Source organism: Papaver somniferum, chromosome 3 (assembly GCF_003573695.1).
Source record: "Papaver somniferum cultivar HN1 chromosome 3, ASM357369v1, whole genome shotgun sequence".
In the NCBI taxonomy this organism is placed as follows: Eukaryota; Viridiplantae; Streptophyta; class Magnoliopsida; order Ranunculales; family Papaveraceae; genus Papaver; species Papaver somniferum.
Window position 1 is genome coordinate 118,780,567 of NC_039360.1, and position 72,089 is coordinate 118,852,655.

Below are 72,089 nucleotides of genomic sequence, written 5' to 3' on the forward strand. Positions count from 1 at the left end.
AAGGGTACACACCCAGAAATACGAAGTGAATATTCGCGTAGCCGTTGTTTCAGTATGGAGATAATCGACAACAAATTCAACACCAGTGGAGTCCTCAGAAGACACTTGCAGAGGTCACAAAAGAAAAGGTCTATCTCTATTCCACCACTGCTACCAATTTAAGATCAGGAGTATCCGCTATCACTTCATCAACAAAACATGTAGATCCAGAATATGGTGTAGTTCCGAGAATTCGTACATCTACAATAACAAAGGAGGCTTAACACATCTTCAAATCATCATAAAGGGTTCGCCTATTATGTCAACCCGGATAGGAGCAATCCCGGGACATCTTCAGGTCTACTGGAGCCGACACCTCAAGAGAGCAGCCTCAAGAAGATAACGATGTCCGCGTCATCATGTCGAAAAAGAATCCGCAGTTTGGGCGAATCACTCTGTTAGGAAGAATGTTTCAGCGAAACAATGAACATCCAAATGATCAAGAGATGACGGACCCGAGGTACTGCCACTGCCGCATTTCATTCATCACTTTACCAGTGAATGCAATGGCCTGAAGCATATTCCCCAAAGGAAGATTAACTCAGGAGAGTTACCCACTATCTCCGAAGATTAACGTGCGCAGTTTCATCGAAGTGATCGAACCAACTACGGGTTTCTCGAGGCGTGCCATAACAACTTGGATTCGAAGCGATCACCCTTGGAGAATTCAAGTCTCGTTCAACCGAGATCTTGTGAACAAGTAAGTTTTGCTAAACAATTTTACATTTTAAAAGCCTGTTGGGGACTTGACGCATGCGTCCCACATCGAGGAAGGAAGTCAATGATGCAGTTCTTCTTAGATACCACATTATCTTCCTTTTACATGTTTCCCTTTTTATGCAACATTTGCAATTTTTACGAAATACTTAGAATGATCGAATTCAGAACCAGAATGCTGGCTTTCAGTCGATTCAAACATAATTCCTTTCAGAAAGTCATTCATAAAATCATCTCAAAAATAAATCAATTCAGAAATTCAATCACCTACTAGTTCAAAAACAAGAAAATCAAATTGTGAAAGGAATTCCTTACATCACTCAAGACACCTAAAAGGGAAATATAAAAGAAAATGCGCAAGTATTCAAGGGAAGTCTTTCAGCAACAACTCATTTTTTTGGAAAGAGCGCCTTTCATTTTTACGGAGAACAGCCTGCTTCAGCTTCAATTCCAAGGATATCCTCTCGATCTCCTCCTCTTGCCGATCATTGAAGTCCACATAGGGAACTTCGTTTGTTTCATCTTGCAGCTTCTGGATTTTAGAAAACCCTTCATAGAACCAGGAAGCATTGAATTCAAACTTCATAGACACATCTCAGTGGAACTCCCAGTTTGAAACCACCTCCTCAGTGCACCCAGTCACGTTGCTCATGACATGAATGGAGGATAAAGCTTCTTCGACACGTCGGACCAACAGGAAATACAACCTTCAACCTTCTATAAGCGGTTTCACTGAAGCAGCAAGAGAAAAACCACCGAGATACAACATCCTGCGCGTCCAAAATCGCCCACTTCAACTCCAGTACCACATGCACGACTGCCACAATGATAAAACAACGTCCAAGATATTCCATATCTGGATCGACGACAACAACATCTATAAGGGACGCTTTCATAATTTCGTCTCCCGTAGAAGAAGTAGTTGCATCACCAAAGGAGGTTGCGCCTGGGACTTAAGAGGTACACACAGACTCTCCATGTCAAGAGCTTCATCATATTTGCATAACCTATTAGTTAAGTCATTCGCATGAGGGAAATTCCCTACTCCTCAAAGACATGATGCAAAGATGATAAAGGCAAAGGAGCATTGTTGGAGACTGCTTATAACTACCCATCTCAAAGATGCTGAATTTGGAGAGACGCAAGCCCGCTGTCATTATAATTCCAAGATGCCCAAAGACGTAGATGTATTCGAGGGAGCAGATATATTGTTTAAAGACCAACGATATGCCTAGATGTCTATGAAACGCAACGTAGACGTAAAGATGGCCTCATGATCAGTAACTCGTATTATCCTCATCAACATTGGGTTCAACTCCAACTCTCTCCCAAATTATTTCTTCAGAGACCCAGCGTGACAACATCTATCAAGTTGAAATCTCATATATGAAAACTGCCAAGTTAATGCAAGTATCTACCATGCCTCTCCCTGCCAGTCTCTTCTGATCATAGCTGCTGCCAAGAATCGTTGTTGCTCGCCAGAGCTTCACCATAGCAACAACCACTACGGATAGAGGTAATCCGAACTTCTGCGTATTTTACTTTCCCATGGAGAAGTAATGGAGTCACCAGTATGGAGGCGAGATGATGATATCTTTATTATGGTAAACCCACCAACCATACAAGATAGAGCCATGTAACTCACGCTTGGGAGCTGAGACTCAGCATGAAATTCCTTCACCGTCAGTCAAGGATTTCTTCAACACAAGAGAGACAGTCGATCAAGAAGCATGTAATTTGCAAGGGAGAATCAAACTGAAGGAGAAGCCGCTTCAATGGTCTCTCCAGGAGAAGCCGCTTCAACGCTCTCTCCATAAGAAGGCGCTTTAACGCTCTCTCCAGAAGAAGCCGCTTCAACGCATGCTCTCTTTTGAAGCTGCTTCAACGGTCTCTCCATAAGAAGGCGCTTCAATGCTCTCTCGTGAAGCCGCCTCAACGCTCTCTCCAGAAGAATCCACTTCAACGCACGCTCCAGAAGCCGCTTCAACGCACGCTCTCTCCTGAAGCGCTTCAACGCTCTCTTCTGAAGCGCTTCAACGCTCTCTTCTGAAGCGCTTCAACGCTCTCTCCAGAAGAAGCATCTTCTACGCATGCTCCAGAAGCTGCTTCAACAAACACTCTCTCCTGAAGCCGCTTCAACGCTCTCTCTCCAGAAGAAGCCGCTTCAACGCACACTCTCTCTTGAAGTCGCTTCAACGCTCTCTCCAGAAGAAGCCGCTTCAACGCTCTCTCCAGAAGAAGCCGCTTCAGCGCACGCTCCAGAAGCCACTTCAACGCACGCTCTCTCCTGAAGCCGCTTCAACGCTCTCTCCGGAAGAAGCCGCTTCTGCCGATTCAACGCACGCTCCAGTAGCCGCTTCAACGCACATTCTCTCCTGAAGCCGCTTCAACGCTCTCTTCAGAAGAAGCCGCTTCAACGCTCTCTCTCGAAGCCGCATCAGCACTCTTTCTCGAAGCCACTTCAGCGCTCTCTTCAGAGGCCGAAGCCGCTTCAACACCTTTGCAGCAAATGCAATGGAAGTACGTATTTCAAGTGAAAATAAGCTCGGGATAATTACACCTGGGGACTGCTTGGATGCCTTCACGTCCCTCAACCGGTTTATTTCTAATATCAGCATCATCACTGTTGAAGCTTTACGAGCCGCAGAAAATTCTCAACATGAAGACGTACATGTGCATGTGCATCAAAGACTCCAAAGTAAAAACCGGAGATGTTTTCACGTGTCCAGCCACACCATCGAATATGAAGTGTAACTGGGGACTGCTCATCGCATCCCATTCCATACAACCATCCAAGATTCAGAAGATGGTTCAAAGGATGTCGCTTAGAACGAAGTCCTTGAAGACTTGATAGAAGCACGTCGAAAACAGAACGCCTCTCAGCTCGTTTACTTCACTCAAAGACTCCGGAAGATTTTGCCGATACAAGCATTCCAAGCATTTCACCATCGCAATCAGAAGGGCAAGAATGATCTTATGAGATAAAGGGTCGGAATGAACGTAATTCCATTCCAGTCAATGTTCAGGAGTTTAAAAAAGATTTTTGTTGCGACTCAGCAGTCCGGACTCCAAGCAACTTAAGTCAAGGCCTCTCGCAATCGAGCGCAATGGAGTTTAGCAAATTTCAAAATCTACCTGGAGGCAATTGACGTATGATAGGAGGACGATCACTCCAATCCTTGATACTTCGTTAAGCGTATCTTGCTCAAAAACCTAGCCGGACTCTATCCTGGTAACATCTGTCTACCTTGCCTCATAAGTTTTATATTTAACCGTCACCATCCATTGATTACCCCGCAACAATGTCACTGTTACGTGCTAAGCAGGGGACTTAATGTTGATGGTGGATTTTCGAATAGGGATAAAATTGTAAAACCCTGTATTTAATGCGTTGACGCCCTGCAAGGGTATAAATCAAGTTAAGAAGTGATGAGTCCAAAAACCTCTTCACTCATTGAGCAATTCAATATGTATGGAAGTCATTCAGAATGGTGCAACAATCCCGAATATTCTATGAATTTTCCTAGTAGCATTATCCATTTAATGCATTGTGTGCCTTGTATTTTCCTACGCTATGTTCCACAAGAGAACCCTCAATGTTGGCATGACATGACGATTAATGTTCACTCTCAGCAGAGTGGCATGAATCTCCCGAAGTGTCAGCATTGAAGTCTGCATCTCACACAGGCTGCATCGTTCTCTGACAAAGATATCTTCGTATCGACGCGCTTTTAAGAATCTAGCTCGATCGAACTCGTTTAAATTCCTCAAAGGAAAATCCAGACTGTCTATATCATTCTCAAAAAACGATCACGGACACACAATTTGGCCGCATGATCCAACAAGTATAGCCCACTCCTACCAGAACTAGGCAATCACCGTAGTGACCACCGGCGGGCCCACTAATTCCATATTCGGTCGAGTCATGTTTAATTAACTTCCAAACACTCCAAACGTTAACCCTAAAATAGGTGTTCACGCTATTTGAAAGAAAGCTCAAACGAGCTAAGACCGCCAAAATAGTCTCAAATTAATCACATCCGCCCAACTTAGCTAGCCTAATTGGACGGTTTAGATCTTTCTTCGAACGATCAAAGAAGTGATGGTGTATTCACCGCCAATCCAACTCCATCCCTAGTTGATCGACCTGACCATGACAGGTCGAGAGTGCGTCAAACTGATTGATCAAAGAAGGATGAACGCGATGTTGTTACATAAGCTCAAACCAGCATAGACTGTCCAGGGCAGTCTTAAAACCATTGCAACCGTCCAACTTCGCCAGCCTGGTTGGACGGATTAGATCATCCCATGGATGATTAGGGAAGCGTTAACGCACATGTTGGTGGGCCCAATTTTCCCTCACCCGATCGGTTTTCTCACGATGAGGCCATGGAGCAATGAAACGTTTTCTCAAACCATGGCGGGCGTGATGCTTCTAATCGCGGAATTCCACTAGTATATTAAATTAATCACAACCATCCAACTTAGCGAGCCTATTTGGATGGCTTAGATCGCATTTAGGACCATCAGGAAGGTGCACATGCGTTCACCGTTAGCCCAATGTTGGCCCCACATGATCGATCTTCCCAAAGGAGGCCCACAACGTGCCAAACCGCTTGGTCAAAGTCATGTGGGCATGGCTGTTTCAAAACCCTAATTAGGGTTTGCGGCAATGCACATCTAACGTAAATTGATCGTGACCATCTATCTTCACCAGCCTAAATGGACGGTGTAGATATAGACTCAAGAGGTCCCAAAGATGTCAACTGATCACCATGGACCCACCTTTGCATGTGAACGGACGGCCTATGCAGACTACGACCCGGCGTCTCGAAACGCGCCCCCAAAGGTGGCATGCCATACGGCTTTTAAACTCTTTGTGGCAATGTATTTCTGTCGCAAATCGATCACAACCACTCATATTTGTCGGTCAAGTTGAGTAGCCTGCATCGAATCTTTGTGGGACCGAGAGGTGTAGGCATGCACGCCAGTGAGCCGTCTCCATGCATGCCCGATCGGCCCACTCAAAAATAGCGCCAATGCTTGGATTAGATCAAGCCAAAGAGGGATGTTAGCGCAAATCTAAAAACCCTAAATTCTTTCAACGGCAGCAAACATGTGTCGTAAATCATCTCGTCCGTCCAACTTTTCCAGATTGGTCGGACGGCTTGGATTAAAAATTAGGCAATCAATGAAGTGCCTCAATGATCGTTGTCTGCCACTATTTCACATGGAGTGATCGACCAGATGATGGCCCACCCATGTGGCCTTCAAACGATCACTCGAAGATGGTTGGACGTGCTGCTATTTTAAGACGCCTAATCCGCGACTTACTCAATCAAGCTTTAAAACAGTGATGCTTCATGCATATCGATTGTTTTAAGCTACTTGCTAAAAAGCGATGCATTACATGCATCGATCATGCACGATGTTTCATGAATATCAATTCCATAAATAACTTGGTTATTTAACCTAATAGCACCGCATGCTATTTATTGCGACGGGTCCCACGAATTGACTCGCTCATTCGAGACATCAAACATGTCACAAACTGGGGGATACTTACTGGGGTATTGGTCTGGCGGTTTACAGCGTGCGGCGTGCAACGCGCCCATTAAGAGAACGTGTCAGGAGGCATGGACGGTTAAGAATGATGAGGGAAGTGGGCAAAGGCGTGATCGTGTAACAATCACCCACACGACCCCACTACTCCATCACTCCATTTCCTCCACTTCCTATGAGATGAGAGTTGCGCTCAATGACTTGTATAAATAGGTCCTTCACCTATTTTCAAACAACACAGAGTAAACCAAGTTGTTGTTAACACCGTATCCAGAAACACCAAGAACTGATAGCTTACATTGTGCAAGCCAGTTCAACATTCTGATACAAGTCATAAGCAGCCAACACCTTCACAATCTCAAACACCTTCTCCGCTTCCCTCCCTAAGATCAACCCTTCTCCTTCACCTTGTGACCGAATTGAATCTGGAACGGCCATTTCTTGGTTTAGGCCAGAGTCTTACATATTGATTTCTCGAACCTAAAAGCATTCCCGTGGAGTGCATTTGTTTAGGGGTTGAACTCGTTTCTCATCAAAACACCCTAAATTACCAAAAACAGCAGAAACCGTTTTCACCCATAAACACTGGTCATATGCTTCCTTTTTAGCATTAGCAGTATCGACCAGCTGCTTGTATTCCCGCTCCAAATCCTCAATCTCGCGAGGTAACGTGGTCCGCGCGCTGTGGCTCGCCTTCGCAAAGTCCAATAGATTCTTAAGTTACTGAACGGGGTATCGAAGAACTAGAGAAGTCTGATGGTAGCGTCCAACTTCCTCAAAGTGACTGAATCAACTAGAGTCTCCTCCGCCAGGAAAAGACCCTCTGCTATGTCGAAAATATCCTCATTATCCACGATCAAAGAATTGACAGGCATTTCCTCATGAACACACATGTGGCCAAACTTCTCCACTATGCGCCGATAGGTGGCCGCTTTAGACGAAGGAACCCAAAACCCATGTCTATCTCATATCTGTTATCCGCACCAGCTTCCGCCGCGAAAGTGACATGAGGATATCGGAATTGAGGATCCTCCAGAGTAGCCATTAGTTCAGCATCATCATTCACGCTGCGAGAAACCTTAAGGGTCATCTTGGAAGGTTTCTGTCGCTTGTCATTCGCACTCCCTGACTCGCTACCTTTGACCTGTTGGTTTGAGCCGCTCCCCTTACCATGAGCGCTATCTCGTTTTCCCATAGTCTAAAAAAACAGAGAGGGAGAAAGATGGACATAAGCAAATTATTCTAACACAACAAGGAAACAAAACTCAAAATACATAATATATATACCAAATCGGGAGAAGGGAGAGGATCAGCGGGAGAATGAATGGATAGGCAAGAAGAAGAAGAGGAACTTAACACAGCCGGCTCCGAATGACCTAATGAGAGATGAAAGCAAAATAAAAGGTGGAAATAAAATAATTCTATCAGAAGAGTATAAAAAGTGAAGATGTATATATAAATCACCAAATGCATTTAATAATCACAACAGAGATATTTCCACTGGCACGTGTCGGTATTTGAAATTTAACAAATGAGAATATAGTACACTCACGGGATTTAGAAGGGGAAGAACTCTGATTTTGGGCGCTACCTTTAAGACCACTGCCCTCTTGGGAATAGTCATGCACAAAATGATCCGACTCAGACTCGTCATTTGCACCTAACATATCGGAAGGAGTGTGAAGAGGATGATTGGGATCTTTAACGGTCTGTACAATCATAGAATGAGTGGATTGAAGAATCATATGAGAAGAGAGAATTTTAGGACCACTCTGACTAACGGATTGACCAAGTTGGCGTTCCACACGCTCGATGAAGGTACTCGCAGATGATAACCCCATTTTTGGAGCCTGTGGGGAAAAAGGGGGGGGGGGGGACATTAACAGTACGGATAGAAGGTAATCGCAGAACAGGAAGCATGCCAGCATCTCGCTTCATCTTATTAGCCAGCCGATCATCCCTCCACTCGTTGAGGGGTAGGTTAATGTACTCTTCAAAGAAGAGGCCCCTAGGCTTGCAACCAATAGGCGGAGAGTTCTAAAAGAATATGACAAACCAACATAAAGAATCTAAGCGCAGAAATTTATTGAAAATAATAGAGAAAGAAAGGGAAGATACCTTGGCAGGAGGAGACGCGGTCGAAGGAATATTCAAGGGCTTCATTGGTTGAACACGCCTTCTTTTCTTGGAGCCAGATGGAGGTAAAGCACTACCCTTCCCATCCTCTTGAGAAGGTTCGTCACTCGGAAGAGGATCCCAGCTGGTAACGAACGGGTGAAGAGGACGACCCTTGTTGCTGGAAGATAGCTTATACTTCTTGGAAGTCTCGGCATTCAACTTCACGCGACCTGATGCGTGCATCTCTCGGAAATTCTCATTGGTTAAAGCAGGAGGATCATGTGGCTCCTTGATAAGCAAGTTCAGTACATTCCGGTAACGCTATCGCGGTACCCAAGCCACTTCTTGGAGACGCTGACATGTCGACGAGATTGAGGTTGATAGAAGTCAAAATAGCACTGATGATCGCTCATATGAAGACCGCTCTTATAAATAAAACGATCGAAACTCTTCCGGGTCTCCCTATCCTCTTCCGTCGAGGAGGGAAGAGGAGGATCATAAGGGACTCCCTGATCGAAGCCTAGCTGTCGAGCCACATGAATAGTGTTGTATGACTCGGAGGAAAACCTCCCAACCGTAGAAACCAGGAAGACGTTTGGGTAAGGTAGAAACAATGATATCAAAATTATCAGCAGAAGGCGTATCTGCAGAAGTCATCCTTTTTTGAGACTGAATAACAAAGTTGTAACGAAGAGAACCAGTACGACCATCTTGATAGGTAACAGGGTTGAAATCAGCATCCTTATCCATGTAATCCTTGAGCTTTTCCTTGGGCATCCTTCTTGTGGTAAAGAGCCATCCGAGGGTGGGACTCGGGAACCTTCATAAGACGCTTGGAACCATCTTCTTGAAGAGAAAGGGCGAGAGGGTTCAGCTGAGAAGGCATGTACTTAGGAAAGCGCTCACAAGCCCATGCTTGAATGAAATTGGCAGGGAGGAAAGTCTTCACTTTATGGGATCCGTCCGCACGACGAATATCGCGCACCAGCAAATCCAAATGATGATAGAGACCGCCCAAGAACATAGAAGCGATTGGAAATTCCACGCCATTGGACATTAACACAACCACAGGGACAAGCTCATTCTTAATAGTGTCGCGAAGACTGTACTCAAATACGTCATGACATAGACAAAAAAGAAGGAAAGCTTCTAGCTCCGCTCTGTCGGTTTCCCTTCTCGAGGAGGAACACCCTTACGAGGGCCTCAAAGCAAGGGAGCCCAATGCTTAATCCAGCAAGAGAAAGAGGATCGGCGTTCACCTCTTTCATGTCTTCAGACTCTTCAACAGTAGATGGTTTTGGTGGAGCAGCTTTTATGGCTGATGTCATAAGCTTTGAAGAGGATGAAACATTAGAGGGAGAATCACGGGAAGCATATGCGGTAGCTTTACCCTTCCCCTTATCCACTGGACCTTCTGGATCGCTCAGAACCTCAGCCTTGAGCTCTTATGGTAGTTGGTATGTCATGAAATTCGCTTTGTTCTTAAGCAGGCGATCACGGAGTTCCCTATCACTCTTGTTCAGAGACTTATTAAGGCAGCAACTATCGAAAACTGTATCCCCATGAACAGGTAAGCCAGTAAGTGCCACTACATCCTCTAAGATGGGAGTCACCTCACCCCAAGAGAAAAGAAACGTGTGCGGATTGATCCCCCAATGCGCACATAAACAAATTATGATGTCGTGATCCCGCCGGATACACCTAAACCTTGAAGCTTCTAAAGCTGCTTCTATACCTAAAATACGAATAATCCTCGCGTTCTCCGGGTTGGAACAAATGTGAAAAAGCGGGGGTGTAAGAACACCACCCAATATTTAGATTAGCAATCTATATGGACTAACTACGAAATACTTTGCTAGAGAATCAACTAGACAGTCAGACTCAATCTAGATAGAAAGTATCTCAAGGACTTATTATCTCAATCTCTCGATTTTATCTTTACTCAAGCAAATAGAAATCTGCGAGTCTTTATCAAAGAGAGATAACTTGGACGGTACCAAAGACCAATGTCCAAGGATCAATCAACTACAATCAACAACCAAAGGTTGGATTAGAGAAGTTGATGATCACGAACGCACAACCTGTATTATTTCAATTATATAAAATGTAATGCGAAAAATAAATAACACAGACACCAGAAGTTTTGTTAACGAGGAAACCGCAAATGCAGAAAAACCCCGGGACCAAGTCCAGATTGAATACACACTATATTAAGCCGCTACAGACACTATCCTACTGCAAACTAACTTCGGACTGGACTATAGTTGAACCCCTATCAATATTCCACTGATACAAGGTACAGTTGTACTCCTACGCCTCTGATCCCAGCAGGATACTGCGCACTTGATTCCCTTAGATGATCTCACGCACAACCAAGAGTTGTTGTAACCCAAAATCACAGACTTGATAATAAACAGATCCGTCTCGCGGAGAAAAGTCTATAAAAGGATAAATCTGTCTCTCACAGATAAACCCTAGGTTTTGTTTCGTCTTTAGATATAAAATCAAGGTAACATGAACTAATTGATAATCCGGTCTTATATTCCCGAAGAACAGCCTAGATTAATCAATCACCTCTCTACAATCCTTCCTGACTACACAAGCGGATTGTCGAGGAATCACAAACAGTGAGACGAAGATGTTTGTGACTTCTTTATCTTGCCTATCGGAGTACTCTCACGATATCAAGCCAATCAATCGATTGTACTCGTACGATAGAAGATGCAAGATCAGATCACACAACTACAATAAAGTAGTATCGGTCTGGCTTCACAATCCCAATGAAGTCTTTAAGTCGTTAACCTGATTTTAGAGAAGAAAATCAAAGGTTAATGGATTCTAGAGGGCGCACTAGTAGCACACACACGTGTAGGAATTAGTTTTGCACAATGCTAGATGTCTCCTTCATATAGCCATCAAATCAGGGTTTTGCCTTAATTACAAAGCAATCCTTATTCACCGTTAGATGAAAACCTGATTTAGATTCAAGCTAATATTTCTCAACCGTTAGATCGAAAACTTAGCTTGTCACACACACTTGGGTAGACATTTACTGGGTTCATGAAAACCATGCCCAAACATGTACGTGTATGTTGGTTCAACATAGTAACCCAAAAGGTTAACCATGTGAGCATTTCATATTAACCTTGTTCTTCTTCACCATAACTAGTTCAATTGACTCAAATGAACTAGTTACAGAGTTGTTCAATTGCTATGAGATCTTATGTAACTACACAAGACACAATTGAAGCAAAGATGATTCGATTCGATTGAATCGGCTCATGAACATTATAGCCACGGTTTGCATAAAGCATTCCTTAGTAATTTAATGTTTCATGTTCAGAGCACATCTTTAGATCATAACCTCTTAAGTTCACAAACAAGTTCGCGGACTTAAGTTAATCGGTTGGGTTTTCCAAACTCAGCAAAAATTCTCAGAAAGAGAACTTCTGCCAGTTCGCGGACTGGGTTCGCGGACTAAGCACACAAAAGAGTATTTGGAAAATCCCAGCAGAAATTCTCTGTCGAGAACTTACGACAGTTCGCGGACTGAGTCTGGGAACTAGGTTCGCGGACTTGGCAAGCCAATTCCAAAATCCTCCCGATTTCTCTTGATCAACAAAGTTTGAAAATTTCGGTTCAAGGAATACATGGTTATGTAATCTAAACTCTCATTTCAATCATTGAGACATTCTCAGAGGACGCTATGTAACCGTTATTCACAGACCGAGTCACGTCAGAGCAATTCTCAAAGTGATTGAAACTTTTCATGACTTTCGTCACTAGGTGAAGATAAACTTGATCAAAGCGAAACGCTTTACCAACACACAATTTCGAGATAAAAGATAAGCAATGAATGTTCAGCTCGAAATGTCAAATGTGTATGATCTAGTCTATATAGCATACGACTTTTGTCTCATAAGAAGTAGGAGATAGAAGAGATAGAATTTTGAGTGATAGATAATTTCAAGTCTCCACATACCTTTTTGTTAAAAAAGTTCAACAGTTCCTTGTAAAGATCTTCGTCGTTGTATGATGAATCGCCATGAAGTCCTTGAGCTCAACTACACTTTTCTATCCTAGTCCGAGACGTAGCTATGTAGGCTAGAAATCAATACTTATAGTTTTGATCACTAACATTGACAAACATGCTTGAGATAGCAACGCCATGCGAGGTTGACCGAGCTATGCTCTAACAATCTCCCCCTTTTGTCAATTTTAGTGACAAAACTATTAATACATATGGAATACAAAAAAGATAAACTTTGGTGGCTCCTATTCCATAGTCTAATCTTCAATGTTCCTTGAAATCTTCGTCCTTCCAAGTACTCCAATGATCCCAAAGGTTGTAAGTTTAGCACCATCGTTGTTGAAGATCCGTAGATATAACAATGAGAGAAATCGAGATTCTCGATCATTATTATACAGTGTCATAGTATTATTATATAACATCAAAGTCCAATTGTATCACGACTTTAACAATAATACTACGGTGATATGTATCACTCCCCTTTAGTCAATACTCCATATCGATCATGGAAACCACTCCCCCTTACACAATGATCCGAAAACCATATGTATTTTAGTGTGAAGTACAATATTTCTCCCCCTTTTTGTCAATAAAATTGGCAAAGATACAAGAATGGGATCATAATGAAATTTCCACAAGAGACATTTCATGACCAAAAGAAAAATACATACCAACTTATTTAGATGCAATCTAATAGCCGAAGCTAACAACATTCATCAAGGAGTTTTAAGATACAAGATAACCCCTATAAATTCCACAACCGCACTCCCCGCAAGATATTACCGTTAAGCACAAGTTCAAACGAACTCTCCCCCATTTGATGTCATTCCCGAGAGAACAACAAGAACGACCTTAATTTTGAAAGAAAAGAAGGATTTTTTATTGGATACCAAAAACCATAGGAATGATTTTCTATATCCAAAGCTCAACCAAATGAATCACAAGTAAACCCATGATTAATTCAATTGGAATACGCAACTAAATCAAACCACAAAAGTGATCAATTGAATTGAAAGTGCTCAATATAAGTAAACTCACGGAGCAACGACTAAGTCAATCACACGGAGATGACTAACTTAATCGTTCAAATACTCAACATAAGGAAAACCTTACGGAATATATGACCACATTAACCAAAGAACATGATAGTGTAGCCTTTCATATACTCAAAACAAGAACTTGTGGAATATATGAAAACTCAACTAGATTAATTACAAGAGAACCTATAATTAATCTAATTGGAATACAAATAACCAAACTAATCACTGAAGTAATCAATTTAATTATTTTGGGCTCAACATAAGAGAACTTATGGAACCCCGACTAAGTTCATCATAGAATATGACAACCTTAACCGTACATGTACTCGACATAAGAAAGAAGACTTATGGAGTACTAACTAAATAACCAACCTAGTTGATTAATTTAGTTCCTAATGCTCGACATATATCATCTTATGGAACAACCAACAAAGCCAAGGTAAATCGACTTAGTTGTAAGGTGCTCAACATAAGACACACAATGGAGCCTTCACGGTAAAACATAATAAAATGGATCAATGAAGATCAATACCGTGGATAACATACAAGGATCTATTCTATTTTCCATCATAACGACATAATAGACTTTATCCTTGTTGAACAAAAGATTTTATCTTATTTTCCAACAAATACATGATTGCATAGGCAAAAAAAATTTATATGTCAAAAGTCCATTCGTCCTTTCATCCATACGAATACCGATTCATGAACGACTTTACTTTTCACTGCAATATGCGACCTTCAAGTTCACGGACGCAAACAATACATATCCCATAAAAATATTACAATATCACAAACCATTAAAATAATGCAACAAACATCATCCTCCAAATAATTTTAGAATTTAATAACCAATAAACCTAAAAAAAAATAACATAAGAAGATGAAAACAAAAATAGCTATGTGTAGTCACAATCATCGCTATTCAAAGAACTAGTTATTCTTCCAGCTAATCCAAAAAGAAGACATACTAGGCATATAAACTCAACAAAAACAGATGACAAGCTTAAAGGGAAATGGATCCCGATGTATCCTCAACAGCGAACAGGGACACAGGAGGTACAGAATCCATATGAGACATGAAGTCTATGAGCTTGTGATCGACAGCCTTCTCAGCATCAACGGAGAGATTATTCTCTTTTCGAAGATCCTTGATTTGATATTTTATGAGACCAAGGTCAGACACAACCTTTTCCAACTCAGTTTTCACCATATCAAGACCTTTAAGAGTATCAACAAGCTGTTCTTTTGCTTCCCCAAAGTACTTAAGATAGTCATGAACAACTTCAGCAGAGATCATATCATCCTTTTCAACATCTTCATGAGTATAAGCAAAGAAGCATGAGGCATTGGGATGATCTTCATCTACAAGTGTTCTATTCCTCTTTGATTCAAGCTCAACACCTTTTTCAAGAAATCCTTTTGCAAAACCACCATACCAAGAAGAGGAGGAAGACATTCTTGAAAACCCAAAAACCACCAGGAGTACACGTACGTGACTTGTAACCCTAAGAGGTTGGATATTTTATCTTTGGGGACAACAATTTAGGGTTTAAAAAAAACTGCTGACTCGGGCCAGAACGGAATCCGTTCGAGTACAACAAATACCCAAGAAATAAAGTCCTTCAAACATTTTGAAAACAGGACCTAAAACAAAATTTAAGACAGTGTGCAACAACTTCTTTTGGCTTAACCAATACTTGATCTTAGCGAATCTGTCAACACAAGTTTAGTTGTGGACGATAAGAAAATATCTTAACTTAACAGATGCAAGTAACAAGTATACCTGTTTTTAACACTACTTACTCAACAGGATTTTATATGAGTAAGTTCTCGAACCTTGTGATTAATTAGCACAAGTACGAGCCACAGGCTCATTACGAGGTTTATGTCTTTGGTTAAGTTTGTTTTTCCTCTTAGACTTAGAGAGGGATCCTGTTTGACATGAGAAATTATCATAAAAATTATTGTCATCAAAATAAGAGACATAGTTGGAGTTCTTACCAGAAGTGTCTTGACATGAGGAAGAGGATAATCTGTCGACAAGCTCTTTATATCTTCCAACTATCTTTTTAATATATTTTCTCATCTCATTGATTTTCCTTTCTTCTGGGATGACTCTCTCAACAGGATCAATGTTGCTTTCAGAAGCACAATGGTTAACTTCCTTAGGATGATGTTTATTAAGACGTCTATTCAGCCTTTGAACATTGAAGGAACTCATTGTACTGACATTCCTGGTGGCATTCACAGGATAGGTACGAAAACTAATTGGCTCAATCATACATATGTCAGTCACACCTTTGAGAATCAAATCTAGGGTGTGTTGAAGTTGAAGTAAGGAGTATTTATTCAACTTAGGGTTTCTCTTTTGTCTAACAGAACTCTTGGTCTCACAGACGAGACATACCTTTTGATCATAAGAATGATTAGAGGAAGTCGTCTTAATATCATCATCAGAACATTTGTGTTTTATACAGAATGTCCTAAGTTTGGTGGAAATATTAGGAACACCTATTTTTACTTCTGAATGTAAAGCATCAGAAGTTATTGGTATATTAGAGTGCTTTGAACAACCTTGAACAGAGAGTTTATTCAAACGGCGTTCAATATCCAAGGCATCCTTTTCGAGGCTGGACTCAAGAGTTAAGCACGAAGAATGATCTCCAGCATTACCATGGACTTTGCAATCTCTTACAACACCAAGGAGAACATTGACATGGTGTTTTAGCTGATCCAATCTGACAGCTTCAATTCTAACAAGATTTAGAATCAAATTACTCTCTTCAGTTGTATCCCACTCATTAGAAGAGAAGGTCTCTTTCGAAGGGAGATCAACAACACACCTGCCATTGTTTGTCTGTCTCGTATAACACAAGGTTTTTCTATATTCGAGATATAATAACTTTTCTCTTTAATAGAATTAGACGAGAGAGAATCTTTATTACTGGTGACGCGTTTATCAGAGATAGTACTCTTGCCCATAGAGTCAGATCACTACAAACACAGACTGATGAGGTCTTAAACGTGTTTGCCTGCTCTAATACCAATTGAAAAAGCGGGGGTCTAACAACAACACCCAATATTTCGATTAGCAATCTATATGGACTAACTACGAAATACTTTGCTAGAGAATCAACTAGACATTCAGAATCAATCTAGATAGAAAGTATCTCAAGGACTTATTATCTCAATCTCTCGATTTGATCTTTACTCAAGCAAATAGAAATCTGCGAGTCTTTATCAAAGAGAGATAACTTGGACGGTACCAAAGACCAATGTCCAAGGATCAATCAACTACAATCAACAACCAAAGGTTGGATTAGAGAAGTTGATGATCACGAACGCACAACCTGTATTATTTCAATTATATAAAATATAATGCGGAAAAGAAATAACACAGACACCAGAAGTTTTGTTAACGAGGAAACCGCAAATGCAGAAAAACCCCGGGACCAAGTCCAGATTGAATACACACTATATTAAGCCGCTACAGACACTATCCTACTGCAAACTAACTTCGGACTGGACTATAGTTGAACCCCTATCAATCTTCCACTGATACAAGGTACAGTTGTACTCCTACGCCTCTGATCCCAGCAGGATACTGCGCACTTGATTCCCTTAGCTGATCTCACCCACGACCAAGAGTTGTTGTAACCCAAAATCACAGACTTGATAATAAACAGATCTGTCTCGCAGAGAAAAGTCTATAAAAGGATAAATCTGTCTCCCACAGATAAACTCTAGGTTTTGTTCTGTATTTAGATATAAAATCAAGGTAACAGGAACTAATTGATAATCCGGTCTTATATTCCCGAAGAACAGCCTAGATTAATCAATCACCTCTCTACAATCCTTCCTGACTACACAAGCGGATTGTCGAGGAATCACAGACAGTGAGACGAAGATGTTTGTGACTTCTTTATCTTGCCTATCGGAGAACTCTCACGATCTCAAGCCAATCAATCGATTATACTCGTACGATAGAAGATGCAAGATCAGATCACACAACTACGATAAAGTAGTATCGGTCTGGCTTCACAATCCCAATGAAGTCTTTAAGTCGTTAACCTGATTTTAGAGAAGAAAATCAAAGGTTAATGGAGGTCGACTCTAGCGGGCGCGCTAGTAGCACATAGACGTGTGGGGATTAGTTTTTCACAATGCTAGATGTCTCATTTATATAGCCTTCAAATCAGGGTTTTGCCTTATTTATAAAGCAATGCTTATTCACCGTTAGATGAAAACCTGATTTAGATTCAAGCTAATATTTCTCAACCGTTAGATCGAAAACTTAGCTTGTCACACACACTTGGGTAAACGTTTACTGGGTTCGTGAAAACCATGCCCAAACGTCTACGTGTATGTTGGTTCAACATAGTAACCCAAAAGGTCAACCATATGAGCATTTCATATTAACCTTGTTCTTCTTCATCATAACTAGTTCAATTGACTCAAATGAACTAGTTACAGATTTGTTCAATTTCTATGAGATCTTATGTAACTACACAAGATACAATTGAAGCAAAGATGATTCGATTCGATTGAATCGGCTCATGAACATTATAGTCACGGTTTGCATAAAGCGTTCCTTAGTAATTTAATGTTTCATGTTCAGAGCGCATCTTTAGATCATAACCTCTTAAGTTCACAAACAAGTTCGCGGGCTTAAGTTAATCGGTTGAGTTTTCTAAACTCAGCAGAAATCCTCGGAAAGAGAACTTCCGCCAGTTCGGGGACTAAGCACACAAACGAGTATTTGGAAAATCCCAGCAGAAATTCTCGGTCGAGAACTTCCGACAGTTCGCGTACTGAGTCTGCGAACTAGGTTCGCGGACTTGGCAAGCCAATTCCACAATCCTCCTGATTTCTCTTGGTCAACAAAGTTCGAAAACTTCGGTTCAAGGAATACATGGTTATGTAATCTAAACTCTCATTTCAATCATTGAGACATTCTCAGAGGACACTATGTAGCCGTTATTCACAGACCGATTCACGTCAGAGCAATTCTCAAAGTGATTGAAACTTTTCACGACTTTCGTCACTAGGTGAAGATAAACTTGATCAAAGCGAAACGCTTTACCAACACACGATTTCGAGATAAAAGATAAGCAATGAATGCTCAGCTCGAAATGTCAAATGTGTATGATATAGTCTATATAGCATACGAATTTTGTCTCATAAGAAGTAGGAGATAGAAGAGATAGACTTTTGAGTGATAGATAAGTTCAAGTCTCCACATACCTTTTTGTTGATGAAGTTCCACGGTTCCTTGTAAAGATCTTCGTCGTTGTATGATGAATCTCCATGAAGTTCTTGAGCTAACTACGCTTTTCTATCCTAGTCCGAGACTAAGCTATGTAGGCTAGAAATCAAGCTTATATTTTTGATCACTAACATTGACAAACATGCTTGAGATAGCAACGCATGCGAGGTTGACCGAGCTATGCTCTAACAAAATGTAATCTATCCATGGGTCCCAGGCAGCATGAGACTCAGAGGATGAACGTAGATTGATCGAAGGGAAAATATAATCACCCCGATGAACCGCCCGACGAGGCATATCTTCAAACGAATGAACAATAGGGGACTCCGCTTGGGGACGGATAAGTCAGCCTTCGGATCCGGACGGAGGAAAATGATGAGGATTTAGCATGCGCGAGACCCAGATATCGTCATCCGGGAAAAGAACAATGTCATCGTCTGCAGCTGGTGGCCGTATCTTATCCTTAAGTCGGGAGATTAGTCCTAAATTCTTCAAGTGTGTACGACTCTAGCCTAGGAGGCGAGTCGCGGACGGGTGATTCGTTAGACATGATGAGTAAAAGAGAGAATAAGGAGAGAGAAAAGGGGGCAGTAAAAAATGATGATTCAAGAGCGAGGTCCCCTCTATTTATAAGGAAGTAAAAGAATAAGCGGTTACCAGACAGGTCAGTAACCATAGCATCCCAAGGGTCATGAACTTAAAACCGCCAATAAGGCCCAATTGTAACCGGCGTATCAACGTGTGATTGTTGACATGGTCATTCGACCAGTCAAACAGTCAAGGGACTAATGTTGATACATGAAAATAACCAATCATAGATAGATGGCCCCTTAGCCCATAAAGGGTCCCCTTTATGGGAAGATGAACTAAGGGACTAGTCCTAACCCACTAAGGTGAGATAGTTCTAAGTCCATCCAAGGTTTCATAAAGGTTGGTTGGGCCTTGGTCCAAGAGGAAAGCCCTTTAGGGTTTAGTATCAACTTAAGGAAACGGAAATGGTAGTTTAGTAATATGTTAATCTTATGGGCATTTATCCATAAGAGGGTCATTATAAAAAGAAAAGAAGGCACACTTCTTGAGATCATCATTAATTCTCTATTACTTCCCAAAACCCTTCTTCTCCTTGGGAGTACTTTCAGTGATTAGGGCTAATTCTTCCTTCCCACGTTTTACCCATCAACAATAGGTAGTAAAGATTAATTTCTTATGAATTCAAATATGAACATAAAATTTTGATCATGATGAAAAATATGGAGATTTATAAAATTTCAGTCAAAAACTCAAGAATATATTTCGCTAGATATTTTATAAATTTTAATCTCAAAAGAGAGATCAAGATTAGATGACTAAAGATGTTCAATCTATTCAAAGCTTTGATTAAGGAATCGAGTTGGAATCAGAGTGTTAAAAGATTCGAAGTCGCAAAATCATTTTTCCAAAGTCTTACCTCAAAATTGAAAAGCTGAGGATGATAGGTGAAACTTACATGTAAGATCATTTCTGATGATTAAATGCTTAGATTTAATGTTGATGATGATCTTCATCGATTCTTCAAGTACGATTTACAGATTTTTGCAAGAACGCAAATGATAGACGCATTTTTGTGTCAGATTTCTATCGTTTCTCTTTAATTGTTAGTGCTCATTATTATGGTTTTTGTTTGTAGATGTTTTCGGAGAAATAAACATGTGTGGAAAAATTGGCTCAGAAAATGGTATTTGCACCTCAGGAGAAACTGCTAAAGGCACCCCTCATTTGATAAGGATACCCTGTGAACATTACTACTTGCACCCCATATAATACTATTTACAACCCAATGCTAAAGGGACCCAACAGATGGATGGGGTGCCTTTCTTCTTCCCCATTTGAAGATTATTTTGGCGGGAAGATTTTTCTTTACCTACGAACTTTGCTGGACAAGATATGGTAGCGTGTTTCTCGAATTTCTTCTTTATTTTGGATTCGTGTCACCCTATATCACTGTACCAAAAAATGGACTTTAGCAACTGACTCCCGTTGTTCCAAATCGGAGTCGCAACTGCATTATGCTGTTGTGAAAGGGGGCGACGCGAATGTTCGCAACGGAAATATAGCTATTGCGAATTTCGAGTCGCAACTGTTTTCGACAGCTTGAATTTAGCAACAGCCCCTTAGCAGTTGCCAATTTTTTACTATTAGTTGCTAAATCTTGAATGAATCAACCAAGACTGACCCAAAAAAGTAGCGGTAAAAATTTCGCAACAGATTTCAGCTGTTGCGAAATATTTGCAACAGAAAAAAAAGAAAGTCAAGTCTTTATTGACCTGGTCAAATATTCCCCCATTCTATTTTATCCCGCAACTACCCCATAACCCTCTGATTCATACACAACAATTTTAGAAAAACATTACAAGAATCATGAGACAACAAAAAAATTCATTTGGATAATGTCTATATACTCCATATTATACCAATAGAATGTTACATAATGTTTAAGGAAGTCTAACATTTTGTTTTCAATAGAAAAATGAAAGCTAAAAGACAAATACATGAAGTACCTGCCCATTCATCAACGGACACACATCTACAAGTATGTTGATCCTACTAAACCCCAGTTGTTGTTGCTAGTGGTGGAAATTATCAATAAGCAGGAGGTTGTCCATGACCAGCAACCCAAATGAGTGGTGTACCAGCATCACTCTGTGAAATGGACTCGATCCCTTTGGAGAAAATAGGTTGAAAATGAATAATTCTGCTTCTTTTTTCTAGCTCTCGGTCCTTTCCATAACAAGCTGTAAAACTTCATCAACCTCCTGTTACATTGAGAGCCAAAAAAAAAAAGGTCATGTAAATGTTGACTGTAATACACTTACTAATAACTAAGACACTGTAAGAGTAATGGTTAAAGTTAAACTAGCGTATCCTAATTTTCCTGCTGCTGGGATAACTAAGATTATAAGAGTAATACACTTACTAATTACCAGCTGCTGTTAGCAAGACTTGATCATCTCCGAGATGATCGTCCCTGAATTCTGTCACATCATAGACCTGAAAAGAGTTTGATCATCATCTAGTTAACTGTATGTAAGTAATTAACATATAAGGGACCTTTAGATCTAATACCAAATTGCAAAGTGATTAATTCAAATGAAAAACAGCATAAGGGTAGGGGTCTGACATACCTTGCCAGAGATAAGAAGCCGGCAATCTTCAGGACCGTATCCCATCATGGCTATTGTATACTGAAATCATCAGAAAAACAGAATATCAGTCCAACAATAACGTGAATAGAAAACCATGTAGCACCTACCTGACGTATACAATGAATGAATTAAGTGTAAATCTAAGTTATAGAAAGACAGAAAGAAAGAACAATCAATCTTAAACAAGAGAGAAACCAAAGAAGACAAGTTAGCTGATGATGAACAAATGCAACAACTTGCTTAATAGCTTCAAAATCATCAGGATTAGCATATTACTGTTCTAAATTATCATACTGAAATGCATCTAAACATGAACATGTATAAGGTAATTTTATGCCACCCTAAACACGTTAGAGAACCTAGAAGGCAAGCAAAAATAATATTTTAACATCTTTTGGTCACACTGAAAGTATTGATCAGTCAGGAAAGAAGACGATACATGAATTAATCATTTTGAAAGCCTGTATTATCTCTTTTCCTAAGTAGATAGATCAGAATCTCTAGTTACCTTGTACTCTGGATTATCTCTTTTCCTGAGTAGCTCCATGCCAAAAGCCTGCAGATCTGTGGGGAATAACCTAACTATTTTTAGACAGTGCAAAAAAGGGCAACAGAATATCTACTCGAGTACAAAGCATAACTTCAAAGTGGTAGCATGTCCTTAACGAACAAACCTTACGTTCTCATGGTAATTTATGGCACGGTCAAGATCATCTACACGAAGCATTACTTGACACAGGGGCTCTGGTGTAGGTCCCCTCCCTAGAAGCTCAAACTTGTAACCATCTGGATCTTCGATAAATGCAATTAAAGTACTGCCACCTTTGACAGGACCAGCTTCCCTCGTTACTTTTCCACCCTTTGCCTTTACGAGTTCCACGGTCTTTGCAACCTACTCCAAAAACAAGTAAATAGAACCCTTAAATAAAAATATCATAGGAAAAGATTCTAAAGGGATTTGATTATCAGGCTTTTTGGATCTAGTTTTCATCTACACGCATGTACACATACAGGAGGAAAAGGTAAACACATTCTCAAAAACATAATACTCACTCCAAAGACAAGTTGAAAAAGATCAATGGACTTGATCACTATACTGTAACTTTGTACCCCTAAAGGCTAAAGCATATTCGGATCATAGGGAGTGCATGAAATGTTCCTATACTACTTTAGTAAACCTAAGTTCTTCTTTCGTAAGTGCTAACTGAATTTTAGAATAACGGAAGTGTCAAGGTAAATAAAAAGAAATCCCAAGGCTATTATTCTATACTGAAATAAAAAGAAATCCCAATGCATTAGAAAGTCATGTATACAAATATACGGGAATCAGTCAAGGACATTCACACAAGAAGGTGCTTTCTTGCTCTTCTACACTGAGCTTTTACAAACAAATTTGATGATTCATATAATGAAATCGGTTTATGGACAATCCTTTGACAGAAAAAAATGGTAAGTACTCGGTCAGTTCTCATAAACATAATTAAATTCATCGATCCAAGATAGTCGTAGATAATGCTGGGAAGGGACAACCAAAAACACAAAGGAGTGAAATGGATATAATATTAACAACCAAGCTTAAGTGCAACGAAATAGCTTTAAGATTACAAAAAAAAAAAATCAGTGAAAATGGAGTTCACGTATGTAACCCCAAAATCCAAAGAAAATTGGTTTTGTAGCAACCCCAAAATCAACCGATGCCTCAAAGTGGCAAGTAGATAATGCTAAATTAAATAATCCTAGCTACCACGTGAAGTGCAGATATAAATTGTAAACATTTCAAAATGGTTATGTAAGAAGGCAATATACTAGCTTGTATTTGAGTTATAGTGGAAAGAATAAAATAAGGGAAGATCAAATAAAGAAATTTTAATCATTTTTGACTATCAGTACAGTTTAAAGTACGTATCTCCTAGGGTCATTTTAACAAACAGGTAATACGCTCTGGTTTGAAAATTGACTTAGATTTATGATTGAAAACAAAACTTGGATATCTGCAGAACCTTTTTAGTCTTCACAAAAACAGTTAATCCATTCAAAATCACATGCAATTTAATATGTAAGACTTAGATACAGAAATTACACAATTTCAAACTAAATTGCTTTTGTGCAAAATTGTTAAAGAGCATGGTACTTTGGAGGAAGTTTATGAGCAAAATATATCAAACCCAAGGTTAAGAAACCATCCGTAATAATCAGAGCATTGATTTTAAAGAAAAGCAAAACTGAAAATGATGTTATGCATGAACAGAACATTGAATCAAAGTAGACATCAATTGAAAGGTTAGGAGAGAAAACCCTACTGCAAATGGTTAAATTTCCACTAAGAATTGCATATTATCAATCAACAATTTCAATATAGAATCAGTAAGAAAATTGATTAGAAAAACTTAAAACCATAGTTCAAAAGGAAAGAAAGGCCCTTACTTTTTGTAGAAGGCAGTTTCAGCTGAATGAATACGGAGGGTGGTTGCCATAAAAATTTTGATTTGAAAGCCACAATCCATTCTCTTCTTGAGATTATTGAAGTAGAAAAATAATGAAAGTGAAATGAGCAGTAACATGGAGAAATCTCATGTCTACATTGCTTACGGTTTATCAATTGATTGATTAGAAAAGATAGTTCTGAATTACAGGACAGACTCGGGTTATATAACTATCACTCTCAACACAATTCGCTCTTACATTTCTCACGTGCGGTACACACTCTCACATCATATGCTAATATACTTTGCATACACACTGACTCACACAGGCATACATACTCATGCTATTACCCTCCCTCAATCTCAAGGGGGCTTAGCCAACTTGAGATTTCACACACACATACATACCAGTACATACCATAAGGAGAGGCATCAAAAGACTGAAGTTACAACTAGGGGTGTCAACGGGTCCGGGTCCTTCCGGGTATCACTAGACCCGGACCCGGACCCTACTTATAAAGGTCGGATCCGGGTCCTAACGGTTCCGGGTCCGGTTACTACATTTGTGGACCCAGAATCGGACCCGTTTAAATACCCGGGTACCCGTCGGTCCCGGGTACCCATTGGGTCTTAAGAAAACTATTAAAAAAACCTCAAAAACTTAATATTTGTCTCTTTTTGGCTTGGATTTAAATAACTTTTATAAAATTTATTATTATTTCTTATTAATGTACTAAATAAAGATTAAATGTAAGAGAAAAATTTAAAACGAGTAAAATATCAAAGCTAAAACTAGCAAAAACATGAATAAAAGTATGAATAAACGGGTACCCGATACCCGCGGGTACCCAACGGGTATTACCCGTTTGGACCCGTTTAGACTCGGATCCAATCGGGTAATTACCCGTCGGGTCCTAAGTTGCTAATGGGTCCAACTTTAGGACCCGGAACCGGACCCAAATCTACCGGATCCGGTTCCGGGTAATGGGTACCCATTGACAGCCCTAGTTACAACACTTGTTGGTGTAGCAGGTGACAAATTGAATGATGCAACAAATAGGTAATGTTGATGCAGAAGTATGCAGGCAGCAACAAAAGAAATGGTGTAGTTGTAGGTTAAATAAGTGATTACAGGAGCATTATGATCAGCCAACCAAACAACAGCTGCTGGAGATGTAGTCAAAGAGTTGATGTTGTAGAGGTATTGCAGTAGAAGTACTTGGAACAGGAATGTAAGAGGTAAAACCTGACAGTATGGGATAAGAAGTATAACCTTGTAAAACTGACACACCATACTCAGCACTCTCATGACAGTATGGCATAAGATGTTGGAGCAGATGAGAAGTATAAGAAGTAGACATAGCCCCAGTAATTGTTGCAGTAATAAGCATGAAGAATCAGCAGGCTAGTAATCATGAAATAGCATAAGAAGGTACAGTTGCTGGATAGCTGAGATTGGCATTTACTCTCTGGAACTGTAGATGAGGACCTTCACACACTCACATTTGCGGCTCAAGCTTAGGCACCACACTCCAAAAAATAAAAATAAATAGAGAATCCCATACTTCATATATCACCCATACAGATTTAACACATAATGCTCCTACCATATTTGAACATGTCTGTTGAAGTTGTTGAATAAATTGGCTCCATAAGTTGAAAATATTGTTGTAAATGAAAGACTTTGGACCAATTCAAATTGTAGCCTATGAGCATTTAAACATCCATTAGCACACACTGTCGTCAAATATGAAGAATCAGTCACAGCTTCAACACAAGCAATCTTCCCACCAGCTGGACCTTGTCTCATTCAATTCACACAATAGCTGAAGCAATTAACAATAACAGCTGACAGAAGTAAGAGTTCTTATTGCACAATTAACCACCAGGAAGCAAAGTGTGCAGCAACTCTACTAACTCCAACACATTGAGGTTTAAGAACGACAACCCATTACCAATAATCAGGACCTGAAGCCTCTTACTGAAGGACTCACAAAAGTACCTTGTATTATTTTCCATGTGGCCACAACACCTTGGATTATTCACCTCACATACGAAACAAAAGTAAAAAGCACCATTGAAGATAAACTTCAACTGAATTATTCGAAGAGCATGAAAAGTAGAAGAAAAACAGGTTGCACATTGAACACATATGCAAGCTGAAAACCAGGTTGCATACTAGATGTACACAAACTCAACAAAGAGAACTTCAATATGTACTTAATATAACTCACCAATTCCAATCCCATAACATCATCTTCAGTTGCATCATTAAACGAGCAAGCCAACTCACTCACAAAAAGAGGATTGTACCAAAGTTAGTACTAATGGGATGAACTGATAAGAAGCTAATTAAGCACATATAGTGCAGCAAACCTTCATTCCATACACACATCAATACACATCTGTGATTTAAGAGGAGATTTTCCTCACTTTCAAATGGAACAACATTAAGCTTCTCTCTAATCTAGACAATGTGTAGCAGACATAGGCATGCTCAGATTTAAAAGCGCCAGGTATCAGCACAAGTAGGACTTGATGAAAAAACTAGTTGCCACAAACTAGTTATGATGAAAAAGCTTTTGAAGAAAGAATTGTCTGTTGTTGAGCTAGTGATGTAGAAATTGAACACATGAGATCAAATCTAAAGTAATTTATAGATGAAATTCGAGATTACCAGAAGAGACTCAACTTTTAGTTGATGAGGTAAGATATTTCAATCCAAACACCAACCAGGAAATTGAAATAACCAAGAGCTCAAACCCTAAAAATGAGTTCTAGACCTAAAATACATGCTTAATCATGTTTGTTGACGTAGCAGGGGTATCAAACCAAATCAAAACCCTAATTCCTACCAGAAAACACCATTAATGGAGGTGGATGAAGAAAATTACCTACTGATGTTGTTGATGTAGATAGAAACACATAGATCCGTCAAATTAGTCGCAAATCTGAAATGATTCAATCAAATCAGCCTTCGAATTTCGATTTACAGTAGCAGCAGCAGAAGATGACGGATTAATGGTGATGATAATTGTTGAAGATGAAAGTAATGGTGGTTTTGATGAAGAAACAGGCTAGGATCGGTACCCTCAGAAATTGATTTCTGAGTCTGATACCATAGTAACATTGAGAAATCTCATGTCTACATTTCTTACGGTTTATCAATTGATTGATTAGAAAAGATAGTTCTGAATTACAGGACAGACTCAGGTTATATAACTATCACTCTCAACACAATTCTTTCTTACATTTCTCACGTGTGGCACACACTCTCACATCCTATGCTAATATACTTTGCACACACACACTGACTCACACAGGCATACATACTCATGCTATTAATGAGAACCAAAAGATGTGAAGGAGAATTAGAGAAAATATATTTTACTCATAGATGCTCTTGTCAAATGAATGAACCTGCATATTTCAGCACTAAAACATCATAAGAATGAACCTGTAGATATGATTTAATACGCAGGTTATATTATAAAAAACAGTTAAATGAATTAAACGCTTACCAGCTCGAAAACTTCGCCAAATTTGCATCACTGAAAATACTCAACCTACAAAATCCACAGACTGAAACAAGTAAGAACACATCAGTCAATCATTTTTCACCCATAAGAACAATTATCACAGTAAACAGTTAACATGAACTTCAAATTGAAAAATAAGAACAATCGATAAGACTTCAAATTGAGTCTTAACTCTTCATAATCAGATTTTTAACATCAAATCGAACAGTTAAATCGACAGAACCCTAAAAATAAATCATCAATTGTGTAACAGGGTTTTCTATGTTAAACAGAACAGCATGAAAAAAATCTAGTGAAACCAAACCCTAACTACCAACAAACATAGGAGAAATTTGATGTTTAGTCCACAAAAACCGACCCGGGTTAATCTGTAGTCCAACGGCGAAAAATAAATAACTGGAGGTCCAAGAAACATTTTAAAAGTTAAAAGTACTTTACTACCCTCAGCACTCACGTGTGGACAGTTATTCCTCATTCTTCTTCTTTATTTTTCAGACGAATTCTTCTTCTTCGTCATTGTTTTCATCTACAGACGAAAACTTTTTCCTTCTTCTCAATCAACAACACCAACGGCAAAAATCAACCTAAACCCATGCTTAATCATCACTAAACTCCAATCAATCTTCTTCAGCAAACCCTAACTCCATTTTCAGTAACCTAAACGTTCCAGTAATTATCAATCTGAGAAAATGGTTACCAAAAGGGTGATCAAACGAACTGAAAATGCGGGGGTCTAACCACACCCAAAAATTCGTTTGGCAATCTGAGAGGACTTACTCCAATACACTTTATAGAGAATCAACTAGACAGACAGACTCAATCTATAATAAAGTATATCAAAGAGTTTAATATCTCTAACTTTTAATTCAATCCGCAATCAGCAAATAGAAATCTGCGAGCCCGATTGAATATAAGAGGAGTAACTTGAACGGTACCAAAGACCAATGTTCAAGTGCCAATCAATGTAAATCAACAACCCAGGGTTGGATATTCTAATTGATTTGATCTTAACGCACAACCTGTGATATTTCAATTATATAACAAAATATAATGCGGAAAAAAAATAACACAGACACCAGAATTTAGTTGACGAGGAAACCGCAAATGCAGAAAAACCCAGGGACCTAGTCCAGATTTGAACACCACACTGTGTTAATCCGCTACAGACACTAGCCTACTACCAATGAACTTCGGACTGGACTGTAGTTGAACCCTAATCAATCTCACGCTGATTCAAGGTACGGTTGTGCTCCTTACGTCTCTGATCCCAGCAAAATACTACGCACTTGATTCCCTTAACTGATCTCACCCACAACCAAGAGTTGCTACGACCCAAAGTCGAAGACTTGATAAACAAATCTGTCTCACACAGAAAAGTTTATAGGAATAGATAAATCTGTCTCCCACAGAAATACCTACGAGTTTTGTTCCGTCTTTCGATAAATAAAGGTGAACAGGAACCAACTGATATACCGGACTTATATTCCCGAAGAACAACCTAGAAATATTAATCACCTCACAATAATATTAATCGTTTGGTAGCGAAGCAAGATATTATGGAATCACAAACGATGAGATGAAGATGTTTGTGATTACTTTTTATCTTGCCTATTGGAGATTAAATCTCGAGCCAATCTTAAAGAAGATAGTACTCAAACACGATAGAAACAGCAAGATCAGATCACGCAACTATAGAGAAAATAGTTGGTTAGGTTAAAGGAGAATCGACTCTAGCTTATGCAACTAGTATCACACATGAGGTGTGTGGATTAGGTTTCCCAGTTGCTAGAGTTCTCAGTTATATAGTTTTCAAATCAGGGTTTGCAATCAATGTTACCTTGGTAACAAAGTATTCAATATTCACCGTTAGATGAAACCTGATTAGATTCAAGCTAATATCTTTCAACCGTTAGATCGAACTTATGTAATTGTACCTAAACGTGTACACCGTATTGGCTCAGCCGTAGTTAACCGAGGTTAGCTATATGAACACCCTCATATCAACCTTATTCATCTTAACCATAATTAGTTCAAATGACTCAAATGAAACTAGTTAAAGAGTTGTTCAATTGCTATATTCTCATGGATTTATACAAGAACACAATTGAAGCAAAATCGGTTTGATTCACTCGAATCGATGCATGAACATTATAGGCACGATTTACAAAGATTGCATTCCTTATTGATAAATGTTTTAGGTTCATGTACAACCGATTTAAAAAGTAACCACTTAAGTATGCGTACGGGTATGCGTACTTACGCAACCGGATTTGAGTTTGTTTTAGTTTCAAACTCAGTAAATATTCACGGACGTGAACTTTCTGCCAGTATGCGTACGGGTACACGTACTTTTGGTAACCGGATGGGTTTGGTTTTGGTTTTCAAACTCAGCAGAAATTCATGGACGTGAACTTTCGCCAGTATGCATACGGGTGCGCATACTTACCCAGTCTCCTACAACCTTTTTGTATACACACAAGTATACATACTTTAGGCTCCCGGTTTTGGACATATACACTAATGTGCGAACACACTATGCTTATATCCAAATATGGTTACAAGATTCTAAACTCTTTATTTCAATCATTGAAACATTCTTTTATAATGACAATATCCGTTTTCACACACTATTAGCATCAAAGCAATTTTCAAGATATTGAAATAATCATTATCGAAACATTCCAAGTCTTAAACCAAATGATTGTATCACACAAACCATGTAAGATGTTACTCGGAAATTTTCTCATGATATAAGATGAACTTGATCGAAGCGAAAGCTTACCAACACATATTTCGAGAAATATGTAAGCGAGATATACTCAGCTCGAAATCTCAAATGTGTATAGAGAAAACTATACCGTAACACGACTTATGTCTCAATATAGGAGATAGAGTAGAAATAGACTTTCCAAGTGATAGATGAGTTTAAGTCTCCACATACCTTTTATCGATGAAGTTCCACAAGCTCTCCTTAGTAGTTCTTCGCCTTCAAGTGATAAGCGCCGTGAAGTCTAAGCTCAACTACACAAACTATGTCCTAGTTCGAGATATCTATAAATAGGCTAGAAATCAATACTTATAGTTTTGATCACTAACATTGACAAACATGCTTGAGATAGCAACGCACGCGAGTTCGGCCGAGCAGTGCTCTAACACGAACAATTAGAGAAGTAATTGTAGAAGAAACTCCTTCACCAGTAAAAACCAGAAAGAAAACTGTTGTCGATTCACCAACAACAAAAACAAAAGAAAAACCCGCTGCAAATTCACCAACAACAAGAAGTATGACAAAATCTATTGAATCTGTTACCCTTTCACCAACAAAAACAAATGAAAACGACGATACTCCTTCAACGGAAGAAAAAGTAAATGTACCCTTGAAAAAAGGTAAACATCTATTCAAAATCTTTGACTATAGAGTTCCCGTTCTCTATCAAGAGACTTCTCAAGTTCATCAGTAAGCTAAACAATTTTATTTTCAAGAGAGCTAAATTTAGACACTTGAACATCAAAAATCTCAGCAGCCTTTTTTAAGGTTCTGGTAGAGAACGGGAACAAATATAATGCGGAAAAGAAATAACACAGACACCAGAAGGTCGTTAACGAGGATATCGCAAATGCACAAAAACCCCGGGACCTAGTCCAGATTTGAACACCATACTGTATTAAGACGCTACAGACACTAGACTACTACAAGTTAACTTCGGACTAAAATGTAATTGATTAAGGTACAGTCGCGTTCCTTGGGCCTCTGAATCCCAGCAGGACTCTACGCACTTGATTCCCCTAGATGATCTCAACCACAACTAAGAGTTGTTACAACCCAAAGTCGAAGACTTTATAAAAAAATATGTCTCGCATAGAAAATTTTATTCTGATAGCAGATAAATCTTTCTCCCACATAAATACCTACGAAGTTTTTATTCAGTTTTTGATAAATCAAGGTGAACATGAACCAATTGATAATCCAGTCTTATATTCCCGAAGAACATCCTAGAAATATCAATCACCTCACAATAACTTAACGATATGGTAGTAGAACAAGTTATTATTGAATCACAAAGAATGAGACGAGTAGCTTTGTGATTACTTTTTATGTCTTACCTATCGGAGATAAATCTCGAGCCAATCTTAGAGAAGATTGTAATGACACGTATATTTTTCATTGGGCTTTGAGCCCTAGCCCAACCCATATGAAGTTTGTTTAGCTAGGTAGTTATCCCTTAGCAGCAATTAGTGAGCATGATTAGTAGATACCTTGGAGAAGGTTAGGATTATTTTTTTCGCATGTGTGCCACGTGCTTGACATGAGCCAGGGACTAGGGAGGTCTTCGGAATTTACAAAACCAACTTTTCTTAAAAAGAGAAATTCCATTTTCTTTTCCCTGTTCTTTCGGTTTTTCTTTTCACCCAAATTTCTTCTACTGATTTCCAAGACCAACTTGAGAAGAGAGTCCTTTGGTTTAAGCAGTTACTGTCTAATTTTTGGAGAAGAAATTGACCTCCACCAAGGTAGGGGGTTTTATTCCTTTTCAATTTTCAATTTGTGCTTATCAACTTTGCTAATGGATGTTTGGTAAGATTCTTTTATGAAAAATCGTGTTCTTACAAATCAAAGACATGGGTATTTGGAACTTCATTTGGTTTCATGTTTAACTAAATTTTTCAAAATTTCTTAACACGAAATATCCTTGAAATGTTTCAGCTTGCTGGGTCATAGTTGCCGGGAGGGAAACAACATAAAAATTCTTTTCATTTTTTTTGTTGAATTTTCTGCACCAATCTTCTTTGCCATAGTTTGATGTGAATGCATGTTTTATCTCCTTTCTTTGTTGTTAATGTTTCCTCTATCTCCATGTTCTGGAATTGAACATCACCATTTTATCCAAACCATTTATACGTTCCTAAGATTGGAAATTTGGAATGTTTTCCGTGAGTTCGATAAACCTTGCCTATACACTTTCTCCAGCTTCTCCCTGTTTTGCTAACTTTGTACTCAACAATGAATTTTTCTGAAATCTTACATTTACACTGTCCTCACTCCTATCATATTGTACAGTGTGTGATTTCAAATTTTTAGATGATTTTGGGAGTAAAAAAATGTTACGCAGTTGCAAAATATGAAGTCTTGAATTGATTCCTCTGACACTATCGGGTACCCGTTTGCTAAAATGTCCCAATGAGATTACATTTTTGAAACATTGAATGAGGTTTAAGTTCATGAACAGATTTATCTTAGTTTCCTGTTTTAAACCTTGAAATTGATTTTTAGTCAGTAGAAATGATTTATAACCAAATGTCCCTTTCAACTTTAGCCCTTTCCTTGATTACTCATTTTGGACGCTGCTCACACTTCCTTAAATCTTATTTTTATGATTTCTGTGTAGAAAATGAAACTTAGTTGTCTTATGACAACTTATGATTTCGTTGACTGAGCATATGGCTTGATAACTTGCATAACGACAAGTTAGTTTCACTTTGTAATGGAATTTGTCTTCGATGAACTTGTACCAGCTTGAGTGTTTTTCTCATGCTATTCCACTGATAATTCCCCTCTCTCTGCAACGAAGACTGGTTTCTTTCTTTTTATTCAAATGCAAGATTTTCCCGTTATTCATTTTAGACTTGTAACAAGTGCTTTACTCTCTTAAATACACGTTTGGGCCCATCTTTACTAGCTTCACTTGTACCTATTGATTTAGAATTTCATTGACGCATATGAACTGATGTATTTTCTGGTTGAACAAAGTTTGATAATGATTGTGTTTTGTTTAAGGAACTAGCTTACTGGTAAGGTTAAAACTGCCGTACTTAGACTTGTGTTGTTTAATCGCTTGATTTCGGAGCTATCGGATTGCATCGAAATGCATGTAAGCATTTACATTTTGTCGTTTTATTACGATGGGAAGCTAGGCGACTCTACTTTAGGAACATCGGGCCTAAGTGGCACCCCACCACCTCGGTGGCTACCCGGAAGATCGTTGCGGCAACGATGGCTGGTAACCAGAACTACCCTGACGGTGGCTATGGCCATGCGAATAGTAGAGTAAATTTGCTTTGTGGCTCTTAATCTTTTTTTATGGTTTACATTTGCATAAGAAGTACATTTATATATTTCTGTTTAGCTGGTGCTTTTGTTTATTATCTATGTTTAGTTCTCGCACTTCGTTTTGTTGTTATACCCTCTACTGGGCATTCACTCACTCCCTTTGTTTTGTTCCCCCCCCCCCCCCCCCCCTCAGAGTACGAAGAGAAGTTGCCGCAGTAAGCCGGGCAGAGCTTACGGAAGCCTTTTAGCGCTGAAAGTTAGTATTTTGTTAAACTTATGATATCGTATATCACGGGGTTATGTGGGTAATTTCTTGCTTTGGTCCCATGTCATTTTGTTGTGTTTAAGCTGGGATCCTGTACAAAGCCTTTAAGTTGTTTGTAAATGATAAATCTGGTAGAGTGCCGATGGGTCTGACCTTGGGCGTATATAATTAGTTTAATCTCTTTTACTATCTGAAACGTGTTAAACCATCTTTTATGTATAAAACTATCTTATGGATTTCCATTCATGAATTTCCAATTCATGGCTTTTCTTTCATATATAGTTAGTTGGACTTCTAACTACTGCGAACTTAGCATGGATGTTGAATTGCTCTTGCTACTGTGTACTGAGTATCTAGTATCTACCGTATTCCCTACGTTAAATATTATTTCTGAACTTATTAAGTCTATGAGATTGGAAGGTCTGATTCATAAATTTTGGTGTTTAAGAAACTGCATGTGAAGTTTCCTTTCTTTAAGCCTGCCAGAATTGGCAGTTTGTTTTACATATAACTACGGATTTTTGCTTGGGAATTTTAACTGATTTGTGGGTTAAGAACGAACAATGAATGTATTTTGTTTCTCCATTGCCTGAATTTCTGGTCTAAATGAAATCCTTCACTTCCTTTGCAAATGTGCTGATCAATTTATGATACTTAGAAACATTTTGAATCCTCCCCTTAGGATTACAAAACCAATTTACTGGCGAGGGTGGGGTTAGTCCTTATCAATTAGCTTGGAACTATATCCAATCACACTTCCTTATTATGTTATTCCTAAATGATCTTCAAGAGAAATTATATAATTCGCGGCATATACCCTTTTGTTTTCGAACTAGTTTAAGTATTCATGTTCGTTTGTACGAAGTATGTCGTGGTGATTTCCTTGTATTTTGTTTTGCCGCAAGAAAGCTATTGGACCGAACTTATGTAGTTCTGTTGGATCAATGAAAATGAACAAGTGTGATTTTGCTCCTAACTTATGTAATTGCTTCTTAATCATTTTTATTTCCATTTGTTTAATACTGTGGTCTATCATTCAAAAGATCTATTACAAATGATTTCTTTTTATTTTCTTTCTCAGTCTTACCTGTGGCGTTGTATCTGCTGTTACTTGAATTTTGAACTAAGAGTATATTTCTACTGTTTTTATTTTTGTTTCCGAGTGGCGATCGGGGTTTAGCCTTGCTGGACGGGTTGGAATCCGACCCGTTAGAAGGAAAAATTCACCGGTCTGCTACAAAGATAGTACTCAATACGATAGAACAAGTAAGATCAGAACACGCAACTACAGAAAAAATAGTTGGGTCTGGCTTCAGAATCCCAATGAAGTCTTTCAGTCGTTAACCTATAATGGTTTTAGGAAAAATCTAGGTTAAAGGAGATTCGACTCTAGTACGCAACTAGTAACACACATGAGGTGCAGCGATTAGGTTTTCCAGTTGTTAGAGTTCTCCCTTATATAGTCTTTCAAATCAGGGTTTGCATTCTAAGTTAGCTTACTAACAAAGCAATGAATATTCACCGTTAGATGAACACTTAATATATAAATGTATTTTTCATGATGATGAAATCATACTCAACCGATTTTAGAACTTAACCAACTTAATTTGCAAACGGGTACGCAAATTTAAGTTCCGGACTTTGGTCATGTACGACAGTTTGCAAACGGGTATGCGTACTGTCGTTCCGACCTAACTCAGGTAAAACCATTCGCATACTAGTATACAAACTTGGTTCCCGGACTTTGACAGTTAAAACCGTTCGCATACTCGTATGAAAACTTGGTTCCCGGACCTGAATCATACCACAACAGTTTGCATACTGGTATGCATATTGTGCTTTATCCATACAATGGTTAATTGTTCTAAACCCCCATTTCAATCATTGAAACATCCTCAAGAAGGCGACAATGGCTGTCTCACACATACCATTAGCTTATAAGTAATTTTCAAGTGATCGAATAATCAATATGAAACATTCCGAGTCGAAATCAAATGATTGTCTCAGACAAATCATGTAAGATGTTTCAAGGCAATTTTCACATGATCATCTTTTGACTTATTATTTAGTTTCCAACAAATAAATTGTTTCCAACTAAACTTGTCAAAAATAATGATGAACACAGCTAAAGCAAAAAGCCTTCCAACACATATTTCAATAATAGGTAAGCGAGATAAACTCAGCTCGAAATATCAAATGTGTATAATGTAAAGGTTTATATAGATATACGACTTAGTCTCAATAGGAGATAGAATAGAATAGACTTCTGAGTGATAGATAAGGTTTAGTCTCCACATACGTTTTGTTGATGAAGTTCCTCCAAAGTCTCCTCAGTGGATTGTCGTCTTCAATCGATGAACGCCGTGAAGTCTAAAGCTCAACTACACATTCTATCCTAATCCGAGACATAGCTATAAGTAGACTATATATCAAGACTTATAGTTTTGATCACCTAAACTTGACAAACAAGCTTGAGATAGCAAGACTTGCGAGTTCGACCGAGCAGTGCTCTAACAGCTTTTCTCTTCGCTCTCTCTTACCCCCAATCACTCCATACCTCTTTATGTGACTCAACAATCCCTATATATGCATAACAGGACCACTAAATCCCGAAAACATCTTCTTCTTTTTTCTTCAAAGCAAAGTCACGGGATATTTTCCTCTTTATTCTCACGCTTATGTTCCCCGCTTCATCCAAAACTCTCTCCCAATCTTTCCTAAGATAGAATTCCACCTCGTAAAGAATATATTCTCTATGTTTCATCAAGTACTTCCAAATATAAAACAAAAAACCTGAACAAATATCATTCTCGGTTTTATCGAGTTATATATGGAAACTTTCTTATTTGATGATTTTGTATCACATACTATCCATGTTTAACCGAAACAAGGTTATATCAATCCAATCCAATCATGTGAAAAATCTCTTGACAACTCGTCCAAAATTCGATCCAAAAGTTCCGCTGTTAAAAAATGAGTTTCCCGCCAAATTTAAACTTCAAGAAAGGAAAAAAAAGGGTGCACCCTATCCGTTTGTGGGGTGCCAATCACACTTTTTCGGGGTGCTTCTAACATATTTCCACTTTGCCTTTAACGCATCTTCAGGGTGCCTTTAGTACTTTCTCCCCGGGTGGTGGGGGTGCAAACACCACTTTTTGATCCAATTTCTCCAAAACACCTACAAAAACATAAAATTATCAAATAAGTACAAAATCGAGCACTTACAATAAAGAAAATTGAGAATAATATAAAAGAGTAAAGCATTGATCAAGGGGAGAGAAACATATCATGTTATTTAATATTACATACTACGAATTGAATAACATGTATGTTCCAATTAAATATATGCTCAACTTACCTTTAGGGGGAGTAAAGTTATTTTATTGTTATTTAAATGCTTCAACATCGACATTTATTTTTAATTTTTTGCAGGACTTTGTGAGGTTGAAGCTTGAGCAAGCGTATGAAGATATAGTTAACAGATTGTTATGCAATTGTTTTGGGGTAAAAACTGATTCTGCTAGAAATGGTAAATTTGGGTGTGCCTCCGAGAAACGAATCTAAACCCTAAACAAATGCACTGCACGGGAGTACTTTAGATTCGAGAGATCAATCTGTACAATTATGGCATAAACCAAGAAATGGTCATTGCAGTCTTGCTTCGGTCACAAAATGAAGGAGAAGGGTTGATCTTAGGGAGGGAAGCGAAGAAGGTGTTGAGATCAGAATGGTTAACTCTGAAGGTGTGGCTGTTTATGACTTGTATCAGAACGTGGAACTTGCTTGCGGAATGTAAGTTATAAGTTCTTGGTGTTTTCTGGATACATGTGTTGATAACACTTGTTGTTTGAAAATAGATTAAGAACCTATTTATACAAGTCAATGTTTGAACGCTCCCTGACCTCATAGGAAATGGAAGTAGTTGCGTGATGGAGAAGTGGGATCATGCAAAATATTGAAAACCACGTCCCTACTATGAGGGGAACACTGGTTGGTTTACACACACTACTTCTCTGTTGCCACTAACTGTCCGCCTTTCCTGACACTTTCTTATAATGGGCGTGTTGCACGCCGCACGCTGTAAACCGCCAAACCAATACCCTGATGAACATCCCCCAGTTTGTGACATGTTTGATGTCTTGAGTATTTTGTGGAAAAATATGCAGCAGGATGCTGAGTGAGTCTTACTTGCAAGACCTAATTATTTTGACCAATCACGCGTAAGCTATGCGGCGGGCAGTCATATGTAACAGGTCAAATCATGAGACTTGCCGTTGTTTATGGGTGAAAACTGTTTCTACTGATTTTGATAAATTTGGGTGTGTGGATGAGAAACGATCTAAACCCTAAACAAATGCACTGCACGGGAGTGCTTTTGATTCGAGAGATCAATCTATACAATTCTGGCCTAAACCAAGAAATGGCCGTTCCAGACTTGCTTCGGTCACAAAGTGAATGAGATGAGGTTGATCTTAGGGAGCGAAGCGAAGAAGGTGTTGAGATTGTGAAGGCGTTGGTTGTTTATGACTTGTATCAGATAGATGAACTAGCTTGCACAATGAAAGCAATCAGTTCGGGTGTTTTATGGATACTGTGACAACACTTGTTTTTTTTTTCTGTGTCTGTGAAAATAGGTGAAGGACCTATTTATACAAGTCATTGAGCGCAAACCTTCATCTCGTAGGAAGTGGAGGAAGTTGATTGATGGAGTAGTGGGGTCGTGTAGGTGGTTACACGATCACGTCTTGGCCAACTTACCTCATCACCTTAATCGTCCATGCCTCCTGACACGTTCTTGTAAATGGGCGCGTTGCACGCCGCACGTTGTAAACCTCAGACCAATACCCTAGTAAGTATCCCCCAGTTTGTGACATGCTTGATGTCTCGAATGAGTGGATCGTGGGACTCACAGGAAGTAGCATACGGTGTTAGGTTAAATAATTGAGTTATTTAAGAAATCGATATTCATGAAATATCGTGTATACTTTATGTATGTAATGCATCGAATACAATCAATATGTATGAAGCATCGCTGTTTTAAATCTTAACGGAGTAAGTCGCGGATTAAGCGTCTTAAAATAGCTGCATGCCCAATCATCTTCGAGTGATCGTTTGAAGGCTGCATGGGCGGGTCATCCCTTGACCGATCACTCCTATGGTAGAGTGAAGGACGGTGATCACCATGGTGCCTCATTGGCCGTTTAACTATTAGCCTAGGTTGTCTGACCAAGCTGGCAAAGTTGGATGGACGAGATTATCTGAGGCACACGTTTGCGACCGTTGATGGATTTTAGGGTTTTAAAGAGGTGCGCAAGCATCACTCTTTGGCTTGACTGAAATCAAGCATGGACAAAGCTTCTGGTGGGACCCACCGGGCATGCGTGTAGGCGGCTTGCCGGTGTACAAGTCCATGCCACTCTGCCTCGCGAAGTGCAATCTAGGCCACTCAAGTCGACTGGAAAAGATGAGTGGTCGTGATCGATTTGCGATAGAAATCCTTTGTCGCAAAGGATTTGGGAAGTGCGTGACATGCCTCCTTTGGGCGTGCGTTTCGAGGCGCTCGGCTATGGTTGGCCTAGGCCGATCGGTCACACGCATAGGTGGGACCATGGTGATTATGTTGATACTCTTGGTACCTCTTAAGTCTACATCTACACCCTCCGTTTAGGCTGGCGAAGATGGATGGACGCGATCAAACTGCGACAGTTATGCAGCGCCGCAAACCCTAATTAGGGTTTAAAACGGTCACGCACGCGTGACTTTGGCCAATCGGTATGGCAAGCTATGTTTCTCCTTTGGAGAGGTCGATTGTGTGGGGCCCATGTTGGGCTGACGGTGAACGTATATGCACCTCCCTGATGGTCCTAGGCGCGATCTAAGCCATCCAAACATGCTGGCGAAGTTGGATGGTTGTGATCGATTTAAGACGCTAGTGGAATTTCCGTGACCCTTGAAAAGCATCACACTCATCATGGTTCGGGAAAACGTTCACGGCTCTATGACCATGCCGTGAGCAAGCCGATAGGGTAGGTGAGGAGTGGGCCTGCTAATGTGTACATTAGCGCTTCACTGATCAATCGCGGGACGATCCAAGCCGTCCAACTAGGCTGGCGAAGTTGGACGGTCGCGATGACTTTGAGACTGTTTTGGACAACCTTTGATCGTTCGAGCCTTTCCCAAAGCAACACGACCACCTTTCTTTGGGAAGATGTTTGACAGGCGTTTGGGAGTGTAGTGTGGTGTTCGACCGGCTAGGGAAAAAGCGAGCCCGCCGGTGGTCATCACAGTGATCGCCTGCTCCTCCTAGGGTTCGTCTAGGCTAGTTAAATTATGCGGCCAACTTGCGTGGTCGTGATCGTTTTCTGAGACTGACATGGACAGTCCAGATTTCACTTAGGGAATTAAACATGCTCGATCGGGATAATATAAGCGCACCGACACAGGGTTCTCTATGGTTAGAGAATGGTATGGCCTGCAGGTATTTCATGCATACCTCACTATTGACACTTGGAGATTCGTGTTACTCTGCTGAGAGTAAACACTCAATCGTCATGCCGCACTAATAATGAGAGTCCTGCTGAGAACAACACAGAAAATACAAGGCAACTCATGCATTAATTAATAATGCTATAAATATACAGAATATTTGGGAGTGTTGCTACATGCACTATTCTGAGTGAATTTTGTATATCTATTGAATTACTTCAAATAAATAGAACGAGAGGATTTCTGCGCTCATCGTTTGCCAAATGGCCTTACCCTTTGCAGGATGTCGACACACTAAATCTGGTTTTACGATTTTATCCCTAAATTAAAATCCACCATCAATAGCCGTAAAAAATAGCATGCAATGCTCTTAAGTTGAAATAAATAAGTTATTCATGAAATCGATATTTATTGAATATCGCTTGTAATCGATGCATATAAAGCATCACTTTTAAGCAAGCAGCTCAAAATAATAGATGCTCATAAAACATCGTTGTATAGAGCCCGTCTTGGTTGGTGGCGGAAACTAATGTCTTAAAAGGAGCGCGGCCATCCATCTTCAAGCAGCTTCCAGGAACCGCTTAGGCAAGCAGAGGGCATGTCGATCGGCTCTCATGGAAGAGTGGCGGCCGGCGAGCACGATAACATCTTATTGGTCGCCCCTAATAAAGTATAATCCGGTCAATTTGGCTAGCCAAGTTGGATGGCTGAGATGCTTTGCGGCAGTGGTATACTGCCGTTGATTCGATTCAAGGCTTTCAAAGTCGCGTGACTGATGCACTTTGGCTGATCGATTTGTGGCATTGCTGGCATATTTGAAGGAATGAAATTGGTCGGAGTATTGCCTTGCCAGTTGCTTGAAATCAAAACTTGGTCGGTCGATTCGGCTAGCGAAGTTGGACGGCCGAGATTTCCTTGCGGCAGTTATGTACTGCCGTTGGTCGACTTTGAGGTTTTGAAGCCGTGTGACCAAACTACGTTGAGCTAACGGTTTGAGGCGTTAGCTGCAGGATGGGGTCAATTCGATTGGCCAGGGCTGAAGGCGAGTCGTCGGTGAGCGTATTGGCACTTCATTGGCCGACTAAAATTGGATCTGGGCCGGTCGGTTTGGCTATCCAAGTTGGACGGCCGAGATCGTTTTGCGACAGTAATGTGTTGCTGCTAACCTAAATTAGGTTTTAAAAGCCGCGCAACCAACCTTATTTGAGCAATCGGTTTGAGGCTCTGTTTGCAGGTTGGGAGGGCTCCGATTGGCCGAAGTATTAGCGGGCCTACCAGTGTATATGATGGCGCTTGTCCCGTCGCGTCAGGAGGTGGCCAAGCTTGACCAATCAGGCGGCCAAAACATGTGATCATTTTAAGATTGACATGGACAACCTATATTCGATTCCTTAAGGAATTAGGTGTGTCGACCAACCAACTTTCAACTTTAATTAAAATTTTATGCCCGCTTTTGGAGCTATTTGATTGGTCGATTGGAAAGAGGGTCCGACATGCAGTAATATAGGGCGTGGCCAGTCAGCCATGGGCCGCGCCTGCTAGGGCAAACCGGCCGGCTAAGTGGCATGGCCGCTCCTCCTTTTGCTGCTGCCTTTGTTTGCCGCAGTTTGTCTTTATTTCTTGTTTTCCAATTGTTTAATAGTATCTTGCTCCTACTAGCTCCATGATGGATCAATTTCCTAGTTTGCCTAGGTTTAGTTTCGACCAATGGGGTTCGAGATACTGCGCAGGCCGCAAAAGGACCTAATTTTTTTAAAATAAAATTAGGTTAGGAAGATTGAAGTTTGTGAGCTGACAAAAAATCAATCAACTTTGGTGAATTTTGCGCATTGATACAAAAATCACTAATTTTATCTCAGAGGGCAGCATAACTTTGCGTGCCTCTGATTGAGTACTTATGCGCACATCTTAATCCTGACACTTCGGGAAATTCATGCTACTCAGCTGCGAGCGAACATTAATTGTCATGTCATGTCAATATTAAGAGTTCGGTTGGGGAACATGGCATATAATAAATACTCGACATGCCATGCATTAGTGAGTAATGCTAGTGGAAGATAAAATTTATAAAATATTTGGGATTGTTGCTGCGCGCACCATTCTGGATAAATTATATATATATATATATATATATATATATATGTAAATATACTGAATTGCTCAATACATATGTAAGTAAAGAGGCATGGGCACTCATTACTTTTAAATGGCTTTGTTTCTTTGCATAACGACGGCACATTAAATACAGGGTCTTACAATTTTAGTCCTGAACTAAAATCCACCATCAACAACAATGTAATATCTGTCTTTTAGTTATTGTACTCTCCCTATGCAAAAATTTTGGTATTAAAATTCATTAAGGTGGAAATTATTAAAGCATCGCTTGGTTGAACCCGCTAAGCGTTGTCATGTTAAGTTTTGTTTTCATATTTTAGTTCCAAATATCGAAGCTACTCGATTTAATTACTAGAGTAAACTTCATTAGGTTAGACTAGGAACAAAAGAAATGTTGAGGCTCTCTTGTTTTACTCCGAAGAACTTGAAGACGTATAGACATCAACAAACACATTATCCTTCCGTTCAAGGTTAGCAACACAGACTTGACTTGTTCCACTTCTATCTACGTTTCTTTCAAGTCGTTTAGATATAAAATATAATATACAAAGTTTATTTACATGTCTCTAATATTGGTGGATCGATCATTTTATTATGATCAAATTGTCTAGTATATGGGGTCATGAAGTATGGTTTATCTACCGGGCTTCGTAGATTCAACATAACATTATTAGGTACTTCATTATTATTTAGTGTGTTGAACTTTCAGATTGATTCCGTACCTAGAAAATTATGTTCTCATAGTTCAAGGACGTAGACATGCGAAACGTGGTTTGTAGTTGAAAAATAGTCAAAAGATCTTATTCTCGGACTGATCACTTAAAACAAGGATCTTTACTAATACTGATCCTAAGGATCTCTAGTAAGACGGATCCCTTAGTAAGGATCTCTACAAAGACTACCCCATGGATCTCTACTAGAACCGTCCCATGGATCTCTAGTAGAACCGATCTTAGTTTATCCAAGTCTGCATTTTCGTTTTGTCTATTACTTTAGGGTTTGCTTGGGTAGTGAAGATGAGGTAATATTAAAAGATGTCGAGATAATATATTAGAACATGTACTAAAATATTATTACTTAAGGTTCAAGTCTTTTCCTTGATACTCAGGGAGAGATCCCATAACCAAAATACTCTAAATATCTTTTAGATATTCGAAATTATATGTTTTTTGTATCCCAAAGGATAAGCGTATCACTTGTAACTATTTAGTGAAGTATATGTTGTATACTAGCTAATATTGGTTGTCATCCAAGAGAGATTTCGGGAAATATGTTACAAGTTGGAAAAGAGCAAAATGAAAAAAATATATATTTATTGCATATCTTTAGGATTTTCGGATTTGGTAATTCCTTGTTGTCCAAACATACCTTGGACATTATAAATAGTAAATCTTGTATTCTTACAAACTCATTCCTTTGAAGTGCTACTTAACCGTTGTTGTGAGAAGCCCACTATTAGTATTCTCGTAATATTGGTCGGAGAGGAGAGTATCCTGATTAGGTGAAATCTCTTACGTACCCTTCGTGATGGGATACTAGCATACATCTTAGACTGCCATGACATGTAACCTAAATTTGATGAATACTCTCATATGTTTTTTTGCGCGTTGAAATTTTTATAAAAGAAAGTCTTAAAGCATCTCTAAAGGAACATATTCAATTTCCATTTATTAGGCCACATAAGGTTTAATTAGTTTGTACTCCCTCCGTCCTATTTTACTTGCCTAAATTGTGTTTTCTTTAGCAAAATTGTTCCAAAAAATTGGTATATTTCCCATTAAAATTTTCTTATTATCAAGAAAGAAACAAAAACTAGGATATGAAAACTAGTATATTAAACAAACAATTTGGAAGATCGATGGTGTATGTGGAAGTAATTTGAATTTCTTTCAAGTTTTTGCAAAATCCAATTTAGGCAATTAAAATAGGACGGAGGGAGTAATAAAAATCCTTCTCCAATGCGAGCGTGAGGATCAAATCTAAATGCGAGGTATGCAACGCTTATTTATACATCCTTTAAGTCATCCTTTAGTTTATGAGGTTCTTTTATAGGATGTAAACGTTATTGTCACGAAAATCTAGAGTTATTAATAGAAAGATAAAATATCTTATTTTAAACCAGTGGTTTTTAATTTTTTCCTACTAATAAAATAAGTTTATGGTTGGAGATGTTTTTCTTTAACCTCATTAATTTGAGGAGAATTTGATATCACATGCGTAAAATAATATTTACACATAAGATGTGCTCCAAATTACAATCGAAGATGCTCTTAAGATAGGTAGAATTCCAAGTTCTAAATTCATGCCACCTAATCTTTTGGAATCAATCATGAAACAACAAGCCTAGTGGTTTGATACTTCAAATTCCATGCCACCATGATAGGCCAAGAAATCAAAGGTTTTCCTTTATATTTTAAGTGGGGCTAAAATAAGTCCAAAAGTAGGCTTAAGCCAGTTATAATTTTTTCTCGCAAGCCCAGTTATATGCCCCTCCCGCGTAACGATCTAAATTCTAAACCTATAGTGGAGTAAGGGGGACATGTTGCACAGTGTGTTTATGTCCTCAATCATTCATTCAAAAAAGAAAAGAAAGATGATCGTAAGACATGGCGCATCTCTGCTTTTGCACTAAAGGGAACTTAGAACCACCGAAGAAGAGGAGGAAGAAGAGCACAGAGTAGCGGGGAATCAGAAGAATATTAATAATGATTAAAACCAAAAGCAAAATAGGATACCGGTTCCTCTACTGCTACCCCTTCTTTCTGCATCCCTTTGAATACTTAATTGTAAGGATTCATGCCCATGGAATCTGCCCTATCAGAACACTATCCCAAATGTTATTATATCGGTCTAGGGTTTCTAACACTACACTTCAAATTTGTTTCTTACCTAGAAATTCACTGCTAATCTGCTAGACCAGGCGTTAGATTAAACAACAACAAAAAAAAAAGCTCCGGTACTTCGATTAATGGGCTCATCAATCACGCTTACACTAGAACTAAAATTTAATTAAATTATCAGCAACGGACACTTTAAAGTTAAAACTCTACACGGTTAATCTGGTTTAGACAAATGTTTAGGTCCACTCCCTCATCCAAAAGACATTAAAACAAGAACTGGCATATCAAATTGGATCCACCAATTGCATTAGCATATACCCCCGCAAGTTGCACATGCTGGCTACAGAAAATTATGAGAACTGCTTTCAAGTCCCGGCATGTATAGTCAAAATCTAATCAGGGTTAAATACAATCCATAGTCACCGAGCCCACTCTTGCAATCACAAAACCCCAAAACTTATCCATATCCGTTTGCACACACGAGTAAACTTTGTACGACCATGATTCAAAACAAGAGAAAGTTAAAGACCTTGATCCAAATCGCGACACACGTTATTCTTCCTAAATTCTTATATAACGGGCATCAGAACCTCACTACATTCACTCACTACCTACTACTGATCACTACTCACTGCATTTTAGCAATCCCTTCATTTTACTTTGAAAGAAAATGTCGAACCCTAAGGTTTACTTCGACATGACAGTCGGTGGAAAGCCTGGTGGACGCATCGTAATGGAGCTTTTTGCCGATGTTGTTCCTCGTACCGCTGAGAACTTCAGAGCTCTTTGTACCGGAGAAAAAGGGAAGGGGAAATGTGGAAAACCTCTACACTACAAAGGATCTGGTTTCCACAGAGTGATTCCTGAGTTCATGTGCCAAGGAGGTGATTTCACTGCTGGAAATGGTACCGGCGGAGAATCGATCTACGGTGCCAAGTTTGCTGATGAAAACTTCGTGAAGAAACACACTGGAGCTGGGATCTTATCCATGGCAAACTCTGGACCTGGGACCAATGGATCTCAGTTCTTTATCTGTACTGATAAGACTGAATGGCTTGATGGGAAACATGTAGTTTTTGGTCAAGTTGTGGAAGGTATGGATGTTGTTAGAGCTATTGAGAAAGTTGGATCTCAGAGTGGTAAGTGTAAGGTTCCTGTTGTTGTTGCTGACTGCGGCCAAATTTGTTAGATCGGGGAAATTCTCACTCAACCTCATTAATTCCCCTAATTAAATCTATGGTCTCTTCTTTTTCATGTTTGTCTTTATCTCCCTAATGCTATTGTAATGAAGTTGAAAATGGGAAGAAGGACTACTACTATTCATCATCTTTTAATAAATCAGGGGTTTAAGTACGTAACTGGGTTTTAATTATGAAACTCGTGTGTTTGAGTTACTTATTTTGATCTTCCGTTCTCCTATATGGACGGTTACTATAATATTACATTACAAATGTTTGCAACAATTTTCATGGTGTTTTTTGTTTGTTAAGTTTGTTCAATGACTATGTCAAGAAAGTGCTTGATCTTGACGGGACTATGAGAGTGCACGGAGTAACGGGGAAGGATACATCAAGCTTAGACACATCTACGCACAACCGAGCCCAGCCTCAGATTCAATTTTCTATTTCTTGAACTCTCTCTTCTACTATCATTCAGTCTTAAATACTGAAGGGTGCCCTACACGTGTGTGCATCTCACACGATAGTAATTTCAAATTAAAGAAGATAACGGTAAAACAGAAATTGGTTAAAAGATTGCTAAGGATTAAGACAGGCAATCGAGACTAAGGGCAGCCCAACTTGGGGATGTGACAATACCCTCCTCTTCAGAAAATCTTTGTCCTCAAAGATTGAACTTGGGAAAGTGAGAAGTGACATTAGCAACATCCTCCCATGTTGTATCATCTGGTGTGGTGTGAGACCATTGGATTAAGACTTGAGGTACCATGGAGCCTTGTTCAATATCCTGGCGAAAATTCGAAGCTGCAACAGGTGTGAGCACAATCTCACCTTCTGCTTCAGTCAAGGGTAGTGTAGGAGCAGTGGTGGCAGCCAATCCATTCTTTTTCTTCAACTGTGAAACATGGAACACGGGGTGTATTTTGGATGTAGCAGGTAGAGCCAATCTGTAAGCTACCTTACCAATTCGATGTGTCACTTGAAATGGTCCATAATAACGAGCTGAGAGTTTAAAATTGCGCCTGAGAGCCATGGAGGATTGTCTGTAGGGTTGCAACTTGAGAAAGACAGAGTCACCTACCTCAGATGACCTATCAGTTCTCTTCTTGTCAGCAAAAATCTTCATCCTCTCCTGATTTTTGGACAATGTCTCTTTTAGAATGTCTAGCATAGCTGCTCTCTCTTATAAATAGTCTCCAACAGTTGCTACTGATAAAGTGACCTCCACAGGAAAAGCCATGTGAGGAGGGAGATAGTCATATAATGCAGTAAAAGGGGTCATTTTTAAAATGGAGTGGTAATTTGTGTTATATCACCACTCAGCAAGTGACATCCATTTGCTCCAGTGCTTTGGCCTATGACCTGACATACATCTTAAGTATCCTTCTAAGCATGCATTTACCCTTTCAGTCTGACCATCTGACTGTGGGTCGTAAGCAGTGCTCATATGCAGTCTGGTGCCCAAAGATTTAAAAAGTTCTTGCCAGAAATTGCTAGTGAAAACCTTGTCTCTATCAGAGACAATTGAAGCAGGTAGGCCATGCAGCTTGAATATGTGATGCAGAAACTCTTGATCCACAGTTATAGCAGTGTATGCATGAGTTAAGGCAATGAAATGTGCACATTTGGTAAACCTGTCAACAATTACCATGATGACATGCTTCTTGTTGGATTGAGGAAGACCTTCAATAAAGTCCATGGAAATGTGCTGCCAAGCTTGAGAAGGAATTGGTAATGGTTGGAGGAGGCCAGGTGAGTGAACATGCTCCACCTTGTTTCTTTGGCAAGTGTGACAATGGCTGACAAATATTGTGGTATCTTTTTTGAGGCCCTTCCAGTAAAAGTAGATATTTGCACTTTGATAACTGCCTTGAATTCCTGAGTGACCCCCTATGGCAGATGAGTGAATGAATTCCGGTAGCTTCTTCCTTAACTAATGGCCTTCACCAACATAGATTCTGCCATTGTATCTAAGGATGCCCTCATTGTAGGAGTAGTGTGGTATGGCATATAGGTTGAGTAAGAGCTGAGGTATTAATGCAGTGACTGTTTGGTCATTATCATAGCTTTGGATGACTTCTTGAGCCCAAATAGGTGTGGAAAGTGTCACAGAATTGCAGCTAGCTGAGTGATCATCTGAATGAAGCCTTGAAAGTGCATCTGCAGCCTTGTTTTCAATGCACTTCTTATATTGTATAACCAGAACCTAAAAGCTTCATGAGCCATCTTTGTTGCAAGACAGTGGTGATCTTTAGCTCCATGAAGCATTTAATGCTTTGTTGGTCTGTGTTGATGAAGGAGTGATGGTCTAAGAGGTAATGTCTCCATCTTGTAACTTCCATGACCACTACTAACAACTCCTTTTCATAAGTAGATAGCCCAAGATTCTTTGGGCCCAATGGATTGCTGAAGAAATCTATAGCTTTACCATCTTTCATGAGTACAACTCCAACACCATGAGAACAAGCATCTGACTCCACTACAAAGGGTTTTGAAAAATCTGATAAGGCCAGAACTGGTGTAGTGCACATGGCAGTTTTAAGGGAATTAAATGCATCTAATGCTAATGTAGACCAATGTAAAGAATTATTTTTGAGCAAGTCAGTGAGAGGCTTGCAAATAGTGCCATATCCTCTTACAAATTTTCTATAATAACCAGTAAGGCCTAAGAACCCTCTGAGTTGCTTCAAATTAGTTGGAATTGGCCAATCTTGCATGCATTTAATCTTCTCAGGGTCAGCTGCAACCCCTTGAGCAGTAATGATATGACCTAAGTATTGTAAGGAGGACTGAGAAAAAGTGCATTTAGAAAATTTGGCAAATAATTGATGTTGTCTTAAGAGAGTAAGAGCTGTAGAAAGGTGATGAAGATGGCTTGAAGGTTGGCACTATAAATTAGAATATCATCAAAGAAAACAATGATGAATTTTCTGAGATGAGGACCAAAAATAGAATTCATTAAAGCTTGAAATGCAGCAGGGGCATTAGTTAAGCCAAATGGCATTACTTTGAATTCATAATGTCCATGATGTGTCCTAAATGCAGTTTTATGGATATCAGCTTCATGGAATCTGATTTGATGATACCCTGACCTCAAATCTAGCTTAGTAAAAATTGTGGCACCATGTAATTCATCAAGCAATTCATCAATAATGGGTATAGGAAACTTATCTTTGATTGTAATGTCATTGAGATTCCTATAGTCAACACAAAACCTCCAAGTGTTGTCCATTTTCTTCACTAGAAGTATTGGAGAAGCAAATGGGCTCTGGCTATCTTGAATTATGCCTGCCTTCAACATCTCCTGCACCAAGGACTCCATCATTGATTTGTGAATATCAGGGCATTTGAATGGCCTTAAAGTGATGGGTTGGGTATTGAGTTTGAGTTGGATTTTGTGATCCAAACTTCTGGTAGGTGGTAAGTTAGTAGGTTCAGAGAAAACATCTTTGAACTCATCAATGAGGTTGTGCACTTGGGGCGGGGGGGGGGGGGGGGGGGGTATAGGTTCTGGTATTGGGGTTGAGTCAATGTGAAAGAATTGACAAACTAAGGCAGGTGAAGTTTTGTTAATGAATTTCCTCAGAGTATTACCACTCATGAGCATTAGAGATGGTTTGGATGTAGAGCCTTGTAGGGTAATAAGTTGACAATTGTGGAGGAATGAAATAGAGAGCTTGGACAAATTAAATGTCACATCCCCCAATGTACAAAGCCAATCTTCTCCTAAGACAATGTCACAATCCCCTAATGGGAGCAGTTTTAAATCTCCAAGAAAATCATAACCTTACATATGCCACTGTAATTGTTTGCATACACCAGCACTAGTAGTTCTTGCTCCATTGGCTACTGTAACCAACATGTGTGTTGTGGGTTGAACTTCACAGACAGTTGGTTAACAAGTGCAGAGTCAATGAAGCTGTGAGTGCTTCCAGTGTCAACCAATACAGTCACAACTCTGTGCTTAAGTAAACCTGGAATGCGAATAGTGTCAACACTCATTGTCCCTGTAAGAGCATGCAAAGAAATTTCCATGTTGGACTCAACCAAGGAATCTGTAGAAGCATCAGGTGGAGGTGGTTGATCTGTAGTCTCAGGTTCATCTTCAGTGAGACTAAAGGGCTGGATAAGTGCAACCTCCTCCTTCTTCGTTTGAATTCAGAAATTTGGCGGGAAAAGAAGCTTTCAACCGGCAGAATTAAGGTTTATGATTTGGGCATGTTTTAGGGAGACTAAAGGGATGGAATTAATTGGGTTTGCTCTAATGGAGTAAACAGGGTTGGTAGTGGTGTTCGTTTCGATTGGAATTGACTATATCGACGATTGGGAGGTAAACAATATTTTTGGTCGGGATTGCTCATCTTCTCCGGCGAAGTCACCTGGTTATGATTTGGACGAGCTTTCTATTGGACTTTCTCATGGTTTCGGGTTGGTTTAGGCCTGTTTCGATCAAACAGGCTTGGTAATGGACATTGAATCAAATAAACAGAGTTATCCATGAAGTTTTGGCAAAACAGAGAAGTAGGGTTTCACGGTTTTTCTTTTCCTTCTCTGTCCCGAGTGCAGCTATGTTTGCGTGTGGGAAGAAGCAGTTGGTTGCGATTTAAAAGGTGCTAGGAACGTTTTTGGAGTGTGTAAACACAAGTCAGCTGCGTGAGGAGTTGAAATAGCAAAGAAGAATCTCGTATCTTGCATGGAAGTAAAAGAAAATATTTTTGGTTGATTGTCGAGATTATTTGGAGTTATAGGGATTTATTCTCGGTCCAAATGGGTATTTATAGGCTGCTGGGATCACATAAACGGGTCATCGAGAGTTGGGGAGAAGAACAGAGGGTTGCAGAGCAGATTTCTCTGCTGCTGCAGAGAAGAAGAAGAAGAACATTTGGCGCCTATTGACGGTCGCAGAGAACTGTCGTTTATAAACAGTACTCGTAACAGTCAGTTTGGAACGCTTGTTTTGAATTTGCAACAACTCTTGTAACGGTGACTTCTGTAACGTCAATACAACGTTGCAGATTCATTGTATTATTAGATTTCTTCAATAAAAACACCATTTGAGCTATGAATTATATTTTTGAGTGTGTTTTCATCATGAGAAGCTAAACCCCAACACTGGGTCGACGGAGGAAGCCGAACTTCATACATTGGTGAATTTATTTTATTTTCTATATGACTTTTGCACTAATTAAAATATAATTATGATTTGAATTAATTAGTTATTATTTATTTGATAGGTCATGCTTGCTTAGATGTTTGATGTCTCATGCTTACGATTTATAACTAATATTTTGAGAATCTACCTTGGCAAAAAAAATAAGAGTCCATGTTGTTTTATTTATTGAGCGATAATTGTTGAGAATAAATAATTGAGCCTTATGTTATGAATTCGGTGGACTCCTAGTCCCAGTAACTCTCATTTTTTTTTAAAATGTTTAAATTTAATCTTCACAAGTCTTAGAGTTCGAATCTTAATTACTACAACAACGACACTGTAACTATAGCACAGGCACTGAGCCCTTCTCTTATCTTGTTGTTCTCTTGATAAGCGCCGAATGGGTGGTGGAACATATAAGGATTTTGTTAGCTGGGAGGTTGGTGTTGGTGGAGAGGGTACAATAGGAGCAGTATGAGTGGTTGGGGAGGTGGATTTCTGTGTGGGTGGAGAATATTTACTGAAATAAGTGGTTGTTGTGGGTGGTTTATAAGAAGTAGACTTTGGAAATTGTTGATGCTGAGATGCTAGAGCACTCTCTTGTAAGTGATCTAGGTAGTAAGCTTGGGATAAGGTGGTAGGCTTATGCATTTCAACAGATATACGAATAACCTCCTTCAAACCACTCAAAAAGCTCATCACAAAATAGTCTTCAGTATAGTGGGGATTATGCTGAAGCATTAAATCTTTAAGAGGCTCAAACTTTTCATAATATTCATCCACAGAATTAATTTGAGTTAATTTATTGAAACAACCCACAAAGTTTTCATTTGCTAGATTTTCAAATCGTTCACACTGGGAAGAAGAAAAATCAGACCAAGAGATGAAAGTTTTACCAGTTTGATAATCATGGAACCATGATTCAGCTTTCCCGATCAGGTGAATAGAAGCAAACTGTGTTTTTTGCAGTGATGGAACGGATTTGAGCTGAAAAAATCGTTCCCAACGACGAACCCAACTTCTAGGATTCTCTCCATCAAATTTAGGAAAATCAATTTTAGGGGTTTTGATGGATGAGTCTATTTGATGATCTGGTATAAAAGTAGAAGGAGATGGACCAAATTGGTCAGAGAGAGGTGGTGTTGGGGGTGTGGGTGGAGTAGATCTCTGAAGATGAAGTAGCAAGGCAGTGAACTGGCGTTGTGTTTATTTAGAGATAACGATGAGTGAGTTCAGCGATTCTTGTTGCTCTTTTGCAGCTGTAGCATGAACGATACTCTCCTCTTTATGAAGATATGTTAAAGTTTGCATCATCGTTGTCAGTTCCTTGGTGGTAGCATCCACAACTTTAATTGATGGACCTCCAGTCATTATAAGTTACAGGAAAAAGATATTTTGGGTGATACCAATTGTCAAGAACGTGCTTGATCTTGACGGGACTATGAGAGTACACAAAGTAACATGGAAGGACACATCAAGCTTAGACACATATACACTCAACTGAGTGCAACCTCAGATTCAATTTTCTATTTCTTGAACTCTCTCTTCTACAATCATTGAGTCTTAAATACTGAAGAAAAACCCTAACAAAATAAACCTAGCTTATTACAGCCCTATACGTGTGTCCATCTCACACGGCAGTAATTTCAAATTAAAGAATATAACGATAAAACCTGAATTGGTTAAAAGATTTCTAAGGATTAAGACAGGCAATCGAGACTAAGGGCATCCAAACTTGGAGACGTGACAGACTATCAAAGCTGAACAACTGTTAATGGGGTTTAATGACTGAGAGGAGAAGAACAACCAGTGACATTATTCGGGTTGTCGATGAGTATGTACGGGTTGTCGATGAGTATGTACTATGAAAAGGAAGAATTTTTGGAAGGCAAAAATGGCCTTCCTTTTCTTTTTTAACTGGACCCATCGACAATTTATTGTGTCAATTATGAAATGACCTGAATGTAATTTATCTCGTGTTTCGGGATGTGGCTCAGCCAAGGTCCAACAGACACCTTCTCAATTGGATTTGTGGGAGTAATTATAGAGTTCGGCACACCATTATCTTAATTTTTATGTTCTAGTCACTGACTGGGACTGCAATAACCTATGTAACCATACTTTCTAATGAAAGGTAACCAAGCATATACATTTGCCTCATGGTTCATATTTTTTAGCCAAATCAAAACTATCATTTTTTTTGAAGCAAGAAGAATGTATTGATTAACTTGGAATCTTTACATTTTTAGCATCTTCCTGAACTTGAAATAAAATATCACCAGAGATGGCAGATAGCCAAACACTACTTAGACGACCGGCTCTTGCTAACTTAGCTAAAATTTCTGCTATCTTATTTTTTCGTTTAGGCACAAAACTATAGTGCCAAAAATTATTATTTTTGAAAATTGTTTTGATGTCTAGAATCATGTTACGATCCTCCAGTCTGCATTAAAACTGTCTTTGTTTACTGTATCTGCTACTATTTGCGTGTCCAGCTCAAATTGTACTCTTTCCAGGTGCATTTCTTCTGCACACTGCACTGCTTCCCATAAGCCTCTGCATTCCACTTGTTATGGACTCCAAGCAGCTTCTAGATATATGTATTTGGAACCCCTGTGTGTACTTGAAAAATCACAAACTATAAGTCCAATGCCACTTGATTTATGAGAATAGTGAAAAGAACCATCAACATTAATTTTATGAGTGCCCACAGGAGGTGGAGACCAGTGAAGATTATATTTATCTTGTCTATTTCTTTGAGATGGAGGGCTTTATCTTAAGAAGCTCAATCTCTATCTTGCATCATAATGGGATCTGGAGAAGTCTTCAAACTATTAAACACAGTGTCACATCTTGATGACCAAATACACCAAGCCACTATAACTATTTTACAGACTTCTTCTTGTTGTATCTTGTGATTCAAAAATTTATCAAACCAACTGCAGAACCACTCAACCATATTAGTGCCAACTTGAATGTGAATACCCAAAACATCAAACCAAACAGCTCTAGAAATATTACAATGAAGGATATTGTGGGAAGAAATCTCAAAAGTTTGAGCACACGGAGGACAACTATAGTCACCATTTTGAATAATATAAGTCAGCTTATCTCTTGTTTTAAGAATATCTTTTAGGCATTTCCACAGGAATTAAGTAATTCTTGGTAACATAGGCAACTTCCACAGTTTCTTGAATATGGTTTGCATTCTTTGCCCAACTGATTGGATGATATTTTGTTCTTCAAACATCTTCTTATAAGCAGATTTAATAGTGAATACACCATTCCTTTCAAGAGACCAGACCATTCTATCTTCATGCTGGGTATGAACAGAAATGTTGAGTATTAATCTGGCCACTGGAGCTTCAGAAAGAGAGAAGATGAGGGCATAGTTCCAACCTCCTGAGTCTGAGAACGTCTGATAAACATATGTGTATGACTGAAAATTAATGGCACTAGACTTAGGAGTAGGAGGAGATTCCAAATCAGGGACCATCTGTAACTCCAAATCAAGATTTTATGACCATCTCCAATGATCCAGCAGCTGTACTTTTTAATAAAGTGAAGCTCAGAGCATATGCTTCTCCAAGACCAAGTAGAGTCAGGATTATCTTTAGCATTGAATACTTTACCATCTGGAAAATATTTTGCTTTAAGAGATAAAAAACAAACTGAATTGTTATCTGTGCATAGTCTCCAAGAAGACTTAGCAAGTAAAGCTCTATTGAACAGTTTGAGATCTCTGAAACCCAAACCACCTTGTTCTTTTGGTTCACTGTCATTTTTCCAAGAAATAGCTGGCTTACCTTTGTTAGCTTTCTTTTTCCTCCAAATTTTTTGCTAAGTTGAGTTCATTTTGCTTATAGAAGCATCTGGCAGCTTGAAGCTAAGCATTGGTGTACTGCTATATCATTTGTAACATTATTAACCATTACAGACCTACCTTCCTCAGAGATACTTATAGAAACCCATCTTTAAAGTCTTGTTTCCATTTTTCTATGAGATTAGAGAATGTAATCTTCTTATTTCTTCCAACAAAAAATGGTAATCCCAGATATTTTTCCTCACTGATGCAAAGCTTCCTAACTTGCATAATACCACTAATAATTTGACCACAAGAAGAAGTTGTATTCTTACTGAAGTATACAACTAATTTATGAAAATTTATCAGTTGGCCAGAACAAGCACTGAAATCTTCTATCACTTGCAGTAACTTATTAGTTTGAGTTAGATTTTCCTTGCAAAACAGAAGACAATCATTTGCAAACAATAAATGATTGATTTTTGGTGCTGATCTAGAAATTTTCATCCCAATAAGTTGGTCTGTGTTTTTAAGATGATTCAGTTGTCTTGAAAATGCTTCCATTGCCAGTATAAATAAGTAAGGAGAGAGTGGATCTCCTTGTCTTATCCCCCTTGTGGGATTGAAAGAAGTAGAAGGTGAACCATTGATCATTATCTCAATAAAAGTAGTACTTATACAATGAAGGATGAGATGACAGAACTTTTTCACAGAAACCAAACTGTTTTAAAACTTCAATCAGAAAAACCATTCCAATCTATCAAAAGCTTTGTACATGTCCATATTGAGAGCTAAATGACCAGTTCGTCCTCCTTTCTTCTTCATAGCTTTTACCAGTTCTTGTACTAAACAAATATTTTCTGAAATCAATCTGCCAGGAACATATGCTGATTGCTTTAGAGATATGATATCAACCATATGCTTTTTGAGCCTTAGAACTATTATTTTTGAGATCTGCTTGTAGATAGTGTTGCATAAAGCTATAGGCCTAAAATCCTCAGGCCTATGAGCCCTGCTGACTTTTGGGATAAGAGAGATTCTTATATTATTAATCTTCTTGAGTAGAAAACTTAGTAGAAGAAAGACTTTACCATTTTACAAACATCATCTCTTACTATCTGTCATTGGGTTTGATAAAATCCTGGTGGAAATCCATTAGGTCCTGGGGAAGTCCAAGGTTGCATTGTCATGAGAGTACCATATATTTCATCATCATCTGGGATTCTGATAAGTGCTTCATTATCTTGTTCAGTAATGCAAGAGGGGATATGCTGAAGAAACCCTGATATTAATAATTTTTTTGGGGTAAAAACTGATTCTGCTGGGAATGGTATATTTGGGTGTGCCGCCGAGAAACGAATCTAAACCCTAAACAAATGCACTGCATGGGAGTACTTTAGATTCGAAAGATCAATCTGTACAATTCTGGCCTAAACCAAGAAATGGTTGTTCCAGACTTGCTTCAGTCACAAAGTAACGGATAAGGGTTGATCTTAGGGAGGGAAGCGAATAAGGTGTTGAGATCAAAATATTGAATTTTGAGGGTGTGGTTTTTTTATGACTTGTATCAGAATTTGGAACTGGCTTGCGAAATATAAGCTATCAGTTCTGGGTGTTTTTATGGATACGTGTGTTGTTAACCAAAACTCTGTCCCTCCCTGGTCGAAATAGGTTGAAAACCTATTTATACATGTCATTGAGCCCCATGATATCGTAGAAAGTGGAGACAGTTAAGTAGTGGAGAAGTGGGGTTGTGTAGAAGCGGTTTACCATCACGTTCCCATTGTGAGGGGAAACTGGTCAGCCTTACTCCCACTATTCTCTTACTGTTATCTAACCGTCCTCTCTTTCCTGACACTTTCTTGTGATGGGCGTATTGTACGCCGCACGCTGTAAACTGCCAGACCAATACCCTGATGAGTATCCCCCAGTTTGTGATATGTTTGATGTCTCAAATGTTTCGTGGAAAAATGTGCACTACAAGTTGCTGAGTGGGTCTAATGTGCAAGACCTAGTTATTCTGACCAATCGCACGCAAGGTAGGCGGCATAATGGCATAGTGGCGTCTGCATAGTGGCACAATGGCAATGTGGCGCATGTTAGTGGAACAATGGAAATGTGGCGCATGTTAGTGGCACAATGGAAGTGTGGCGCCAGTTAGTGGCACAATGGCAATGTGGCGCCAGTTAGTGGCGCAATGGAAATGTGGCGCCTGTTAGTGGCACAATGGGAGTGTGGCGCCTGTTAGTGGCACAATGGGAGTGTGGCGCCAGTTAGTGGCACAATGACAGTGTGGCGCCAGTGGCCTGGAGATGTAGCCGCACCAATGGCATGGTGTTTATGCCGTGCCAGTGGCATGGTGTTGTGGCCGCGCCAGTGGCATGGTGTTGTGGCCGCGCCAGTGGCCTGGTAATGTGGTCGCGCCAGTGGCATGATGGTGTAGCCGCGACCACTATATCTTGGCATATTGGTGTTAGACCTTGGCATAATTAGGGTTTGGCATATCAAAAACCTAACGCGCGCGGCTAGGTGGCGCGGTATGGCATGGCCTGCCAATTGGCATACTGGCGCGATTTGGAAAGTTGACTGGCCAATTGGCATGGCGCCTGCGGTGATGGCTATTTGGGCGCGTTGGGGAGCGTCCAAACTTATCAAATCAAGTGAACAAATTGTACTGCCGTGATTGGTTTTTGGAGACTGGCTTGGGCCGTCTAGATTAGATTCCTAATGTAATTAGGCGCATCGACCCACCAACTTCCAATCTTTATTAAAAGTGTGTGTGGAGGGTTTTGAGCGATCTGATTGGTTGATGGGAGAGGGGACTAGCAAGAGAAATATGGAGCGTGGCCAACGGCCACAGGCGGAGCCTATTGGAATCGGTCGGCTATGTGGCGAGGTCGCTCCTCTTTCGTCATTGCTCTTTATTTGCCACAATTTCTCTTTTGTTTCTTGTTTTCTGGTAGGACTTCATTCCTACTAACTCCATGGTGTATCTGTTTCCTAGTTTACCTAGGTTTGGCCTCAACCAATACGGTTGAGATATTTGTACGAGGCGCGAAAGACCCAATGTTTGCAAATTAATTAGGCCGAAAGCTTGAATCTTATGAGCTATCACAAAATTGAAAAAATGTAACAAATTCTGTGTGTTGACACAAAATTATTCTCAGAGAGAAGTTAGCGCGTCTTCTGATTGAGCATTTTCATGCAGACCTTAATTTTGATACTTCGGGAAATTCGTGCTACTCAGTTGCGACCGAACACTAATTGTCGTGTCATATCAATACTAAGGGTTCAACAGGGGAACATAGCATAGGAAAATAATTAATAAACCGTACACTAATGGGTAATATAGGCGAGAGCTTACAGAATGTTTGGGATTGTTACTACATGCACCATTCTGAATAAATATACTGAATTTCTCAATACATGTGTGAGTATAGAGGCCCGGGTACTCATTACTTTTAAATGGATTAGTCCCTTTGCAGACGACGTGTTAAATACAGGTTTTACAATTTTATCCTTGAACTAAAAACCACCATAAACATTAAGTCCCCTGCCTAGCACGTAACAGTGATATTGTTGCGGGGTAAGCACTAGATGATGATAGATGAAAATAAAATTCATGAGAAGAGTAAGCAGACGTTACAGGAGATAGGCCGACTTGGCCTTTGAGCATAACATGTTTAATGAAACGTCGAGGCAAGTAGCAATCACTCTTCTAGCACGTTGATGCCGAGAACACTAAAATCATGTATTTAAGTAGTGGAGTCTAGACTGATGGGTGTTAAGGCAGTCGAGCCTTGAATACAAAGATGAGTGTTGAGATGGTGGAGCCGTCAGCGGTATAATATGTTGAAGCACTGACGTCTGACAACACAGGTGAGTGATGAGGAGATTGCGTGTCTCAGCACTAAGATGAAGATGTGTTGAGGCAGTGATTCTTGACAACACAATAGTGAATGTTGAGGAATTTGTACGTCACAACACTAACAAGAGGATGTGTTGAGGTAGTATGCCTGACAACACAACAATGAATGTTGAGGAATTTGTATGTCTCAACACTAAAAGGATGATATGTTGAGGCAGTATGCCTGACAACACAATAGTGAGTGTTGACGAATTTGCACGTCTCAACACTAAGAGGAAGGATGTGTTGAGGCAGTTTGCCTGGAAACACAGTAGTGAGTGTTGAGGAATTTGAGCGTCTCAACACAAAGAGTAAAACGTGTTGAGGCAGTATGCCTGACAACACAATAGTGAGTGTTGAGGAATTTGCACGTCTCAACATTAAGATGAAAACGTATTGAGGCAGTATTCCTGACAACACAATAGTGAGTGTTGAGGAATTTGCACGTCTCAACACTAAGAGGAAAATGTGTTGAGGAAGTATGCCCGACAACACAATAGTGAGTGTTGAGGAATTTACACGTCTCAACACTAAGAGGAAAACGTGTTGAGGCAGTATGCCCGACAACACAATAGTGAGTTTTGAGGAATTTGCACGTCTCAACACTAAGAGGAAAACATGTTGAGGCAGTATGCCTGACAACACAATGGTGAGTGTTGAGGAATTTTCACGTCTCAGCACTAAGAGAAAAACGTGTTAAGGCAGTATGACTGACAACACAATGGTGAGTGTTGAGGAATTTGCACGTCTCAACAATAAGAGGAAAATGTGTTGAGGTAGTATGCCTGACAACACAATGGTGAGTGTTTAGGAATTTGCACGTCTCAACACTAAGAGGAAAACGTGTTGAGGCAGTATGCCTGACAATACAATAGTGAGTGTTGAGGAATTTGCACGTATCAACACTAAGAGAAAAACGTATTGAGGGAGTATGCCTGACAATACAATGGTGAGTGTTGAGGAATTTGCACGTCTCAACACTAAGAGAAAAACGTGTTGAGGCAGTATGCCTGACAACACAATGGTGAGTGTTGAGGAATTTTCACGTCTCAATACTAAGAGGAAAACGTGTTGAGGCAGTATGCCCGACAACACAATAGTGAGTGTTGAGGAATTTGTACGTCTCAACACTAAGAGGAAAACGTGTTGAGGCAGTATGCGTGACAACACAATGGTGAGTGTTGAGGAATTTACACGTCTAAACACTAAGAGGAAAACGTGTTGAGGCAGTATGCATGACAGCGCAATGGTGAGTGTTGAGGAATTTGCACGTATCAACACTAGGATATTTAAAATTTATTTGATATGCCTAATGGATATAACACATTTAGTTTAAGGATAGTTACTTAGCTCTGTCTCCGCTAGGTATGTCCTTCACGCATGATTGGCCTTTGGGTATATCAGGCTCTCCCGTGAATAAACAGTATGACAAAAGTCCCCAGGTTTTGATGGTACGAAAAATATCCGGTTGTAACGAGAGTTGTTCATATGGAAACAAATAATCTGCAGGATTGGCTGGCTTATTGGAGACCCTCTCAGATATAGACTTTGGCGGAGAACATACTCCTAATTTCGCTTTGTTGTTATGTATTCATGAGCACCCCAGAACCATATTATAATTCGGGTATTCCTTGACAATATGAAACTTGGCATGTGTTAGGGCGTCTCTTATCTTGATTTCGAGGTTAATGTACCCCATAGGCATCTATCGACCTTCCTTCTGAGTTTCCGATCATAGTCGGGAAGTGAGAAGCTTTTTGCTTCGAAATTCTTGCAGCTCTCAGAGTCTTGAAGGTGACAATGTTGAAGTCAGAGGCCGCGTCAATCAGTGTGCTTTCAAACTCGGCACCTTTCAAGTGAGTAGTGGTTAAGAGTCCCCAGAAGGCATTAATGCACAACTCCACCAATTGATGTTAGTCACATTTGGATCATGACAATCTAACGCCTGAATTCTGAATCTCTTGACATAATCATTCGGATGTTCGTTGTTTCGCTCCTTCTGAGTTGTGGCCGTGTCCGTATGGGTTTTGGCAAGAAATTCTGTCTCTCCATTAAATCGATAATAGTAATGGGAGGTTGGTTTCCTCTGGCACCTCCAGTCTCTCGTCATGATGAAGAAGTGGTAGCAGCCCTGGTGATGATTGGAGGCGTCATGCTCAAAGAAACATTAGGAGTAGCGGCGGCTATGGCTTTGGTAATATGATGCGTTATACCAAAGGGGATGCTTCCGGTGCTGCTGGTGTTGGTGCTAGAGGATGTAATGCCATGGGATATGTTGACTACACTTGCGGACGGTACATTGGTGTCGGCTATTCCCTTTTGCTCTCATTCGATACGGCCACATACTCTGTCTGCATCGTCGTTGGCGGAGGCACAGACCTCAGACAAGGATTCAACATTTTTTGTGTCATCTATGAAATTGATGGCGTTTTCCGAGCGAATGTTTGGTGGATCTTGCTACATCAGGTTTTCCATAATCTTTAAGTGACAAAACGTATCATTTTGCAGCTTGACCATATCATCTTGATTTGCGACAACATCTTCTAATATTTTTGCCATACCTTCCATGGTGATTAGATTTCGAGCATTGGCGGCTTTGGAAGTGTTTGGGATGGCTGGGGTAACTCATGAAGCGGAAAGTTGGGATTGGTGATTGAACTGAATTCTGGTTAATGATTGAATTTAGACTTAAGATCCACCATCTTGAGTTTAGGAAGATTGGAATGAAAATTGAGAAATTGGCTTCGCAACCGAGAGCATAATCTCCCACTGTGGTCGCCAGTTGTTTTAGGGTAAGAACTGATTCTGCTGGGAATGGTAAATTTGGGTGTGCTGCCGAGAAACCCCTAAACAAATGCACTGACGGAGTACTTTAGATTCGAGAGATCAATCTGTACAATTCTAGCCTAAACCAAGAAATGGTCGTTCCAGACTTGCTTCGGTCACGAAGTGAAGGAGAATGATTGATCTTAGGGAGGGAAGCGAAGAAGGTGTTGAGATCAAAATACTGAATTTTGAGGGTGTGGTTGTTTTATGACTTGTATCAGAATTTGGAACTGGCTGGCAGAATGTAAGCTATCAGTTCTTGGTATTTTTCTGGATACTTGTGTTGTTAACCAAAACTCTGCCCCCACCCCTTTTGGTCGAAATAGGTTGAAAACCGATTTATATAAGTCATTGATCCCCTTGATCTCGTAGGAAGTGGAGACAGTTAAGTAGTGGAGAAGTGGGGTTGTGTAGAAGCGGTTTACCATCACGTTCCCATTGTGAGGGGAAACTGGTCAGCCTTACTCCCACTATTCTATTACTGTTATCTAACCGTCCGCTCTTTCCTGACACTTTCTTGTAATGGGCGTATTGTACGCCGCACGCTGTAAACCGCCATACCAATACCCTAATGAGTATCCCCCATTTTGTGACATGTTTGATGTCTCGAGTGTTTCGTGGAAAAATGTGAAACAAGTTGCTGAGTGGGTCTAATGTGCAAGACCTAGTTATTCTGACCAATCACACGCAAGCTAAGAGACATAATGGCATAATGACGTCCGCGTAGTGGCACAATGGCAATGTGGCGCATGTTAGTGGCATAATGGCAATGTGGCGCATGTTAGTGGCGCAATGGCAGCGTGGCGCCAGTTAGTGGCACACTAGCAGCGTGGCACCAGTTAGTGGCGCAATGGCAGTGTGGCGCCTGTTAGTGGCGCAATGGCAGTGTGGCGCCTGTTAGTGGCACAATGGCAGTGTGGCGCCAGTTAGTGGAAGAATGACAATGTGGTGCCAGTGGAACGGTGTTGTGGCCGCACCAGTGGCATGGTGTTGCTGCAGCGCCAGTGGCCTGGTAATGTGGTCGCGCCAGTGGCATGGTAATGTGGCCGCGCCAGTGGTATGTTGGTGTAGCAGCGACGACTATATCTTGGCATATTGGTGTTAGACCCTGGCATAATTAGGGTTTGGCATATCAAAACGCTAACGTGCATGGCCTGCCAATTGGCATACTGGCGCGATTTGGCAGGTTGACTGGCCAATTGGCATGGCGCCTGCGGTGATGGCTATTTGAGCGCGTTGGGGAGCGGCCAAACTTAATAAATCAAGTGGCCAAATCGTACTACAGTGATTGTTTTTTGGAGACTGGCTTGGGCCGTCTAGATTAGATTCCTAATGGAATTAGGCGCATCGACCCACCAACTTCCAATCTTTATTAAAAGTGTGTGTGGCGGTATTTATGGGTAAAAATCATTTCTGCCGATTTTGGTAATTTCGGTAGTTGGGTGAGAAACAAATCTAAACCCTAAACAAATGTTCTGCACAGGAGTACTTTAGATTCGAGAGATCAATTTGTACAACTCCGGCCTAAACCAAAAAATGGCCATTCCGGATTTGCTTCGGTCACAAAGAGGAGGAGAAGGGCTGGTTTAGGGAGGGAAGAGAAGAGAGTGTTGAGACCAGAACAGTTCTGGAAGAGTAGTACTTGACTTGTATCAGAAGGTTAAAGCTTTTGGGAAAGCTAGCAGAGTTGCCTTTCTGAGTATTATATTTCTCCTGACCAAAAACTTGTTGTCTTGGTGGAAATAGGTAAGACCTATTTATACAAGTCTAAGTGAAACGTACTCTGGACTCGTAAGAAAAAGAAACAGATGAGTTAAATGGGAAGACGTGGTAACACCTGGTATTTATGGAATTTGATGGAATTGATGTTCCATAATGAAAGAGCGTTTCACCATTACTTCCTGTATTTACTAACCGTTTTATTCTTAATACACTTTCTTGAAACGGGCATTTGTGTATGCCGCACGCTGTAAACCGCCAAACCAAAACCCTAAAGAGCATCCCCCAGTTTGTGACATGTATTGATGTCTCGAGTGTTTTCATGGAAAACGTGTAGCATGTCGCTGGTGTTTCATAAGTTGAGCTTGAGAGATGTGCCGGCTCAGTGGCGACCTTCGACGGTCGAGATTTTGCATCTTAAGAGAAATCGTGGCCTTTGATGTAGGCGCTGCATGCCAAAGTGCAAGGGTTGCACGACATGTTCCAATGGCTTGTGCGGAATGCCTTGGTTGTAGGTTGCACATCGGGTGCAAGTGGTAATGCCAAAATGCAAGTGTTGCATGTCATGTGCCAATGGCGCGCGTAGCAGATTTGGCCCTAGGTTTGCACGGCTTGGCATGCTAGGTTGCAAGGGTCGCTTGGCGTGTACCAATGGCGCGTGTGGCGGCTTGGCACTAGGTTTGCACGGCTTGGAATGCTAGGTTTCAAGCGTCGCTTGGCATGTGCCAATGGCGCGTGTGGCGGCTTGGCCCTAGGTTTGCACGGCTTGGCATGCTAGGTCGCAAGCGTCGCTTGGCATGTGCCAATGGCGCGTGTGGCGGCTTGGCCCTAGGTTTGCACGGCTTGGCATGCTAGGTCGCAAGCGTCGCTTGGTATGTGCCAATGGCGCGTGTGGCGGCTTGGCCCTAGGTTTGCACGGCTTGGCATGCTAGGTCGCAAGCGTCGCTTGGCATGTGCCAATGGCGCGTGTGGCGGCTTGGCCCTAGGTTTGCACGACTTGGCATGCTAGGTCGCAAGCGTCGCTTGGCATGTGCCAATGGCGCGTATGGCGCTATAATTGTGCGGCTTGGTTTTGGCATGGTTGCCATGATGCACAGCGATTGTGCGTCTTTGGTTTTGGCATAGTTTCCATGATGCGCAACGATCGTGCGGCTTTGGTTTTGGCATAGTTTCCATGATGCGCAGCGATTGTGCGGCTTTGGTTTTGGCATAGTTTCCATGATGCGCAGCGATTGTGCGGCTTTGGTTTTGGCATAGTTGCCATGATGCGCAACGATTGTGCGACTTAGGGTTTTGTGTGTCGAAACCCTAGTTTAGCATTTGAAAAAAGATACCCTGGTAATTTTTTACATAAGTGCATTAAATGTTCTAATAAATGTGTTTAACGTCACCGCTGACGTCATGCTATGCGTAAGGTTTTACGATTTTACCCCTTGTCTAAAAACCACCATCAACAGGCGGGTTTTGAGCGATCTGATTGGTTGATGGGAGAGGGGGATAGCAAGAGAAATATGGAGCGTGACCAATGGCCTCAGGCGGCGCCTATTGGAATTGGCCGGCTATGTGTCTAGGCCGCGCTTCTTTCGTCATTGCTCTTTATTTGCCACAATTTCTCTTTTGTTTCTTGTTTTCTGGTAGGACTTCGTTCCTACTATCTCCATGGCGGATCAATTTCCTAGTTTACCTGGGTTTGGCCTCAACCAATAGGGTTGAGATATTTGCTCGAGGCCCGAAGACCTAATGTTTGCAAATTAATTAGGCCGAAAACTTGAATCTTGGGAGTTATCACAAAATTGAAAAAAATTAACAAATTCTGTGTGTTGACACAAAATTATTCTCAGAGAGAAGTTAGCGCGTCTTCTGATTGAGCATTTTCATGCAGACCTTAATTTTGATACTTCGGCAAATTCGTGCTACTCAGCTGCGAGTGAACACTAATTGTCATGTCGTATCAATACTAAGGGTTCAGTTGGGGAACATAGCATAGGAAAATACTTAATAAACCATACACTAATGAGTAATGTAGGCGAGAGCTTACATAATGTTTGGGATTGTTGCTACAAGCACCATTCTGAATAAATATACTGAATTGCTCAATACATGTGTGAGTAGAGTGGCCCGAGCACTCATTACTTTTAAATGGCTCAGTTCCTTTGCAGATGGCGTGTTAAATACATGTTTTACAATTTTAGACTTGAACTAAAAACCACCATCAACAATAATACAAAGTAAGAGTCACCACCACAGTAATGGAAAAAAAAAAGCCACCAAGGGTTGTACACAGAACAGGAAAAACGGAAGTTCAGTAGAACCTATAATAGGTCTGAAAATTCCAAGGCCAAGCACTATAAGAGGGGTTATCCTTTCCTATCCCTTAAATGTGGGGAAGGGATATGGGTCAGAAGGAAACCTCACTATGGCGTGTTTTTATCCCTTCCCTATATTGCACGGAAACTCTGTTTCCGTGAGTTTCCATTTCCCCAATTTTTTTTCGTTGGAATATTTGTACAAGTAAAAAAAAAATTTAGAGTAAAAAAAGTAGATATAATTGGTAAAAATGAGATATAATAGGTAAAAAAAGAGTTTTAGAAAAAAAAGTGTGAAAAAGGAAAGTTTTAGGGTAAAACTTGGAAAACCAGAAACGGATACTTAGTTTCCATGTAAAAAGTCACGGATAATGAGTATCCGTTTCAATTGAAGAATGAAAAATGAGTATCCGTAAATCACAATTTTGCCATTTCCCTTCCCTACTACCTGGAATAGATTTGATCCAGTATGAAATGTAGGGAAGGGATATCCCTTCTAAGTAAGTATACGGGAGATCATAGTAGTTGCAAATTGAGATTTTTCCCTACATCTAGGGAAGGGATAAGAGTGACCATAGTGCTTGGCCTAATAGAGCTACTCTCTGTATAAGATTTCATATTAACACTTTCCATTCCACTATCTTCTTTAGCCAGTTTGTTAGCAGTGAAGTTTACTTCTCTGTAACAATGACCAAAATGAAAATTTTGTAGCATATCACACATCTTATTCCATCTTGACATTGTGAACCATGGGAGTTTATTATTTTTGAATGCCAAAACTGAAGTCTTTAAGTCTGACATAAAGCTTATATCTCCAAATGATTATTTTGTACAACCCATTCTCCTGCAAAACTACTGCCATTATTTCTGCAACAAAATTTGTGGCAAAACCACGGCCACCTCCTATTTCTATCAGATATTCATCAATACTAGTTCTAGCTACAAATCCATATCCAACAACTCCTGGATTCCCTCTAGCAGCTGCCTCATGGTTTATGAAAGAGTAATTTTCTTCAAAAATTCTGAACATCCATAACCACTTTTTGATTGTCAGTTTCTTACATATATTGCCAAAATTATGCAATAACATACAAATATTGCTATATGAGCACGCTATCTGAACAACCCATGGTAGATTACACAATAAAAACTTCCTCAGAAGGTTTTCAAATTAAACTTGTCATCCTCTCTGGGTATAACTATTCCAAACATATTCTTCTAGTTATCATCCACAATAATCCCAAAACCATTCTGCTATTCTCAATGGCTTCTTCTTCCAATACCAAACCTGATGATTCCATTGCAAACCTTGTTAGTCATATGAACCTTGTATGAACATACCTGAAGGCCTATTGCCCAAAGTCTTTATATACTCACAAGCGTTGCTATCTCAACTTTTTTTCAAGTTTAGGTGATCAAAACTATAAGTCTTGATTTCTAGTCTATTTATAGCTATGTATCGGATTATGATATAATGTGTAGTTGAGCTTTAGACTTCACGGTGTTCATCGATTGAAGACGAAGATATACTGAGGAGAGCTTGAAGGAACTTCATCAACAAAAGGTATGTGGAGATTAAAACTTATCAATCACTCATAAGTCTATTCTATTCTATCTCCTAAGGAGACTAAGTCGTATAGCTATATAGACTTTTACATTATACACATTTGATATTTCGAGCTGAGTTTATCTTGCTTATCTATTTCTCAAAATATGTGTTGTAAGCTTTTTGCTTTATCTAAGTTCATCATTGTTCTTGACGAGTTTAGTTGAAAACAATCTATTTGTTGGAAACCAAATAAAAAATCAAAATATGATCATGTGAAAATTGCCTTGAAACATCTTACATGATTTGTGTGAGATAGTCATTTGATGTCGACTCGGAATGTTTCGTATTGATCATTCGATCACTTGAAAATTACTTATAAGATAATAGTTTGTGTGAGATAGCTATTATCGTCTTCTAAGGATGTTTCAATGATTGAAATGGGAGTTTAGAACAATTAACCATTATCTGGATTCAACACAGTATGCACACCAGTATGCAAACTATCGTTATATAATTCAGGTCCGGAAACCAAGTTTGTATACCAGTATGCGAACGGTTTTAACTGTTAAAGTCCGGGAACTAAGTTTGCTTACCAGTATGCGAGCGGTTCTTCCTGAGTTACGTCCGGGACAGCAGTATGCGTACGCTTTTGCAAACTTAGTGGTTAAAGTTCTAAAATCAGTTAACTATGATTTAATACTCATGAACAAATACATTATAAATTAAGGAATGCAATCTTTGAAACTATGGCTTAATGTTCATGAATTGATTCTTGTATAAGTACTACGAATCAATATGATTTAGCTTCAATTGTGTCTTGTATACTTCTATGAGATATAAACAATTGAACAAATCTATGAGTAACACAGGTAGATTCATTTGATTATCTTTCATGTTTGATTGATCATCATATTTGATCTAGAAGTGTTAGATGAATGTGGTTAATACAAAAATGTTCATATGGCTAACTTCGGTTAACTGTTTGAGCCAACTCAATATACACTTTTGGGTATGGTTACCCATATCTAAATGAAGGTATATTTCATTTGTGTGTAGCAAGCTAAGACCATCAAACGGTGGAGAGATATTGCTTTGGTTTTAAGAAAACTTAGCTTGAATCTTAAATAAGGTTTTCATCTAGCGGTGAATATTGATTGCTTTGTTAGTAAGCTAACTTATAAAGCAAACCCTGATTTGAAAGACTATATAAGGGAGAACTCTAGCAACTGGAAAAACCTAATCTCAACACTTTCCTGTGTCCTAGTTACGACTAGAGTCGATTGTCCTTTAACCTAGGTTTTTCCAAAACCATTATAGGTTAACGACTTGAAGACTTCATTTGGGATTTGTGAAGCCAAACCCAACTATTTTCTTTGTAGTTGCTTGTTCTGATCTTACTTGTTTTATCATATTGAGTACTATCTTTTCTAAGATTTGCTCGAGATTTATATCTGATAGGTAAGATCAAAAAAAGTAAACACAAAGCTCTTCGTCTCATTCTTTGTGATTCCACAATAACTTCTTCTACTACCATATAGTTAAGTTATTGTGAGGTGGTTGATATTTCTAGGCTGTTCTTCGGGAATATAAGACCACATTCTCAATTGGTTCATGTTCACCTTGATTTATCAAAAGTCGGAACAAAAAATTCGTAGGTACTTCTGTGGGAGACATATTTATCTATCAGAATAGACTTTTCTGTGAGAGACAAATTTGTTTATAAGTCTTCGACTTTGGGTCATAGCAACTCTTAGTTGTGGGTGAGATCAGCTAAGGAATCAAGTGCGTAGAGTCTTGCTGGGATTCAGAGGCGTAAGTAACGTTATTGTACCTTAATCGGTGTTATACTTGGTTAGGGCTCAACTACATTCCAGTACGAAGTTAACTTGCAGTGAGTTAGTGTCTGTAACGGCTTAATACAGTACAATGTTCAAAACTGGACTAGGTCCCATGGGTTTTCTGCATTTGCGGTTTCCTAGTTAACAAAACTTCTGGTGTCTGTGTTATTTATTTTCTGCATTATATTTGTTTACATAATTGAAATATCACGGGTTTGTGCGTAGTTCAATCTATTAGTAAATCCAACATTTGGTTGTTGATATAAATTGATTGACATTTGAACATTGGTCTTTGGTACCATTCAAGTTATTCTCATACCAATTAGTTCACAGATTCATTCATGTTGATTTGCCGATTGATTTGAGAAAGAGATATTACTCTTGGATATCTTTCCTTGATTGAGTCTGACTGTCTAGTTGATTTTCTTGGAATTATAATGGAGTTAGTCCATACAGATTTCTGAACAAAATATTGGTTGTCGTTATTAGACCCCCACTTTTTTAATTGGTATCAGAGAAGGAAAACTCGCTAAGACCTCATAAGTTTATGTTTGTAGAAATCTGACTATATGGACATAAATGTTATCTCTGAAAAATGCATCACTAGAAACTTATAAGTTATGTTTCTATGCATTCTATTAAAGAGAAAGACTTATCGATCTCTCATATAGATATTTTATTCCCACAAAATAGACAAGTATTGATAAGTGTTACCCTGACTATCTTACTGACGCGTCTGACTCTGAAGTAGAAAGGGAAGCAGCCCAAGAAAGTGCAATGATTACAAAACTTGTTAGAATCCAGGCAATTGAAATCAATAGGCTGAAACACAAAGTCAATATGATCATTGGTATGGTAAAGGATCGTGATTCTCAATTAAGGCTTCTTCATGAGGAAAATGTCGAAGTTTGTTCATCTCGAACTCTACTCAAGGCTAAATTCAAGGAGGATTCCTTGGAAATCGAATGCCTATTAAGTAAGCTATTTATTCAATGTAAAGGATTTTCTGTGGAGTCCACTATACCAATTTCTTCTGACTCAACTGTGGTGTTAGAAAACGTGACTACGTGTAATCATGTTTCTCTGATGAAACCAGGTTCAGAAGCTAAATTGCAAACCCTTCATATTGCTAAAAATGTGCATGTGTCTTCCACTAACCAAGGAATCACCACATCTCACGGAAGGAAGATATCTTCTATCAATGTTTTCAATCCTACTCTCTTTAATCACTTCAGTGATCAGAATGTGTGTCTCTTATGTAATTCAAAAGGACGGTTCAACGGAATTGCAATTGAGGTTGAATGAAAACTATTTTGGTCGACTTCAACAAACCTTAGATTTAATTCTCAAAGGTGTAACTGACATTCGGATGTCTAAACCAATTGGTTTTAGTACTCACCATGTGAATCCTTCCAGGAAAGTCAGTTCACTCTGCTCGACTAATGTTCGAACTTGTAAAAGTAAGATTAACACAAATCGGTCTAGAAGATTTCAGAAAGGTCCTCCTCAAACTAAGGTGAAGGATGATGTTCAAGATGTGAGAAATGTACCGAAGGTGAAAGCAACAATGGATATATGAAGGTGTTGATGGTGGTTTTTAGTTCAAGGGATAAAATCGTAAATCCTGTATTTAATGCGATGTCATCCTACAAAGGTACAAAAGCCATTTAAAAGCAATGAGTGCTTAAGCCTCTTCGCTCACATATGTATTGAGCAATTCAATATATTTGTATATATGAAATTTACTCAGGATGGCGCGTGCAACAACAATCCCAAAATTTTCTGTGAATTTTATCTTCCACCAGCATTATTCACTAATGCATGACTTGCCTAGTATTTTCCTATGCTATGTTCCCAGCCGAACTCTCAATATTGACATGACATGACGATTAAATGTTCACTCTCAGCAGAGTAGCGTGAATCTCCCGAAGTGTCAGTATTGAGATCTTCCTGAAAGTACTCACACATGCTGCATCGTTCTCTGACAAAGAGATTTTCGTGTCGACGCACTTTTAATTAAGAGAAGGCTCGATCAAACACGTTTAAATTCCTTAGGGAAAATCTAGACTGTCCATGCCAGTCTCAAAAATAATCGCGGCCACACAATTGGGCCACGCAATCCAATAAGCCTGGACTAC

The 72,089-nt window shown here is 39.5% G+C and overlaps 2 protein-coding genes and 2 long non-coding RNA genes across 6 annotated transcripts; 2 read left to right on the top strand and 2 right to left on the bottom strand.

The window, feature by feature from the left end:
- Positions 1-21,193: 21,193 nt before the first annotated feature.
- LOC113361578 lies at positions 21,194-24,551 on the bottom strand. 3 transcript variants are annotated; one of them, XR_003365193.1, is made up of 6 exons: positions 24,382-24,551; positions 22,637-22,849; positions 22,466-22,521; positions 21,937-21,996; positions 21,729-21,802; positions 21,194-21,567 (listed from the first exon to the last, which is right to left on the bottom strand). It is a non-coding gene; the product is annotated as an uncharacterized LOC113361578 (long non-coding RNA). The 3 variants fall into 3 exon arrangements; XR_003365194.1 differs by having other exon boundaries at positions 21,736-21,802; positions 22,632-22,849; XR_003365192.1 differs by having other exon boundaries at positions 22,632-22,849.
- A 7,887-nt stretch (positions 24,552-32,438) lies between these two features.
- On the top strand, positions 32,439-34,510 carry LOC113357159. Its single transcript, XR_003363522.1, has 2 exons — positions 32,439-33,965; positions 34,162-34,510. It is a non-coding gene; the product is annotated as an uncharacterized LOC113357159 (long non-coding RNA).
- An 11,744-nt stretch (positions 34,511-46,254) lies between these two features.
- On the top strand, positions 46,255-47,133 carry LOC113357160 (peptidyl-prolyl cis-trans isomerase-like). Its single transcript, XM_026600458.1, has one exon. It carries the CDS (start codon positions 46,345-46,347, stop codon positions 46,861-46,863), a length of 519 nt encoding a protein of 172 aa, XP_026456243.1. The 5' UTR covers positions 46,255-46,344; the 3' UTR covers positions 46,864-47,133.
- Positions 47,134-49,038: 1,905 nt separating this feature from the next.
- LOC113359896 lies at positions 49,039-53,375 on the bottom strand. The gene is made up of 5 exons (XM_026603464.1): positions 53,226-53,375; positions 52,329-53,171; positions 50,713-50,998; positions 49,860-50,599; positions 49,039-49,740 (listed from the first exon to the last, which is right to left on the bottom strand). Exons 1-5 carry the CDS (start codon positions 53,373-53,375, stop codon positions 49,039-49,041), a joined length of 2,721 nt encoding a protein of 906 aa, XP_026459249.1.
- Between the last annotated feature and the right edge of the window lie 18,714 nt (positions 53,376-72,089).

Excerpts from the sequence above, each read along its gene's own strand:
- LOC113359896 (XM_026603464.1), bottom strand. The coding sequence starts at position 53,375 with ATGACTGGAGGTCCATCAATTAAAGTTGTGGATGCTACCACCAAGGAA. Across the intron at positions 53,172-53,225 it reads AATCGCTGAACTCACTCATC|AGATCTACTCCACCCACACC; the intron begins GTTATCTCTAAA and ends CTTCATCTTCAG. Across the intron at positions 50,999-52,328 it reads GTTACAGTGTCGTTGTTGTA|AAGGAGGAGGTTGCACTTAT; the intron begins GTAATTAAGATT and ends ATTCAAACGAAG.
- LOC113357160 (XM_026600458.1), top strand. The coding sequence starts at position 46,345 with ATGTCGAACCCTAAGGTTTACTTCGACATGACAGTCGGTGGAAAGCCT.